This window comes from Salmo salar, chromosome 06 (genome assembly GCF_965601325.2).
Source record: "Salmo salar chromosome 06, fSalSal1, whole genome shotgun sequence".
In the NCBI taxonomy this organism is placed as follows: domain Eukaryota; kingdom Metazoa; phylum Chordata; class Actinopteri; order Salmoniformes; family Salmonidae; genus Salmo; species Salmo salar.
The window spans coordinates 37,002,800-37,073,750 of NC_138296.1; the positions used below are offsets into that span (position 1 = coordinate 37,002,800).

General features: G+C 41.8%; 6 protein-coding genes across 11 annotated transcripts in view; 4 read left to right on the forward strand and 2 right to left on the reverse strand.

Annotated features, from left to right (window-relative positions):
* Positions 1-7,126: 7,126 nt before the first annotated feature.
* Positions 7,127-16,033, forward strand: syfa (Phenylalanyl-tRNA synthetase alpha chain). Its single transcript, NM_001140149.1, is given in 13 exon segments — positions 7,127-7,280; positions 9,107-9,244; positions 9,433-9,531; positions 9,666-9,784; positions 10,396-10,488; positions 11,074-11,202; positions 11,323-11,438; positions 11,659-11,743; positions 12,217-12,316; positions 12,469-12,637; positions 13,297-13,374; positions 13,536-13,650; positions 15,449-16,033. Coding segments are annotated over 13 exon segments (1,494 nt in total). The 5' UTR covers positions 7,127-7,133; the 3' UTR covers positions 15,555-16,033.
* A 2,380-nt stretch (positions 16,034-18,413) lies between these two features.
* Positions 18,414-19,476, reverse strand: LOC145879826 (uncharacterized). The gene is made up of 2 exons (XM_082976520.1): positions 19,038-19,476; positions 18,414-18,806 (listed from the first exon to the last, which is right to left on the reverse strand). The coding sequence occupies exons 1-2, from the start codon at positions 19,282-19,284 to the stop codon at positions 18,505-18,507; spliced, it is 549 nt and encodes a 182-aa protein (XP_082832646.1). The 5' UTR covers positions 19,285-19,476; the 3' UTR covers positions 18,414-18,504.
* Positions 19,477-20,996: 1,520 nt separating this feature from the next.
* On the forward strand, positions 20,997-23,566 carry LOC106607076 (synaptonemal complex central element protein 2). The gene is made up of 5 exons (XM_014203667.3): positions 20,997-21,114; positions 21,428-21,514; positions 22,691-22,779; positions 22,859-23,075; positions 23,226-23,566. Exons 2-5 carry the CDS (start codon positions 21,431-21,433, stop codon positions 23,418-23,420), a joined length of 585 nt encoding a protein of 194 aa, XP_014059142.1. The 5' UTR covers positions 20,997-21,114; positions 21,428-21,430; the 3' UTR covers positions 23,421-23,566.
* A 788-nt stretch (positions 23,567-24,354) lies between these two features.
* Positions 24,355-31,561, reverse strand: LOC106607075 (glutaryl-CoA dehydrogenase, mitochondrial). 2 transcript variants are annotated; one of them, XM_014203664.3, is made up of 12 exons: positions 31,407-31,561; positions 30,711-30,830; positions 30,547-30,582; positions 30,283-30,423; positions 30,046-30,108; positions 28,732-28,902; positions 28,496-28,625; positions 26,851-27,067; positions 26,627-26,730; positions 26,353-26,478; positions 26,027-26,187; positions 24,355-25,755 (listed from the first exon to the last, which is right to left on the reverse strand). In XM_014203664.3, exons 2-12 carry the CDS (start codon positions 30,811-30,813, stop codon positions 25,682-25,684), a joined length of 1,326 nt encoding a protein of 441 aa, XP_014059139.2. In that variant the 5' UTR covers positions 30,814-30,830; positions 31,407-31,561; the 3' UTR covers positions 24,355-25,681. The 2 variants fall into 2 exon arrangements, with proteins under 2 accessions (XP_014059139.2, XP_014059140.2); XM_014203665.3 differs by having other exon boundaries at positions 31,356-31,447.
* A 2,271-nt stretch (positions 31,562-33,832) lies between these two features.
* On the forward strand, positions 33,833-59,111 carry ctl2 (Choline transporter-like protein 2). 4 transcript variants are annotated; one of them, XM_014203646.3, is made up of 22 exons: positions 33,833-34,033; positions 49,704-49,752; positions 49,862-49,935; positions 50,106-50,190; positions 50,352-50,436; positions 50,547-50,657; positions 50,890-50,950; positions 51,154-51,280; positions 51,380-51,463; positions 51,588-51,700; positions 51,865-51,996; positions 52,245-52,344; positions 52,506-52,598; positions 52,733-52,817; positions 52,975-53,237; positions 53,376-53,470; positions 53,640-53,743; positions 53,924-53,997; positions 54,096-54,166; positions 54,314-54,402; positions 54,538-54,622; positions 55,406-57,875. In XM_014203646.3, exons 1-22 carry the CDS (start codon positions 34,000-34,002, stop codon positions 55,567-55,569), a joined length of 2,178 nt encoding a protein of 725 aa, XP_014059121.1. In that variant the 5' UTR covers positions 33,833-33,999; the 3' UTR covers positions 55,570-57,875.
* Positions 59,112-68,910: 9,799 nt separating this feature from the next.
* Positions 68,911-70,951, forward strand: part of LOC106607078 (ral guanine nucleotide dissociation stimulator-like 1) — a 16,336-nt gene continuing 14,295 nt past the window's right edge. Inside the window, exon 1 of one of the 2 annotated variants that reach the window (XM_014203668.3) lies at positions 68,911-69,296. In XM_014203668.3, the coding sequence (XP_014059143.3) occupies positions 69,273-69,296 (24 nt within the window). In that variant the 5' untranslated portion in view covers positions 68,911-69,272. Of the gene's footprint in view, positions 69,297-70,778; positions 70,930-70,951 lie in introns of those variants that run through there. The other variant, XM_014203669.3, reaches the window with a different exon arrangement.

A 70,951-nucleotide genomic window follows, 5' to 3' on the forward strand; every position in this document is an offset into this window, starting at 1 on the left:
AGCCCCATCGGGTCTTCACGACTGGACCACCGACGTTATCTGCCCGAGGGAGTTATCCAACTGGCCCCTCCGTCGCGACGTAAACTGATCGCCCATCTGCGGCCTGCTAATCGTTAGCTGTCTTTTCGGCTGCGATCTGAATAGGTCTATCGGAACACTTTTCTTGGGCCACTATAACTAACTATTTTGCCAACTTGGACTGGTCCCCCCTTCCACACGGAACCCCACTAACCCACAGACGGAAACGCACGAGGTGGCTAAAAACAGACCTCCCTCCCATCTTCCACCAGCTTGCTACCTATGGCCCGGCTAGCTGTCTGAATCTCACTGGACCCTTTGATCACTCGGCTAAGCATGCCTCTCCTTAATGTCAACATGCCTTCTCCATTGCTGTTCTGGTTAGTGTTTATTGGCTTATTTCACTGTAGAGCCTCTAGCCCTGCTCATTATACCTTATCCAACCTCTCAGTTCCTCCACCCACACATGCTATGACATCTTCTGGTTTCAATGATGTTTCTAGAGACAATATCTCTCTCATAATCACTAAATGCCTAGGTTTACCTCCTCTGTACTCACATCCCACCATACCTTTGTCTGTACATTATACCTTGAAGCTATTTTATCGCCCCCAGAAACCTGCTCCTTTTTCTCTCTATTCTGGACGTCACAGACGGCCAATTCTTATAGCTTTTAGCCGTACCCTCATACTTATTCTTCTCTGCTCCTCTGGGGATGTAGAGGTGAATCCAGGCCCTGCAGTGCCTGGCTCCACTCTTACTCCCCAGGCGCTCTCTTTTGATGACTTCTGTAACCGTAATAACCTTGGTTTCATGCATGTTAACATTAGAAGCCTCCTCCCTAAGTTTGTTTTATTCACTGCTTTAGCACACTCTGCCAACCCGGATGTCCTAGCTGTGTCTGAATCTTGGCTGAGGAAGTCCACCAAAAACTCTGAAATCTTCATCCCTAACTACAACGTTTTCAGACAAGATAGAACGACCAAAGGGGGCGGTGTTGCAATCTACTGCAGAGATAGCCTGCAGAGTTCTGTCCTGCTATCCAGGTCTGTACCCAAACAATTTGAACTTCTACTTTTAAAAATCCACCTCTCCAAAAACAAGTCTCTCACCGTTGCCGCCTGCTATAGACCCCCCTCGGCCCCTAGTTGTGCTCTGGACACCATATGTGAACTGATTGCCCCCCATCTATCTTCAGAGCTCGTGCTACTAGGTGACCTAAACTGGGACATGCTTAACACCCCAGCCATCCTACAATCCAAGCTTGATGCCCTCAATCTCACACAAATTATTAATGAACCCACCAGGTACAACCCCAAAGCCGCAAACACTGGCACCCTCATAGATATCATCCTAACCAACGTGCCCTCTAAATACACCTCTGCTGTTTTCAACCAAGATCTCAGCGATCACTGCCTCATTGCCTGCACCCGTAATGGGTCAGCGGTCAAACGACCTCCACTCATCACTGTCAAACGCTCCCTGAAACATTTCAACGAGCAAGCCTTTCTAATCGACCTGGCCATGGTATCCTGGAAGGATATTGACCTCATCCCGTCAGTAGAGGATGCCTGGTTATTTTTTTTAAATGCCTTCCTCTCCATCTTAAATAAGCATGCCCCTTTCAAGAAATTTAGAACCAGGAACAGATATAGCCCTTGGTTCTCCCCAGACCTGACTGCCCTTAACCAACACAAAAATATCCTGTGGCGTTCTGCATTAGCATCGAACTGCCCCCGCGATATGCAACTTTTTAGGGAAGTTAGAAACCAATACACACAGGCAGTTAGAAACGCCAAGGCTAGCTTTTTCAAACAGAAATTCGCTTCGTGCAACTCCAACTCTAAAAAGTTTTGGGACATTGTAAAGTCCATGGAGAATAAGAACACCTCCTCCCAACTGCCCACTGCACTGAGGATAGGAAACTCTGTCACCACCGATAAGCCCACTATAATTGAGAATTTCAACAAGCATTTTTCTACGGCTGGCCATGCTTTCCACCTAACTACCCCTACTGCATTCAACAGCACTGCACCCCCCACAGCTACTCGCCCAAGCCTCCCCCATTTCTCCTTCTCCCAAATCCATTCAGCTGATGTTCTGAAAGAGCTGCAAAATCTGGACCCCTACAAATCAGCTGGGCTTGACAATCTGGACCCTTTCTTTCTAAAATGATCTGCCGAAATTATTGCAACCCCTATTACTAGCCTGTTCAACCTCTCTTTCGTGTCGTCTGAGATTCCCATAGATTGGAAAGCAGCTGCTGTCATCCCCCTCTTCAAAGGAGGTGACACTCTTGACCCAAATTGCTACAGACCTATATCCATCCTACCCTGCCTTTCTAAGGTCTTCGAAAGCCAAGTTAACAAACAGATTACCGACCATTTCGAATCCCACCGCACCCTCTCCGCTATGCAATCTGGTTTCAGAGCTGGTCATGGGTGCACCTCAGCCACGCTCAAGGTCCTAAACGACATCGTAACCGCCATCGATAAGAAACAATACTGTGCTGCCGTATTCATTGACCTGGCCAAAGCTTTTGACTCTGTTAATCACCACATCCTCATCGGCAGACTCAGTAGCCTTGGTTTCTCAAACGATTGCGTCGCCTGGTTCACCAACTACTTCTCTGACAGAGTTCAGTGTGTCAAATCGGAGGGCCTACTGTCTGGACCTCTGGCAGTCTCTATGGGGGTACCACAGGGTTCAATTCTTGGGCCAACTCTTTTCTCTGTATACATAAATGATGTCGCTCTTGCTGCTGGTGAATCTCTGATCCACCTCTACGCAGACGACACCATTCTGTACACTTCTGGCCCTTCTTTGGACACTGTGTTAACAACCCTCCAGACGAGCTTCAATGCCATTCAACTCTCCTTCCGTGGTCTCCAACTGCTCCTAAACACAAGTAAAACTAAATGCATGCTCTTCAACCGATCGCTGCCTGCACCTGCCCGCCTGTCCAGCATCACTTCTCTGGATGGTTCTAACTTAGAATTTGTGGACAACTACAAATACCTAGGTGTCTGGTTAGACTGTAAACTCTCCTTCCAGACTCACATCAATCATCTCCAATCCAAAGTGAAATCTCGAATTGGCTTCCTATTTCGCAACAAAGCATCCTTCACTCATGCTGCCAAACATACCCTCGTAAAACTGACCATCCTACCAATCCTCGACTTCGGCGATGTCATTTACAAAATAGCTTCCAATACCCTACTCAACAAGCTGGATGCAGTCTATCACAGTGCCATCCGTTTTGTCACCAAAGCCCCATATACTACCCACCACTGCGACCTGTACGCTCTCGTTGGCTGGCCTTCGCTTCATAATCGTCGCCAAACACATTGGCTCCAGGTCATCTACAAGACCCTGCTAGGTAAAGTCCCCCCTTATCTCCGCTCACTGGTCACCATAGCAGCACCCACCTGTAGCACGTGCTCCAGCAGGTATATCTCTCTGGTCACCCCTAAAGCCAACTCCTCCTTTGGTCGTCTCTCCTTCCAGTTCTCTGCTGCCAATGACTGGAACGAACTACAAAAATCTCTGAAACTGGAAACACTTATCTCCCTCACTAGCTTTAAGCACCAGTTGTCAGAGCAGCTCACAGATCACTGCACCTGTACATAGCCCATCTATAATTTAGCCCAAACTACTACCTCTTCCCCTACTGTATCTATTTATTTTATTTATTTTGCTCCTTTGCACCATATTATTTATATTTTATCTCTGAACTTTCTTCAAACTACAAATCTACCATTCCAGTGTTTTTCTTGCTATACTTTATTTACTTTGCCACCATGGCATTTTTTTGCCTTTACCTCCCTCATCTCACATCATTTGCTCACATTGTATATAATCTTATTTTATTTTTAAAAAAATTCTACTGCATCATTGATTGTATGTTGTTTTACTCCATGTGTAACTCTGTGTTTTTGTATGTTGTCGAACTGCTTTGCTTTATCTTGGCCAGGTCGCAACTGTAAATGAGAACTTGTTCTCAACTTGCCTACCTGGTTAAATAAAGGTGAAATAAATAAAATAAAATAAATAAAAAAGAGGTGATGGCGGGCGGATGAATGGCACAAAAATCGGCCTCAGGATCTCGCCACGATGTCTCTGTGCATTAAAATTGCCATCAATTGTGTTCATTGTACATAGCTTATGCCTGCCCATAATATAGCCCCACCGCCACCATGGGGCACTCTGTTCACAATGTTGACATCAGCAAACTGCTCGCCCACATGACGCTATCTGCCATCTGCCCGGTACAGTTGAAACTGGGATTCATCCGTGAAGAGCACACTTCTCCAGCGTGCCAGTGGCCATCGAAGGTGAGCATTTGCCCACTGAAGTCAGTTGCGACACCAAACTGCAGTCAGGTCAAGACCCTGTTGAGGACGATGAGCACGCAGATGAGCTTACCTTATCAGTCGCGCAAACCCACAGTTTCATCAGCTGTCCGGGTTGCTGGTCTCAGACGATCCCACAGTTTCTTCAGCTGTCCGGGTGGCTGGTCTCAGACGATCCCGCAGGTGAAGAAGCCGGATGTGGAGGTGTTGGTCTGCAGTTGTGTGGCCGTTTGGTCGTACTGTCACATTTTCTAAAAGGATGTTGGCTTATGGTAGAGAAATTAACATCCTGTTAACAGCTCTGGTGGACATTCCTGCACTCAGCAAGCCAATTGCACGCTCCCTCAAAACTTGAGACATCTGTGGCATTATGTTGTGTGACAAAACTGCACAAAACTTTTAGAGTGGCCTATTATTGTCCCCAGCACAAGGTGCACCTGTGTAATGATCATGCATTTTAATCAGCTTCTTGATATGCCACACCTGTCAGGTGGATGGATTATCTTGGCAAAGGAGAAATGCTCACTTACAGGGATGTAAACAAGTTTGTGTACAAAATCTGAGCGAAATAAGCTTTTTCTCTGTATGGAACATTTCTGGGAACTTTAATTTCAACTCATGAAACATGGGACCAACACTTTACATTTACATTTACATTATATTTTATATTTGGTACAGCTATCCATCCAGATTTCCGTAGTAATTTGCTTTTGTATAAAGTAACATTTTATTATACACTGCTCAAAAAAATAAAGGGAACACTTAAACAACACAATGTAACTCCAAGTCAATCACACTTCTGTGAAATCAAACTGTCCACTTAAGAAGCAACACTGATTGACAATAAATATCACATGCTGTTGTGCAGATGGAATAGACAACAGGTGGAAATTATAGGCAATTAGCAAGACACCCCCAATAAAGGAGTGGTTCGGCAGGTGGGGACCACAGACCACTTCTCAGTTCCTATGCTTCCTGGCTGATGTTTTGGTCACTTTTGAATGCTGGCGGTGCTTTCACTCTAGTGGTCGCATGAGACGTAGTCTACAACCCTCACAAGTGGCTCAGGTAGTGCAGCTCATCCAGGATGACACATCAATGCGAGCTGTGACAAGAAGGTTTGCTGTGTCTGTCAGCATAGTGTCCAGAGCATGGAGGCGCTACCAGGAGACAGGCCAGTACATCAGGAGACATGGAGGAGGCCATAGGAGGGCAACAACCCAGCAGCAGGACCGCTACCTCCGCCTTTGTGCAAGGAGGAGCAGGAGAAGCACTGCCAGAGCCCTGCAAAATGACCTCCAGCAGGCCACAAATGTGCATGTGTCTGCTCAAACGGTCAGAAACAGACTCCATGAGGGTGGTATGAGGGCCCGACGTCCACAGGTGGGGGTTGTGCTTACAGCCCAACACCGTGCAGGACGTTTAGCATTTGCCAGAGAACACCAAGATTGGCAAATTCGCCACTGGCGCCCTGTGCTCTTCACAGATGAAAGCAAGTTCACACTGAGCACGTGACAGACGTGACAGAGTCTGGAGACGCCGTGGAGAACGTTCTGCTGCCTGCAACATCCTCCAGCATGACCGGTTTGGCGGTGGGTCAGTCATGGTGTGGGGTGACATTTCTTTGGGGGGCCGCACAGCCCTCCATGTGCTCGCCAGAGGTAGCCTGACTGCCATTAGGTACCGAGATGAGATCCTCAGACCCCTTGTGAGACCATATGCTGGTGCGGTTGGCCCTGGGTTCCTCCTAATGCAAGACAATGCTAGACCTCATGTGGCTGGAGTGTGTCAGCAGTTCCTGCAAGAGGAAGGCATTGATGCTATGGACTGGCGCGCCCGTTCCCCAGACCTGAATCCAATTGAGCACATCTGGGACAACATGTCTCGCTCCATCCACCAACGCCACGTTGCACCACAGACTGTCCAGGAGTTGGCGGATGCTTTCGTCCAGGTCTGGGAGGAGATCCTCAGGAGACCATCCGCCACCTCATCAGGAGCATGCCCAGGCGTTGTAGGGAGGTCATACAGGCACGTGGTGGCCACACACACTACTGAGCCTCATTTGGACTTGTTTTAAGGACATTGCATCAAAGTTGGATCAGCCTGTAGTGTGGTTTTCCACTTTAATTTTGAGTGTGACTCCAAATCCAGACCTCCATGGGTTGATAAATTGGATTTCAATTGATTATTTTTGTGTGATTTTGTTGTCAGCACATTCAACTATGTAAATAATTTTTTTGTATAAGATTATTTCTTTCATTCAGATCTAGGATGTGTTGTTTAAGTGTTCCCTTTATTTTTTTGAGCAGTATATTTCTATTGAAATATTCCTTCCAGTTCTAGGCAAACACGTTATAGCCCCTTTTTTTGTGGGACAATTCTGGTGTTGAGAGCCATTCAGAAAAACAGAATTCCAACTGTATGATCTTACATCCATTTAAACTTCACCTACCTACAGCAAGCACAATATTTCCAAGATATATCAGATCAGTCATTCAACTATATCCATTCATGTGAAGTGTTAATCATTCTCATCCTCAGTCGCAATTCAGTCACTGTCAGTACATTGCATGCAATGCATGGGATAAATCAAGTGTGTTGTGGATTTTTTTAATTCTTCAAGAAGTCAATTCAGGTATTCATTTTCGCTTGTTCTGAGGAGTTTACGGTATTTCAAAAATACTTGCTCTTGTATTCCAGTACTTTCGACATATCCAATACTGAGCTCACTACCGGTCTCTTTTCGGCTTCGCTGTGACAACCATGGCTGACACTGGTCTTGTAGAAACGCTTCTTCGGCGGGTGGAAAAGGTGGACGGTGGTCTCGACAGTCAGGATGTTGCGACTAGTCTTGGGGTGGACCACCAAGCTATCGTCGGGGCTGTGAAGAGCCTACAGGCACTTGGTGATGTGAGTTTACTTGCCCGTGTTGAAGCGGAAGTCAAGCGACCGTCCACTTTGTTCACTCGGCGGAGACTTTAAGGACACAGTTGACGCTTAAACCGACTAGCAAAAACATAAAACTGACCATTACCTTAACCCTAACCTCATTTTAATACATTTTGAAATTAAATATCGGTTTTGGGCGTCAAGCTTGTACTAATAGCATTTTCTGATCATCCTATGATGATGGGCGATTGGATAGGAAAGTGATGCAATAGGGACGTAAACGGAATCGTGATACCCATGAATAAATGCAGTGGTGACTGATAAGTCTGACTGTTAACTGCACTGCTTGTCAGCAAACTTGACAAAAAACATAAACTGTTAGACATTTTCAATATTTGCTTTTATTGAATCGTCATTAAGGCAATCTACCAACGTCTGATACACCTAGCTGGCTACTACTTGTATAGGATGGTAATTAATGGAAGCTTCTCTAATGTCAAACATGTAAAGTGTGGTGTACCGCAGGGCAGCTCTCTAGGCCCGCTACTCTTTTCTATTTTTACCAATGACCAGCCACTGGCATTAAACAAAGCATGTGTGTCCATGTATGCTGATGATTCAACTATATACACATCAGCAACCACAGCTAATGAAGTCACTGAAACCCTTAACAAAGATTTGCAGTCTGTTTTGGAGTGGGTGGCCAGTAATGAACTGGTCCTGAACATCTCTAAAACTAAGAGCATTGTATTTGGTACAAATCATTTTTTAAGTGCTAGACCGCAGCTGAATCTGGTAATGAATGGTGTGGCTGTTGAACAAGTTGAGGAGACTAAATTACTTGGCGTTACCTTAGATTGTAAACTTTCATGGTCAAAACATATAGATTCAATGGTTGTAAAGATGGGGAGAGGTCTAGATGTAATAAAGAGATGCTCTCCTTTTTTGACACCACACTCCAAAAAGCAAGTTCTGCAGGCTCAAGTTTTGTCTAATCTTGATTATTGTCCAGTCGTGTGGTCCAGTGCTGCAAGGAAAGACCTAGTTAAGCTGCAGTTGGCCCAGAACAGAGTGGCACATTTTGCTCTTAATTGTAATCAGAGGGCTGATATAAATACTATGCATGCCAGTCTCTCTTGGATAAGAGTTGAGGAGAGATTGACTGCATCACTTCTTTTTATAAAAACATTAATGTGTTAAATCCCAAATTGTTTGCATAGTCCACTTACACGCAGCTCTGACACACACACTTATCCCACCAGACATGCCACCAGGGGTCATTTCACAGTCCCCAAATCCAGAACAAATTCAAGAAACCGTTCAGTATTATATAGAGCCCTTATTGCATGGAACTTCCTTCCATCTCATATTGCTCAAATAAACAGCAAACCTGGTTTAAAAAAACAGATAAAGCGGCACAACGCCTCTCCTCTATTTGACCTAGATAGTTTGTGTATGCATTGATATGTAGGCTACGTGTGCCTTTAAAAAAAATGTATGTAGTTCTGTTCTTGTATATTGATCTGTATTATGTCATTCTGTTTTATGTTTCATGTTTTGTGTGGACCCCAGGAAGAGTAGCTGCTGCTTTTGCAACACCTAATGGGGATCTTAATAAAATACGAAATACCAAAATGTCAACATTGAGAAATTAGACTGAGTCAATAAATTGGGAGCTGTTATTGTCACTGGATCTAAAAATGAATCAACGGTAAACGTATAATGTGCAGTGATGGCTAATTCATGATGTGTACACCAATCAGACCTTGAGAAGATGACCAATGTGTAGTCCTCTGCCTCAAGGCTCCATTAGGATTCTGATCATGCTTGTTTGTTTTCCTGCGCAGGTGATCTCAGCTGAGCAGCGCTCCGCAAAGCACTGGGAGCTGACTGGGGAAGGCTGTGAGATAGCCGAGCAGGGCAGCCATGAGGCCAGAGTCGTCAGCTCCATCCCAGAGGAAGGGATGCCTCAGAGCCAGCTCATGGTGAGAGGACCTGCAGGGTGCCTGGACAAATAATATGTACCATGATGTTATGTTATTTGGATGAAAAAAATCTGACTGAAAAATAAAGAATTTAATGAAAGTTGATCATTACATTGTGATTTTATATGCTTTCTACTTGGAGCATTGGGGCAGAGTTTACAGATTGTTTTGTCTCTATTTCTGCGTAGAAACTAGCCTTTGGGAAGGTGGGTTTCAGCAAGGCCATGTCCAACAAGTGGATCCGTCTGGACAAGGGCCACGAGGGCGGAGCCAGGATCTTCAAGACTGTGAGTTTATCTTCACATCTGACTTGGTGTGCTTTGTGATTGAGTGTGAGTGTTGCTTTTATAATGGAGAAAATAAGTATGACACACATAAACATCAATTTCACGCGTGCGTGTGTGTGTGTGCGCGCGCCCAGGTGGAGCACTTAGAAGACTTGGTGAGGGACAAGTTGCTCCTGGTACAGAAAGGCCAGGCATCTCAACTGGAGGAGAAGGAGAAGAATGAGCTGAAGAAACGCAAACTGCTCTCTGAAGTGTAAGAATCAGACCGGTTGATAATATTTGACAACTGTGAAAACATCTGTGAAATGTTAAGTATATTCCTAACTGATATCTACCAGTAGATGGCATTAGATGCCATTCAGCAGTACAAAAGTGTTCACTCATCTGGCATCCAGGCATGTTCAGGATGCCCCAGTCACAACTAGCCTCAGCATAGTCTCATGCTGATGATGTTCTCTGACTTGTTGACCCCTAAGTCTTTAGTTGAATAACAGCTGAGAAATGATATTAAATACATCAATAAGGTTTGGATTAGAATATAAATGATGTCTTACATCATAGTTACATCCTACTTACATAATATTCACAGATCAGATGAGTCAATGTTGTCGTCTTGTCTGAGTCAAGATGTCTAGTTCACCCAATGATATGAATACACTGAGCAACAGATTGTTAATTGTCTACTTCCTATTTGCTAAATAGTGTCCCAGGCCCTCACCACCACCACCACATGTTCCCAATCTCCAATGTTCCCCAAGAAAAGACCTCTTGTGGCCTTTGTGACTTATGTGATATAACACTTTCAAATGACCACATTTATGCCGTTTGAATGAGAATGATTGTATTTATTTCTGTTAATTTTAGGACGGTCAAGTCCTATTGGATCACAAAGGGCAGCTGTTTCAGCACCACCATCACCAAGCAGGAGACAGAGCTCACCCCAGAGATGATCGCTAGGTGAGTCCTGCTCTGCTTTTCCTGTCAACTTTGTCATGGTCGCTCTATGATTGCTAAGATGGACGAGTGATTCCTCATTCTGTATCTCTAACCTGCATGCTGCTGCTGAGGACCCTGTCCTAAGGCAAATGTATATTAGCCTGAAGTTGTTCATTCTCTCACGTGATGTCTGTCATTTCTATTCATATCACTGCATGTCGTAGTCAAATTGGCAGTGTTTTCATTAGGTACCGCGCATGATCCAATTAGTTTTGTTTTTACCTGGAAACTGCAGTCTCTCTCAAAATGCAGGTGATCTCTTGACCAAGCCTGGTTTTCATGTGATTGTCTGAAACAATTTGTTAGTTCTCGTACCCCAAAACAGATGAATAAAAATGCACCTGGTCTGCAATATCTCATGAGGGGATTTGGCACAGAACTGTATTCAGCTGTCCCAAAAAGTTAATTTGTGTATTTGTATATTTACCTCCACATTTTATCTGCACACAGACTTTGCTTGTGTTTGGCCATATACACTCATTAATTTGATGTTCTCTAGAACATATTAGATGTTCTCCAAATTGACCTTTCTCTGGTCTGAGACAGTGGGAGCTGGAAGGAGAAGAAGTTCAAGCCTTATAACTTTGAGGCCATGGGTGTGGCCCCAGACTGTGGCCACCTGCATCCGCTCATGAAGGTCCGCACGCAGTTCAGACAGATCTTCCTGGAGATGGGGTCAGTCACCTATCCTCTTTTCTGCCCTTGCAGGACACCATCAGTATACCCTATATAACTAATGTACGGTAAGACTAAGGTCTAAGACCTGTGTGTACTCACTCCTCCTTTCTCCTTCAGCTTCACTGAGATGCCCACCAACAACTTCATTGAGAGCTCCTTCTGGAACTTTGACTCCCTGTTTCAGCCCCAGCAGCACCCTGCCAGAGACCAACACGACACCTTCTTCCTGTCTGGTGAGCGACTGGGTGTCTCTGTGTGTCTGGACTTGATGCCCAGATAAGATAAAATGGTGCATTATTGATGATACGCTGAAAGGGATATTTGGTTTCCCTAGCTAAAACAGACTCTAGATTTCCATTAGATATAACTCATCTGTTTTCCTCATGTACCATCAGTATTATTTCCATTTAACTTACCGGTAAATGCGGCCCCTCCTATTATTATATTTCTCAGACCCGGCTCAGGCCCATGAGTTTCCCCAGGACTACCTGGAGAGAGTGAGGAAGGTCCATTCAGAGGGAGGCTTTGGATCACAGGGGTGAGAGCTAATCTTCCACACGCGTGCATACGCATGAACTTACACACACGTTTTATTTTTATTTTTTTAATTAAAAAACCTTTTTCTCCCCAATTTCATGGTATCCAATTGGTAGTTACAGTCTTGTCCCATCGCTGCAACTCCCGTACGGACTCATTCTTGACACAATGTCCACTTAACCCGGAAGCCAGCCGCACCAATGTGTCGGAGGAAACACCGAGGAAACAGCACCCGGCCCGCCACAGGAGTCGCTAGTGCGCGATAGGACAAGAACATCCCTGCCGGCCAAACACTCCCCTAACCCGGACAATGCTCGGCCAATTGTGTGCCGCCCCATGGGTCTCTCGGTCGCGGCCCGGCCCGGCTGCGACTCTGCCTGGACTCGAACCAAGATCTCTAGTGGCACAGCTAGACCACTGCGCCACTCGGGAGGCCCAACATGTTCTATTTTTAACGCTGTGTGTGTTTGACAGGTACAAGTATGACTGGAAGATTGAGGAGGCTCAGAAGAACATCCTCCGTACTCACACCACAGCAGTCAGCGCTCGCATGCTGTACAAACTCGCTCAGCAGGTAACCCACTATCTACATTTGTTCATGCTGTCTTAGTATTTACTAAAATGAATTAGAAAGTAATTGCAGGAGGGTGATGTTACATTTTAACTGTGCAGCAATTGGGCAACTTTCCTCTGTAACCATTTCAAATGTACCTTTCTTTCTACCAGGAAAAGTTCACCCCTGTCAAGTACTTTTCCATCGACAGAGTATTCCGTAATGAAACTCTGGATGCCACCCACTTGGCAGAGTTTCACCAGATTGAGGGAGTGGTGGCTGACTATGGCCTTACCCTGGGTGACCTCATGGGCATCCTTCATCAGTTTTTCAATAAACTAGGTGAGGGCTCTACCTGTCAGGGTTGGGGTCAATTCCACTCATTCAATTCTCTCCCAGGAAATGTAATTCAATTCAAATTCGAGGTCTGTCTTTGAATTCAGAGATAATTCAATTCCTCTCAATTCCAATGTTAGGTAAATTCCAAGAATTCAAGTCCCAATTCAATATTATCCCCAACAATTCCACAAATTCCAATTAGAAATTAAATTTCTTCAGGCTGATTGTGACTGTTCAGACAGCCTAGCTATACTGGAAATATCTGAATACAGGTTGAAATGATTAAAAACAAATCCTACAGTAAATGTTTTTTATACTATATGCATTAATTCCATTAACTAGGAAATGTAAAAATATTGAATTTCAATTCCAAAGATTAAATGTTTTTACAATTCCATAACTTAAAAAATTTGAATGGAATTCAACATACATTCTCATGAATGAGGGAATTCAAGAATTGAATGGAATTTAAATGATATAGGAATTGACCCCCACCCTGCTTCCAGTACCTCATTCTTTTTTTTCTTTTTTTAACAGTGGGTTCTGTTGTCTGTACTGAAGTGGCCTCTAATGCATCTTAATGCCTGTAGTACAACATGAGCTTGTTTCTCTGTCAGATGTAGTATTTCTGAGAAAGTAAATATATTTACAATTTTCTCCAGGAATCACCAAATTACGCTTTAAACCGGCCTACAATCCATACACCGAGCCGAGCATGGAAGTGTTCAGCTATCACGAAGGTACAGTTCTTGTGAATATCCTCAAACCCTGGCATTTCTCATGTTTGTGTGATATGTGTGTTTCGGCCTTGGGCTTTTGTCTCACTCAAACCCAAAAGCCCATAGACGCAATCCTATCCACACTGAATCCATCTTAATTTGTCCATTCCTGCTCTCTCCAGGGCTGAAGAAGTGGGTGGAGGTGGGGAACTCTGGGATGTTCAGGCCAGAGATGCTGCTGCCTATGGGGCTCCCTGAGGGGGTGACGGTCATCGCCTGGGGGCTGTCTCTGGAGAGGTGAGTCAATGACAAAGAAAAACATTATCCTCTTCAACTAGAACTGATCCTGGTGATGTAATGGAATTGACTGACCGACATTTGTTAATACAGGAGCTACAATACACAACCCCTTCTGCCTGGCCTACACCACTTCCACACTCTCTGACCTGTCTCTAGGGCCGGGAATTACCAGGGACCTCAAGATACGATATCACCATACTTAGGTGCCGATACGATATGTGGTCTAAAACATTAGAAAGACCTGCTCTTTCCATGACATAGACAAACCATGTGAATCCAGGTGAAAGCTATGATACATTTACATTTTAGTCATTTAGCAGACGCTCTTATCCAGAGCGACTTACAGTAGTGAATGCATACATTTCATACAGCCACAGATCCCTTAGTGTTGTCACCTGTTAAATCCACTTCAAGGAGACAAGTTAAAGGATTTTTAAGCCTCGAGACAATTGCGACATGGATTGTGTATGTGTGCCATTCAGAGTGTGAATGGGCAAGACAAAATATTTAAGTGCCTTAAATGGGGTATGGTAATAGGTGCCAGGCGCACCAGTTTTGAGTGTGTCAAGAACAGCAACGCTGCTGGGTTTTTCATGGTCAACAGTTTTCTGTGTGTATCAAGAATGGTCCACCACCCAAAGGACATCCAGCCAACTTGACACAACTGTGGAAAGCATTGAAGTCAACATGGGCCAGCATCCCTGTGGAACGCTTTCGACACCTTGTAGAATTGAGGCTGTTCTGAGGGCAAAGGGGGGGGGGGGGGGGGCAACTCAATATTAGGAAGGTGTTCCTAATGTTTGTTATACTCAGTGTATGTTTGCTGCAGAGAGACAAGCGAGAGCATGAGAAAACAAGTTTTGATCAGTCAGGGAAATAAGTGCTGAAAAAATGTTTGATCACTATTTAAAAAGAAGATGGAGAACAAGCTATAGGCAGGTACAGCCAACTAGTGCTAGCTAACGCTACCGAGAGTAGCAAAACCATTTATTTATTATCAATTACAAATAAACTTAGATATCGATATGATACCATCCAAAAATAATATCGCAATATGTAACTATCTATTCGCCCCCCCCCCCCCTCCCCCCATTATTACCCGTCTCGCCACTGCTCCACTCTTGGGCCAGCTATCTCACTGGAATTGACCCACATCAGCTCCATATCCTTTAACCTGACCTTAACTCTCTCATAACCATATGCACAGGGTCAACTGTTAGTGTACTTGAATTGGACATGGGATTTCAATAGTAAAATGTTTCCATAATGTGAAAATATACAACGTTATGCCTGTAATCCCAGTGTGATTTCCCATAGAGGGGTTAAAGGTGGACAGTAGTGTGGTCATGTCCCCAGATGTGCAGTCATGCTTCCAGCACACACCACCAGTCTGTTGGCCCACATGTTGACATGTTTACTTCTGGATTGTTATATCTGAGCAATGAGCATAAAACACCATATCGCCTAATGAGCCTAGAATAATGGTTTCCTCAGATGCAGGTCAGAACTGACCATTTAGATATATTTGTGGTCTACTGCGGGTGCTTAAACCCTGGTGACACAGAGGCCTTGTATCTATGAGAACAATCACTGCTAATGGCTATAGTTAGTGAGCTGGGAAGGACCATATCATCTACTCTGTGTAATCTCTCTCCTCCATCCCCTCTGTCCATACAGACCTTTGTCTCTATCCCTGTTTGTCCCCTCTTTCTCTTTGCTGTCTTCCACCTCTCCTTATAATGTACTATGTCATCTTCCTGACACTCTTTCCTCTGCCCTTCTCTGTCTCCTTCAGGCCCACCATGATCAAGTATGGCATCAACAACATCCGTGAGCTGGTGGGACACAAGGTCAACCTACAGATGGTCTACGACAGCCCTGTGTGTCGACTGGACTCTTAGATTCTGTTCAGGCTTCCTCTTGGACAGGCTCACATTACCATACACATCCCACCCAAGGCCCGTGTCATCAGGACCCCCTTGCCCATTAGCAACCATATGAACACTGAACAATCCCACAAACCCTTAATCTACCTTGGCCAGAGACTGCCAGAGAGACAGATCTGTCTGAGAGGGAGGGAAAGAGGACTTACTTTTCTCCTTATAGCTTGTCTGTGGTTCTAGCTGGATTATTGCCGTTGTTTAGCCACGTGATACACAGATTATACTTTAAACCTAATTTATGAAACAGTTAAAACTCATCATTGGTCCTAACCAGCAGCTATGCATGTGCTGAGGGGTAGTGCTAGTACTGTGTTCTCTGCTGATGTGTGCACTACATCAGAGCATAAGGAACTTGTGCTAGTACTGTGAACTCTGTGCTGTGTCCACTCAGTTCATGAGACAAATTGGAAATGGTCAAATAAAGATATTTGAAAGTAGCACGATTTACGTCGTCAGTCTAATGTAATCACCATTGGTAATGCTGAGTTTTTGTTATTCTACTCTGGCTGTGCCAGGTCCGGTTTTAACCTGTCAGAAGAACATTCTTGTTTTCCTCAATCTTGTTGTGGCTGGTGTGTAACGTGGATTGGCGTGTTGAATGATGGTTTAACCCAGAGGATTTAGGAGTTATTTGTGTCATTCCAGTGAAGGTGGGATTACGAATCACCTTCATCGCCTCTTAGTCTCATGTCATCGTACACAGGGTAGACAATTAGCTCTGTGTGCGCACAGGAGATTATTGGGTTAACACATTAGAGCACTTTGGTTGTAAGTGTAACCTAAAATAATTTGCCATGGTACTAAATAAAGGGTCAAGTCTATTCCTGTTAGTTTGTTTTAGGCAACAACACATTGGATATGTGTTTTGCTGGTAGCCTAGTTCATCCCCGATCCCTGCAAGATTCTGAATAAATGTTCTGTTGTGAAGATGAGATGTTCTACACTCTACTGTTATGTATTATGTAAGTCTTCCGTAGTCTGAATCACGGAGACTGTACGTTGTAATGCAAATCAGTATCCTTCTGAGGAGCAATATTGAAGTTGTACTTCAGCCATGTGTAATCACTTCACTGGAATTGCTTCTCCTGAATGAACCTGGCACAGCGACGTCGTGGTACATGCAAGTCTGCCTGAGCATCCTGTGCTGTCTTTAGACGCTTACATGGAACTGAATTTCTGAATTCGGGAGTCTTTAAAAAACCTTGCATGCTATTCAAGCTGACTTGAGGGCCCAGAATAGATGCTGTTGAAAGTTTGTGACAAAGAGAGTGATGTTGCGTGCTCTGCCAAGACTGGGAAATTCTGTGTCTGCTGCAATAATGGACAGACAGGATTTAAAGGTTGTTTACTTAATCAATTGCAGGAACTCCATAAGTCTTTCTGTTCAGCTAATCCTTCAACGTCTGGAAATAACATTTTAAACCCGAGTCTGGGAGTGCAGCTAAGGGTTCCCCAGAACAAAACAATATATAGACAGAACAGATCAACCAAGTTTCTCTGTAGAACCTCTAATTCTAGTTGGAACATACTTTTGGATGCAGTTTTATCCTACCAGGTACTAACGATCCTAACTATCTTCACAAGCACTGGGATAGAAAAATGCTTCATAGGTATTTGTATCCAGTTTTATATGCAAATTTCAATCTATATATTTTTTTTTATCCTGTGCAATCTCATCCTGTGTGTTCACCTGCATCATATCATGTTTGCCATTTCTAACTTGCAGAAGTTGCACTACATACCCAAATCAATAATACCATTTAGTTTGAACTTGGTACACATATTTACTACTTCATTGAACATCTCAGCTTTGATGTGGTACTGTATAATTGTAGTCCCTTTTCATGTTATGTAGATACAGACAGTAAAGTCAAATTCTTCAGTTGGCACAACCTGTGGACAAACCTATTAGCTGTTCCTTGATCGTGTTCACCCTCGTACTCACATTTCAACTACAAAGCCACATCTGGGAGTCATTTTGCACACAGTTCCACATATATCACCATGCATGCAATGCTTTGCATTGATCAGAAAATCTGACATTTCGTCAAGTCAATGATTAATACATTTAGGAGTTCATCAAAACTTGATCTACCAAGTCCTGAGAGACTTGCTGAAAGCTTTATTTAAAGTAGCTTAGTTAAGATTTAGCAATAATCAGTTCCCTTGTTTAGCCTTTACCCTATAGTTCTCATTATTTCCCTTTGATCATTTGACTTTGATCTTGAAATGAAGCCGCTCTAGATTTATATTACAGAGGAATAGCAGTTTTTAGAGGCCCCCCAAATCCCTTCATGTTTTGATGGATACTGAAGCAGTATTTAAATGTTATTTAAGAAAGGGGGCTGGTGTAGGCAGCTGATGGTGATAGGTTTGGGATGAAACATGGCAAATCCTTTTCCATGGGATCAGTCTGGATCATTTTGAATGTGTTGTACATCTTTAAATCATCTTCTCATGGCAATAGCCATTGATTAACCCCTCTCCCTTCATGGTCCGTTCAGTCGACCAGGGGTTCTTAAACTTTTTCAGCTCGAGACGCAAATGAGAAATTGACCGTCCTCCCATGACCCAAATTAAGAATAAATAGTGTGTGATTGTAGATGTATTCTCATAACTCGCGACCCACCTTTCACATACCCAAGTTCCCAACCCATAGTTTAATTAAGAAACCCTGCAGTAGACAAATCTCAGCGTCAGTACAGGATGATACTGTATAGCACCAGCACAAAAGTTATCTTCAAACTCTCCTTTGTCAAGCTTTGGTTGCTGTGTGGTGTTAACATTTCAACCCATGTAGTTGTCTTGTTAATAACCTTAAGTAGGTCTGTTGAGTCCTGTGACGTGCTTGGTGTAATCAGAATCAACCGGTGACCACAGGGCTGGAGGGAGTTGGTGCTGGCTCCTTTCAGATCTCGCTGGGGAGGGAGTTACAGTGCCCAGGCCAGGGGCTGCTGTCTATGGCCAGGGCAGCAGGGCTCTTGTTGTTGCCGGTGCCATGGGTGGGGAAGAAGTGGATGTAGGGGATTGCAGGAAACAGCAAAGGGCTGCCCGGGAGGCTCTCATCCAGGGGCATGGGGAACCCCACATCATCTGTGTCCCACACGTGGAAGGCATTGTGGGTCAGGACTATGGGGGGGTGTCTGGCAATGAAGCACTCCGGGTTTCTGTTCTTCTCTAGGTCCTCCTCAGTGGGGCCAAGAAGACATTCTGATGAAAGGGGTAAACAGAGAGGACACTGGAGATAAGCACATTTGCTTCAGGACTGGTGCCCCTGATCATCTGTGTTAGCTAGTCATGTTGCCATTTTGCATAGAAAAGCTTAGAGTTATGCTTATTTATCACAAGTTATTTGCTACACGTATACATTGCGATGGAACAGCCTAACAACTACAGATTAGTTACATTTACAACTGATTTTCGAACATTTTAAGTTCATACCTGTTATATCAAGGGCCAGGTCCTTGATCAGATGTCCAACAATAGCATAGGCGACTCCTACCACTACCAGTGCTGCAATCAGCAGGTAGACCACTGCCTTTGGCAACGGAATGAGGTCCCGGGCTGCCGGCATATACTCCTTGTACAGCGGGTCTTCCGTCCCGACTAGTACGTCGAATTTGGAGACTAGTGGGGAAGCATGTGCCTCATCATTGAAATTAAAACTGGTGAAATTGAGGGCATTCATTATGGAAAAGTAGCCTAAGCGATATAGTTCTAATGATGATAAACGCGCTGATGTCCGGCGATGAGGCAATTCCCCCCCCCCCCCCCCCCCCCCCCCCCACACACACAACACCAAGACCAGGACTTGATTGGTGGTGAGTCTTGTATCCGTGCAACACTCAAGTCTCAACTTCTTTGATGTCTCAGTTCGAATGATCCTAAAAGGGATTGAAAAGCATGAAACATGTATATATGTTAATATCTCAGTGGAGTTGGAGGTGAACACAACTCCACCAAATATAGTTTTAATTTGTGGAGATATTACTTCCAAACGATTTCAATACCATTTTGACAGTACAAGCGTTAGCCGCTTACCTTGATTTTGGACGATTTTGGACGACTGCTGTTTTTGTGAAACTGGCTTTGCGTTGCTTTTTTTTTTTTTAAAGGTCCCTAAATTGGAGAAAAAACTTTTGGATGTTTATCAGAAATTAATTTCCATGTTCATAAGTCAGTCGCCCTGGAGCTTTCCTTTGACGCGCTTCTTTGTCATTGTCCTTGGTGCTGAAATGAACCCAACCAACTTTCACGTTTTAGTAAACAGTAGTATTTCTAGACCGCCCACTGTTCATCACTCAAGGGATAAACTTTATCCCGCCTCCACTTAAACAGCCAACCTGTATCAGATAGATGCAGTTGATAATGTTCTCTTAATTCTATAGTTGATGGATTTACATTACCAAGAAATGTTGTCTCCTTAAATGTCCTAAGGACGCATGGCATGAAGATCCTCATGCCAATTACAACCTTTCCAGGAGATAGTTAATCGACACACGATCACATGTAGTGGGCCTGTTTGGTTAATCCATGTTGTTTAGGAAATATTGAAGAGCTTTTCATATTCAATATAAGCCTACTATCATCTTTGAAACATGTAGTTGTTCATCTCCACTAGATTATTTTAGAGGAAATGTCCTTCTCCAATCCACTGGGCATAATTCAGCGCACAGCCCTGCCCTTTGACCTTTAATGCTTTCCCACCATAGACTGGATTAACTAATTGTAAGAAGATTTTGAAACTCATCCTCATGAGCCAAATCCTAACTGGAAATAAGCATATAGTTCATGGCCTCATGGCCTCAATGTGTCAATATAGACTGTCCCGATCAAATAAATACATTATTATTATTATTAGGCTACGTGTTAAAACTAATAATTTCGTCCAAAATAGGAGCTACATTGGTTCATGTTCAGTGACTGACTTCTATTTCCTTGGGTAGAGAGCAGGCTTGGGCATGTATGGGATTTATCTGTTTCATAATTCCCCATTTCAAAGCAGCAGTAGACATGCAAAGAAGCAGAATCTGAAGAGATTAGAGGTTTATTCCCTTTATGAGACAAGCCTTTATCTGCCCACCCCATGTCCCTCATTTCCTGATGGATTTAAACTGCTAGAGCCACTGGAATACCTCCAGAGATTTATCTCCTGAACTTTGAGAACGTTTTCTTCTGTTGATTCAATATATCTACATATTGCAACATAACGTGGATTTCTCAAATTGTGTATGCTTCATGTGTGTATGTGAATGTACTTGCCACCTGCTTTCGTTCATGCATGCCCATTGTCGAGGGAAGTAGGGGTGCTGAAAAATCAGATAATTTTTTCACAAAAGTACCGTTATACCCCCCAGTTTGCTGATTAAATTAAATTGTTGACACTAATTGAACAACTGACCAGTTCACCGCACGTGTCCTCCAGAACCCGTTTTTCGCGCGCAATTTTCGAGGTGGCCAGACAGTTCTGACGAAAACTTTTATGACACAGTGCAACTGAATAATATAATTTTTGGGGGTAAGTAGCCAGCAACACTATTTTGTTGTTTCCAATGGAGTTTCGCTAAATATTTCTAATATTTTGTTACCACCACATGACTTACCCTTGACAAAACTCGATACTGGATACCTATTTGGTTTTGTCATGATCAGATCAGACTGAGGGGTTAGCTTTATGCCTAGCTAGGCTAGCTGGCCAGCATAGCCCAATGTAACGTTAAAGTAGTTGAGTCAGAGAAGGTTAGAGAAAGTGGTTTGGTTGAGTTGTTACAGAATTAGCTAACTTCCATACCGGTTACATTTATTTTTCCTATGCAACATTCTGCTCGTAGAAAATGTCCCAGCTCTTCTTTGGAAAGCCAGCCCCTACCTTTCAGTCTACACCAAAACCTGGTCATCATCATCCCTCATCACCCAAGGTAAATGAAGGAAAATATGAGACTGTCCAGCTCAACTCTGGATGACTGATATCTTGCACCTGTGAATACTTTGCTACTTATTTTTGAGAACTGTACACTTTGTCAATGTATTTTACATTTACATTTACATTACATTCTAGTCATTTAGCAGACGCTCTTATCCAGAGCGACTTACAGTAGTGAATACATTTCATACATTTTTTTTTCAATCGCACTGGTCCCCCGTGGGAATCGAACCCACAACCCTGGCCCATATCAGTCAATTGAAATGAATTCATTAGGTCCTAATCTATGGATTTCACATGACTGGGAATACAGATATGCATCCGTTGGTCACAGATACCTTAAAAAAAAGGTAGGGGTGTGGATCAGAAAGTATCTGGTGTGACCACCATTTGCCTCATGCAGCACGACACATCTCCTTCGCATAGTGTTGATCAGGCTGTTGATTGTGGCCTATGGAATGTTGTCCCACTCCTCTTCAATGGCTGTGCAAAGTTGCTGGATATTGGCAGGAACTGGAACACACTGTCATACACGATCCAGAGCATCCCAAACGTGCTCAATGGGTGACATGTCTGGTGAGTATGCAGACCATGGAAAAACTGGGACATTTTCAGCTTCCAGGAATTGTTTACAGATCCTTGCGACATGGGGCCGTGCATTATCATGCTGAAACATGGCTGTGGATGAATGGCACGACAATGGACCTCAGGATCTCATCACAGTATCTCTATGCATTCAAATTGACATAGATAAAATGCAATTGTGTTCGTTGTCCGTAGCTTATGCCTGCCCATACAATAACCCCACCATGGGGCACTCTGTTCACAACGTTGACATCAGCTCATCCACACGACGCCATACACACAGTCTGCCATCTGCCCGGTACAGTTGATACAGGGATTCATCCGTGAATAGCATACTTCTCCTGCGTGCCAGTGGCCGTTGAAGGTTAGCATTTACCTACTTTAGTCAGTCAGGTCAAGACCCTGGTGAGAATGACAAGCACGCAGATGAGCTTCCCTGAGACGGTTTCTGACATAAATTATTCGGTTGTGCAAAGCCACAGTTTCATCAGTTGTCCGGGTAGCTGGTCTCAGACGATCCCGCAGGTGAAGGAGCCAGGGATCAGAAAATGTTATGTTTGATTGACATTTGTCCCTGTATCCTTAGGACCCTGAACAAGGACATGGGCCAGACCAGGACATCCCTGATGAGACATTTTTGTTTGTGACACTGGACGAAAGCCATGGACAGCAAAGGTATGGAGTTACTGGGTTTAAAGCATTATTCATTGTGTTCTGTTAAGTATTTAAAGTACTTTTTTTATTTTTATGGAAGTGAGGACTCCGGCATCGACATTTCAAACATCTCCAATAGACGTGACGTACACAACAGTACTTCCAGTGAGATCCCAGGTGAGGAGACTACGACTGTTCTCAGGTCAACGATAGAGGAGATAGGGAAGAAGGCCCAGGATCTGATAGAGAGAATAAACCAGAGCCGAGCCATGGACCTGGAAATCATGACCACCTTTGAGAACAAGTTAATGAATAAGGTATCACTGTCCTACTGTTGAGTAAAAAGTACATGGTCATATTTTTTTGGAGTTAAAAAAGAATGCATTGAGATTACAAGTCTAGTTTAATGTTTATGTGAAGGAGTGTGACTGACTAGTGTGTATATGCGCGTGTGGGTTCCTCCCCAGGTGAGAGAGGTGTGCCAGCAGGTGAAGGAGCAGATGTACAGCAGCTATGAGGAGCATGGCCGTTGGATGGAGGCCAATCTGCAGGAGCTGTCTGAGGTGCTGGAGAGGAGCAGTCAGCTCAGTATAGAGCTACAGGGAGCAAGTCAGACCTTATCAGCCATCAACAACAGCCTGCAGCAGACAGCTGAGAACTGACATCTACCCAGCCATTCATTTATTTTAACTGCCTTACAGCATCCCGACTTCTGGGAGGTCTAGAATAATTAAAGCAATGCCTTGTGTTTGTTTGACTGTGGTATATGTCTAATAGGACATAAAACAGTGGTTGTAAACTCAGGTGTTGGAAGAAGCTTTTGTTAATTCAATTATTTATTATATAACTAGTGTGGATATTTTTGTTCATACCTATGACCAAATAGCATTATAGAACATATTTCATGGGCCAGAATATACGCTTGTGCCCAGTTTAGAATCCAAAACATTCACCTTAATGCCTATGGGTCAGTCCACCAATTAAGTGCCTTTGGAGAAGTGTAACTTGTTAAAAAAATATATATACATTTAACATGCTGTCATAATGTCATTAAAAAAAGTTTTTCTATCACAAGACGTTAAATAAAAATAATTACTATAGTAAGTGCATATGAAGTGCCAAATAAAGTAACAGGGTTGACGACTTCTTAAAGCTGCCATAAATTCCCTTGTGACAGGGGGAATGGAAGCTTGTTGTGTGTAGTGGCAATTGAATGCAAGCTTCACCCAACAAATTAAATTAAAACATTCCTAGCCTGTCTATCCATGGGTAACAGGGTTGACGTGTTATGCTCGACCCACTCAGTTTTCCATCACAAAACACCAGAAAATGGTCAAAAAGAGTAGAACCTGCTTTTACACTATGATTTGACAATTAGATGTTCAATGTTTAGAAAAAATTGAGAAAACGAGTTCAGTTCACATAAGTGTTGACCTTAAAATGTACAGATGATTAATCACATAAAATAAATATTTGCGAATTACCTTGTCAAAGCAACAAAATAACTACAGCTTCACAATGATGGTGAAACCTTGAGACATTGAGGTTAAGTGCATTAAAGTCTTCCAGACGTCACAGAGGGGCATGTCAACATACTGAATTTAGGCAATTTAGCAAGTCTTTATTCATAATAGAAATCTGATTGATTGAATTCTCCATGTGGTCTATATTAAAGGGCACTTCATTTAATGTAACAGGCTTTTAAAATTCAATAGTGGTGCACAATTTCTATATCAAAAGGACGCAAAATACACTTCATGGAATAACCCCCCCCCCCCCCCCCCATCTTTTTTGATTCACTTTATGTTACTTAAAATAGGAACATTCAAAACACTACCACGAAATGAAAGATGAGTAATCCAAAAATCCCCCAACCACTCTGGATTAAATGGACCACCTGTTGATGACAATTCATTTATAAACAAGAGACTAATTTAGCATTAGATAGTGAGCATTACTACAACACTATTACTTTGCCAGCAAAAGGAAATTGCAATGACCATGAAAGTACTGCAAGCGTTATTTGTGAAAAGCTTGAATTAACCTTTAACAGTGCAATTCAAACCATCCATAACATTTACATCTGGTTGAGTTCTGAGGAGAGCAAACTTAATAAAGTGCAAACAGCATTCATTGTCTTCTACCCCAAAATACAAATCTCTGATCTGCCTAAATGGTAAGTCACAAATACAACTATTCAATTACAAAAAAGCAATGGCATGATTATTTAAACTGTTTTAATTTATTTACTTTAACTTAAACTGATTGACTTTTTTTTTTTTAACTAACATTAAATGCAGTATCATTTATTTGGCATTCAATTACCAATAACTGGTCATTAGTACCATCACAGTTCTAAAAACTCAGGACTTAAGTATGGATCTTGACCTCATTTTAAAATGTTTGTCCAACAACCATTTTACTACAAATGTTGTGAGGAAACAAGCGATTCATTCTAAACCATCTTAACTTCCACATTGTAGTCAGAAATTGTCCAAACAAACCAGTAAGTACTAGGGTTTTATGACAGAGTAGAAAAATAGCTTTGTTTTTCAAATTGAAATAATTACACTCATGAATTATCCATGAGATCGATGATAGACTTGCCTTTAAAACCCGACCTGGTCTTTCGCATAAAATAAAGATTTAGGACTGGTTTCCCGGACACAAACTAAGCCTAATCCTGTTCTAAAAAGCAATTTCAATCGAAATTCTCCATTGAGCATGCTTTTTAGTCCAGGACCAAGCTTAATCTCTGTCCAGAAAACCAGTCCATATCCTACAAACTCAAGTGAGAGGAAACATTAGCGTTACTGTAGAAGACAAGCCATCAAAGCAGTGTAGAACTACTTGTCCTTCGTTTAAGGAACAGATTGACTTGAGGTTTCTGTTAGTGGTCTGTTTGAGCACTAGCAATAGGCAGTTAGTTATTAACAGTGAAAGACTGCAGTCCAGTGATGGCTTTGCCCAGAATCAGGGCATGGATGTCATGGGTACCTGGAAGACAAAGAAAACAATATAAGGAACCATGTGGAACAGTTAAACAGTGCTGATGCTGAAGTTGAGCAAATATATTTTTTTTCCCCTTGAAAATATCTTGGAAAATGCAATGGTTTTCCCATATGACCTATTTATTTATTGTAAATGACATATTACTGACCTCTACTGGTGAGGAAATATACCACGATAAAACAGTTTTCCTTCCACATCCATAGCAATGACACATCCATATCCTCTTAGACCTGGTTATGGCCTTCTTTCTCCTCACCTTCGTATGTGTTGACGGCCTCCAGGTTCATAACATGGCGGATGATGTGGTACTCGTCAGAGATGCCGTTTCCTCCCAGCATGTCTCTGGCCTGCCGGGCGATGTCCAGGGACTTCCCACAGCTGTTCCTCTTTAGCATAGAGATCATCTCAGGGGCTGCCCTGAGGTAGGAGAGAAGAAGACATATGAGCTAAGTCTCCTCCTCAGGTTCTATTCCCTCTGAAACAACCAGAAATTGTACTTCCACTATGGTGTGTAGTTCTTTGTTAAAAAGTGGTGTCACACTACAAGACGATTATGTCACATCATTTCCAGTTCCCTCTTACTTTTTGGCGTCGATGAGTCTCCCCAGCTGTAGACAGGCCTGCAGGCCAATGGTGATTTCTGTCAACATGTCGGCCATCTTTTTCTGCATCAGCTGGTTTCTGGCCAGGGGTACTCCAAACTGGATTCTGAGATAAATATCATGAGTAGCAGAACATCTTAAGTTCACTCAGAAAAGCTGACAAAACAAAATAAGATTCAAGAGCTACAGACTTTTGCTCGGTCCTGCTCATCCAAAACAACATCTCATACCAATAGTAGCCACAGAATCCTCACCTGTCTAGTGTGTACTGACGAGCCGCGTGGAAGCAGAACTCTGCAGCACCTAGTGAACCCCAGGCGATGCCATACCGGGCATTGTTCAGGCAACCAAAGGGACCCTAGAGCCAAAGAGAACAGACAAAACATTTATACCAACAAGATTAAAACAGCATTGTAAGAAAGTCTGGCCATCCACATAAAAGTCCGTACATGACAGTGGTATCCTGGCCTCTACTCACTCCCAGGCCAGAGACTTTGGGCAGCAGGTTCTCCTCAGGAACCTCCACCTCATCCATGATGATCATGCCAGTGGCTGACGCCCTCAGGGAAAACTTGCCCTCGATCTTGGGTGTGGTGAAGCCCTTCATACCGCGCTCCAGGATGAAGCCACGCACCTTCCCATCGTCACACTTGGCCCAGACCACAGCGATGTCCGCCACAGGGGAGTTGGTGATCCTGACGAAGGTGAAGGAGATGAGGGAAGGCATTGTAATTTAGGGAGGAGCTATTTTATCAGTATGCTACAGAGTGAGTCTGGTTTCTAGGGCTTATATGAGGCCAGTTTTGCATAAGTTTCACAAGACGTGATGGTAGAATTGAGCAGAACTACGTACTCAATGTCAAACTAAGCATTTGGTTGAAGTTGTTGAAGCTGCACTTCCCCAGAGGAAACAGTGTTACATCAAATATATAAAACATGAACTACAGGCCCAGGTTACCAATTAACATGTATTTATTCCGTGTTAAGCTTACGCAATGTGAGGGCCAATGCACTCAATGGTTAAGTATACAACCACAAAGTCCAGTTCAGTCACTGCTGACGTCTCTCAGTTCAGAATCATAACACTCTGTGAAACCAGAGTAAAGGGGAACTCAGGGGAACCTAATATTCATGTACCAAGCATGAATATATTTGTGAACAGCACCACCCTGTGGACTAGTATACAGAGTGAAATGTTGTTTACAATTTAGATAAGAGCTAAACCACTTGATCTTGGGTTTATTATTTGAAAAATACATGACATTTTTTTTTTTTAAATGCTCTAATGAAGATTTCTGTATAATAGAAAGCACATATTCCTATTCTTCAGAATTTTTGGAAGTAGCCTATTCTTGATGTTTCATGAATAGATAGCCTTTTCAGTCAGTAGAGGAATGCATTCCAAGGTGTTGAGACAAAGGTAGCTTTCATCAATGTTTGTGGTCTGTATGTGTTTGTTCTGTTATATGATCCATTGGCTATTTATAGGAAGCAATTCCAAGGTTCTTTGCATGGGCTCAAACTCAAAACCCTGAGTACATCACATCAAAACATCAAGGTTCTCCTAATGCCTGCTATCCAGCTACACACATCTCTGTCCAGTAAGTCCTGAAGTCCTCATGCTCATGGGGTGATGAACTATTTCCGTCACTATGTAGTAGGGCTGGGAATTGCAAGGGACCTCCGCTACGCTATTATCACGATAATTAGGTGCCGATACGATATGTATTGCAATTCTCATGTATTGTGATTCAATACTGCGATTTTATTGCAATTTTATGTTCCAAACATATTGCTCACTATATGTCTGCTGCAGAGAGACAAGAGAGAGCATGAGAAAATTAGTTTTGATCAGTCAGGGAAATAAGTGCTGAAGACATGTTGGCTCACTATTTAAAAAGAAGATGGAGAACAAGCTATAAGATTAAAAATACCAGAGTTTTGGTGCAGGTACAGACAACTAGCACTATTTGGCAAAAAAAAAAAAAATTATAAATATAAATATATATATATATATATATATATATACACATATCTTCAAAAATAATATTGCGACATATAACTATTGATTTCCTCCCCTAGCACTACTATGTAGTGAAGTACAGTCTCCCAGTCCTACTCACCAGGTCTTGGAGCCAGTGAGAGTGAAGGTGCGGCTGGAGGGGTTGAACTTAGCCCGGGTCTCCATGCCACCGGGGTCACTGCCGTGGTTGGGCTCAGTCAACCCAAAACAGCCCAGGATCTCTCCACGAGCTGGGAGGTAGAGGACGCATTACAGGACAAATACACCCAGATATAAACAGGATTGTGCGTCATTTACGATGAGGCCTAAGGGATGTGGATGTCCCCTCCTCCTTACCCAGCCTGGGTAGCCACTTCTCCTTCTGCTCTTCGGTACCGTACGCGTAGATAGGATGCATGACCAAGGAGGACTGCACACTCATGACAGAGCGGTAGCCGCTGTCCACCCTCTCCACTTCCCTTGCGATCAAACCGTAGGCCACATAGCTCGTCCCAGCACAACCATATCCTGGTCAAAGTGTGGAGGGAGAGAGAACACATCATAGGCAATAACTTCCAAACAAACAGTAGGACTACATTAAAAGGAAATTAAGTGAATCTACATCCAATTATCTATATTTAAATGCTTCTGGCATCACACATATAGTTGATTCTGAAAAACAAATCACCATCAACATTTTATGATCCAAATGACCAAAGTCCATTTCACAGAAAACAAAATCCCTCTTTGAAAGCTTTCAGAGAATGATATAACCCCCGGTGAGTTTACAGGTACATTATCCATTTCAAATTATACATGTATAAAACATGTACCAGTAGGCGGTAACTCAAATGAAAATAAGAAAACTGTAAGAAATAGAGTTTAAGTGATAAAAAAAAAAACTGCCAACCATGTTTCCCACCCCTTCCCATCCCGCTCACCAGTTTACAGAGTCAAGTATATTTGTCCAAGCCTCAAATGTTCCTCGAGTAGCACCATTCATTCTCGCTGTCAATAATTCTAATGTTCTAACTTCTAACAGTAACTGTATCCACTGGCGAATTGGGAGAGAGTGAGGTGATTACCATCTAAGAGCCAGGAATCATCTCTGATTGATTGAGAGATTCAAGGAGCTATCATCAAAAATGGAATATTTACATTCATGCACATCGCACTTGTACCTTTGCCCCAGAAGCATTTAACTGCAGGGCACTCCCACAGCATATGGAGTTGGGGCCAATTTTATCATAAAACGTTTCCTTGGCGTTAAATACAGTCTGTGAACAAACTTAAAAATTTATAAATTGATGGTTTGGATTACGGGATGACATTTTTTCCCATATTCTGTTCCAGTTAAAGGGTTGTTCAGATTCAACAAGATCTGTGAACCAAACTGTTTTAATAGCTAGCTCAGAATGAGCTTTCCAAAAGTTGCTTATATATTATAGATATGAGTCCTTTCGAGAGCCCAGATAATTATTTATAAATCCCATAATTGGAAGGTTCGGTACTTGGGTTTCCCAAGGGACTCCATAGGCAGCATAGCTGACCTAAGTTGTAAATATAGAAAAAATGATTTACCTGGTATTTCAAATCTTGGAATGTTCTCAAAACATTACTGTCCATGATATCAGCAAGGCCACCCTCCAGATCGCAAAGGTATTGACTCACCTTTAATGGTTGGGCCCAGGATACCCAGCTCCCCCATCTCTGACACAATGTCTCGATGGAACACTAAGACAAAAGCATGTTATGTTGACATGGTTTGCATAACGGACGAAATTCATAATATTGACATTCCAACTTAAATGGCAAAACTGATACTTAAGGGTTCCTTCCTAGGTTATTGGCATGAATAGCTCAATGGGCCCTGCTTGGGTGATGGTGTGTCTCAAAAGTCAGACCCACCTTCGTTTCTGTTGGCCATCAGAATGCGGGGCATGAGTTTGTCCTGACAGTAATCACGGAATGAGTCTCGGATCATGATCTCTTCCTCAGTCAGCTGACCCTCCAGCTCCAGGCCATCCCGCCAGTTAAACTGAACCTTGGCTGGTGGTTCAGTAGAGAAGGATCATAGAGCAGAGAAGCACAACTGAATATTCATCAGACCCCAAAAATAATAGAAGGGCAATATATATATGATTGATCTGAAAGGAGTTGATATCGACATACGTGCTTTAGCTTTCTTCTCACTAGCTTTCTCTGCATCTGTGGAAAGGACACAGATTGAGTACTTCCCCTGACAAATAGAGGCATGATGATTGTAAGAATGGCTTTGTAAAACTACTACCATTGTGTTCTCATGATGGCAAGGTCATTATTGAGTAATGTTATACCTTTTTGTGCAGACACTGCTGATCCCTGTGATCTTGATGCTGAAATGATGGCACATCTCTGGGGGTTGACCAGCAGACGGCACACAGCGCTTCTCAGTGCCATGATGGGTAGCTAGATTTCTATTAGAAGAAAATAATCCATAAAACAATGCAACAAACTCAAATAGTTGTCATTTCAAAGACATAATAGGTTATAACTTAACAATCATGTAATTTGAGAGAGCAGGTGGAGAAAGCAACTAGCAAATTGAACTCACGTAGCTGCATAGGATAGTTTGAGAGGAGAAATGAGTCGTGATTAGTTTCGAGAATGTTGAAAGAGAGATGTGGTGGTTGGCAGACAAGTTGTTACACAAGATAACATTAGCACTAGCTAGTAGCTATCCCAACTATTTATACAGTAGCTAGCTAGCTAACGCAAGGTAGCTAGTTAGATAAATGTCGATCTGCAGGCAACTGAAACTTGGCAGCTATTAACACACCTCGCCACGTTAGTTGAGGTTAAAATGTCTACTGCAGGCAGATCAGTTAATACTATTAGAAGGTTTACGTTAGCTAGACTAGCTTGAAAGTCAGTCTTGTTCTAGTATCAAGCTGTAAAAGCATAGTATCGAGTTTATTTACTTGACACGAGCACAAACTTACTGTTTCATCAATGTCTCAAATATGTTGGCTAACTTCAATACATAGACTGACCTGTAATTTACAGTGCTGGAGATCCGTGACCCAGGCCTCCGTAGTCCTTTCCAAATTGACAAGGTAGAGGAGGACTAACGTCAACACGGTTGCCTGCGTAAAGTAGGTCAGGAATGGTTAGGTTCTGTCGCCATTTTGAGTGTGGGAAATGGACCTTGATCCACTTTTAGTATAAAAGAAAATGTTAATGGTATGTCTGGAACCAAATGTAAATGATAGTGGGAAGAAAATTACTATGAACTTCAAATATATGTTTTTTTGTGCAGCAGCATTGTTCGTTTTTTTCTCTCTTTTCACCACTCCCTATGGCTGCTTTCTAGTGTCTCTCCCATGCAGTCGCGTAGTTTTTGACTAAGCTCTGATTGGTTTATTAGCGGGGGCGTGCAGATTCAAGGCGTGGCTATGAGAGGGTTCTGTTCATGCATTGACCACATTCATGTTCAGAACTATTTTCAGAACGTACGGACAGTGGTGTAAAAAGTACCCAATTGTCATACTTGAGTAAAAGTAAAGATACCTTAATAGAAAATGACGGAAGTAAAAGGGAGAGTCACGTAGTAAAATACAACTTGAGTAAAAGTCTAAAAATGTTTGGTTTTAAATATACTTATGTATTTTTTATTTATTTTATTTAACCTTTATTTAACTAGGCAAGCCAGTTAAGAACAAATTCGTAATTACAATGACGGCCTACACTGACCAAACCCGGACGACGCTGGGCCACTTGTGCGCCGCCCTATGTATGGAGTAAAAAGTACATTATTTTCCTTAGGAATGTAAAGTAAAAGTAAAAGTTGTAAAAAAATATAAATTATGACGTAAAGTACAGATACTACTGAAGTAGTACTTTAAAGTACTTTACATCACTGCATATGGACCTGTCAAACTGATAAAAAACGATTGTAATTTATCATAGCATACATTCACTTGACTATGACTTGGAATGTTTTACCTGTAGATAACAATTAAACATTGAGTCACTAGAGTCTGATTACTTGAGCAACCACTTTCATGACTTTGCCCTTCTCTCTGGATCAGAAAAGGAGGATCATTTTCATATACACTGCTCAAAAAAATAAAGGGAACACTTAAACAACACAATGTAACTCCAAGTCAATCACACTTCTGTGAAATCAAACTGTCCACTTAGGAAGCAACACTGATTGACAATAAATATCACATGTTGTTGTGCAAATGGAATAGACAACAGGTGGAAATTATAGGCAAAAGCAAGACACCCCCAATAGTGTGATTTTCCACTTTAATTTTGAGTGTGACTCCAAATCCAGACCTCCATGGGTTGATAAATTGGATTTCCATTGATTATTTTTGTGTGATTTTGTTGTCAGCACATTCAACTATGTAAAGAAAAAAGTATTTAATAAGATTATTTCATTCATTCAGATCTAGGATGTGTTATTTTAGTGTTCCCTTTATTTTTTTGAGCAGTATATTTCTAAGATGTTGGGCCCTGACTTTACCAGTAGAGTGCAGCACATTGGCATTTGTGTAATGAGCTCAATGTAACATGCACTAATATGATAGAGTATAATAGAGCTATAATACTCTACAAAGCTCATTGAAGGTTTGTTTCTGATTGTTGTTAATTAAGTGTGCAAAGAAATGTTGATTCCAGACATGCACCTACCCCATCCCACATTTAGGAAAAGGTCTATAACTAAATGAGAATTAAAGAAATTAATAATTGAAAATATGCACTTAAATCCCGTGTGACACTTGGCAGAAGCAGTGTGCTGTTGAAAGGCCCTAAGGAATCCTGCAGTGAGATGTCCATTTAGGTAAGACCTTCAAGGTACCAGCCATGCTGAGACAGAAACAAACTGACATGGTGTATAGTCACCGGGTGTTATGCTGAATTATCTAACTTTTTTATATCAGGCCAGTCACACATTTTGAACAATAGCCACGTTGATATGGTGCCAATGTGATGCCTTCCAGTGTATTGGACATGTAATTGTTTGCCAGTCATCTGAGTTGGATATATAGGCACCAATTCCAGCATTCTTTTTTCTTTTGGAAATAATATTTTAACTTGACTGCACGTCCAACACAGTTCTTACAAATGTATTGTGTAGCTCAATTAATCTGATAAATTATAAAACAAATTAGTGAGAAAGTAGGTTTAACCTCTATCGTACTCCTCCTATTCCCTTTTCACAGCGGTTCTTCCACTCCAGTTCTGACATATATTATTTAGTATTTTAGGAAATCTTGCAGCTTCTCTTCTTGACACACTGTATAAAAATATGTTCCTGAGCTCTGCATATGAAGATACATAGATAGGCTATACAGTCTGCATCTGATATGGTCACATTTATTTACCGTTATAATAGCAGTGTCATCGTGCTCACACCCACGTCCAGTGATTCGTTTATTTGCCCGTCATTCAAAGTTTTGTTGGCATTCACTGGTCAACTTTTTCAAGAAGGAACGTCTCGCAACATTTTTTGAGTTTGATTCAGATTTGGAGTGGACTTCAGCGCAGTAACTTTATCCGTAGGCTGCCATTTGGACTGGAAATTAGGATATATGTAGTCTTACAATTTTAGTTTACAAGTGGACTCACTAATTCATGATGGAACTGGAGGGTGAGAAACCGAACTATGGTAAGTTGTTAGCTTGTTTAGTTTATATAGGCTGCCATATCTCTTTAACAGCGCTTTCACTGTCCTGGGATAGCTAGCCGACCAGCCCCATATAGTTTCGTTTTCATGTATCAAGAAGACTGGAGTGTGGAATGCAACATTGTATTGGTGTGTGCTGGATGCATGTAACAATTTAACTCAGCATTGGACTATTACATATTTGATTTACCCCATTGACGTAGCCTAACTCAATCAACTTTTCTCTGTCTCATTTTCAGAGAATAGGCGAATGGAAATTGACTCTCACAATTCGAGCCATAATTTCCATGCGTAATAGTCTATGCTTGGTCTATGCTTCTGTTTTGGGCTAGTCTACAGATTTGATTAGCCTATGTTGTTGTTGCCTCTCTCACACTCCCACGCCCAGGTCTCATCCCTGTGCCAAACAATGATACTACTGATAAACATTCCATACAGTAAATGCACACTTGTATGCAAATACTGTAGCCTATCTCAAATGATCATACAATATGATTCTCAAATAGGATGTGGGCTTTGAAGTTTCTTTCAATTCTCTTAACATTTTCAGTTAATCAGTAGTAAACATGTAGTTTACTATTGTTAGGGTTAAGCTGTAGTGTCCCTGCTCGCCTTTGTGTGTCCAGTTGCTACATTCCTCAGCCTGGTATGGCACACTAGAGAACGACTCACAAGTTTTGTGCTGACAGAAATATGACCACCATCCGAATATAGATTAGTTAATTAAAAAATGCCTCATGGTTGATCTGAATCTGAATTTAGAGAAGATACTGTGTGTATTGTTTCAGCTATTGTCAGGAAAAACCTGCTATTCCCTGCAATATAAAGGTGATGGTAGGTTAACGGATCCAAACAATTGTTGTTCATGTAAGGGAAATGTTTTTTCTTGAAGATATGTTCTCATAATATATTACTTCATTTATGCTGCCTAAAAAGAGCAAGAATCTCTGCTGGAGTAGACAAACCTCTGCCAAAATGATAGAGTCTGACTCCACGCTTGTAATTTGGACTTTAAATATACAGTACCAGTCAAAAGTTTGGACACACCTACTCATTCCAGGGTTTTTCTTTATTTTTACTATTTTCTAAATTGTAGAATAATAGTGAAGACATCAAAACTATGAAATAACACATATGGAATCATGTTGTAACCAAAGAAGTGTTAAACAAATCAGAATATAAGATTCTTCAAAGTATGACAGCTTTGCACACTCTTGGCATTCTCGCAACCAGCTTCATGAGGTAGTCACCTGAAATCCATTTCCATTAACAGGTGTGCCTTGTTAAAAGTGAATTTGTGGAATTTCTTTCCTTCTTAATGCGTTTGAGCCAATCAGTTATGATGTGACAAGGTAGGGGTGGTATACAGAAGATAGCCCTATTTGGTTAAAGACCAAGTCCATATTATGGCAAGAACAGCTCAAATAAGCAAAGAGAAATGACAGTCCATCATTACTTCAGTCAATCTGGAAAATGTCAAGAACTTTGAAAGTTTCTTCAAGTGCAGTCACAAAAACCATCAAGCGCTATGATGAAACTGGCTCTCATGAGGACCACCACAGGAAAGGAAGACCCAGATTTATCTCTGCTGCAGAGGATAAGTTCATTAGAGTTACCAGCCTCAGAAATTGCAACCCAAATAAGTTCAAGTAACAGACACATCTCAACATCAACTGTTCAGAGGAGACTGTGCGAATCAGGCCTTCATGGTCGAATTGCTGCAAAGAAAGCACTACTGAAGGACACCATTAAGAAGAAGAGACTTGCTTGGGCCAAGAAACACAAACAATGGACATTAGACGGGTCGAAATCTCTCCTTTGGTCTGATGAGTCCAAATGAGAGTTTTTGTGAGACGCAGAGTAGGTGAACAAATGATCTCTGCATGTGTAGTTCCCACCATGAAGCATGGAGGAGGAGGTGTGATGGTGTGGGGGTGCTTTGCTGGTGACACTGTCAGGGATTTATTTAGAATTCAAGGCACACTTAACCAGCATGGCTACCACAGCATTCTGCAGCGATACGCCATCCCATCTGGTTTGGGCTTAGTGGGACTATCATTTGTTTTTCAACAGGACAATGACCCAACATACCTCCAGGGTGTGTAAGGGCTATTTGACCAAGAAGGAGAGTGATGGAGTGCTGCATAAGATGACCTGGCCTCCTCAATCACCCAACATCAACCCAATTGAGATGGTTTGGGATGAGTTCGATGGCAGAGTGAAGGAAAAGCAGCCAACAAGTGCTCAGCATATGTGGGAATTCCTTCAAGACTGTTGGAAAAACATGTGAAGCTGGTTGAGTGAATGCCAAGAGTGTGCAAAGCTGTCATCAAGGCAAAGGGTGGCTACTTTGAAGAATCTAATAAAATATATTTTATTTGTTTAACAGAGTGGGTTTCTCATTTTCACTGTTTGTGTTTTGGTTTTATGTGGGGTTTGCAGGGCCCTGTGAACAACATGGAGGAGGGATAAGGCGAGATTAATGGTTGACTTGTTAGCTGTCTCCCATCTCCAGCCATATGAAAGCTGTTTTTCTTCTTTCCTCTGCACACAGCCTTTTCCTCCCTCTGCCTGTCTTATGATGACTCATTTATTATTTAAAACCCTCTCTTTCATTATCTAATACTTTTCCCACTCTTCCTGGCACAATACATTTTACAACCTCAGTATAGGCTACTATTTAGTATACAGCACTGTTTGCCTCTTCCCTCTATACATGATTTAGGAATGTGTTATAACCCTCATACAAACAAGCAGTCAGGTCAACACCAGAGCAAGATGTTAATGGGAAGAAAAGACAGTTGAGCATCAAACTGCATTGTGGGAATAGTAAGCTGTGACTTGGCAGGAAATAAAGTTGAAGACATTCTGTGAAAAGTTGTTGGGTTAATGACCTCTAGCACGATATTGTGACACAAATGACTCTCTCAAATGACTGTCAAATTCAGTGTAGTACTCTTAAATGAATATAATGATGGAGGTGCAGATGTATTGGAATCTGACCAGTAGGAAGCATATTTAGTGATAATCAGGTATTATGTGTTTGTGTGGTTATAAATAGTGTAATGATTGGTAGTCAGAGGACTTATAGAGGCCCTTCGTTTTTCTTCTTCATGGTTTGTTGCTTGTGCGTTTGTTTTGCGGTCGTATGAAGTCTTTCTGCATTTCATGGAAATCTGTCAGGGTTTCACATAAGAAGGCGAAGGATAAAAAACATAACTATGGGGAGTTTGACACAGGTTACCATCGTGCAGAAATGAACAGTCCTCACTTGGTTTTAGATTGTATCTGTTTTTATGAAGAAATTGTTTTCAATATCTCCCCCAGCATTGCTCAACATTCATTTGACCCTAACTCTCCCATGTGCTAATGTTGTAGATGCATTCATATGGTTGTAATTGAGGTTTTCATGGTATAATAGGACTGCCTCAGAAATACAGTGGGGTTTAAGCTGTGATCTAACATAATCATCCCCATTTCACATCATGGAGTAATTTCAGGCCAACACATATCAGGAAACCTCAATAACAGGGGAACTGACAGGATCAGACAGCCTACAGCCCTGTGCTGTCTTAGATTATGTGTAATTATAAGACATATTTAGGAGAGTGGTTTGAAACTTGATCCAGAGTCTCTCTGATCTTTATTTCAAGCTCTGGCAAGGTCTAGCTACACTCTTAGAAAAAAGGGGTCCAAAAGGGTTCTTTGGCTGTCCCCATAGGAGAACCCTTTCTGTTTCTAGGTAGAACCCTTTTTGATTCCAGGAAGAACTCTTTTGGGTTCCATGTAGAACACTCTGTGTAAAGGGTTCTACATGGAACTCAAATAGGTTCTGGCTGGAACCAAAAGGGTTCTACCTAGGACCAAAAAGGATTCTTCAAAGGGTTCCCGTATGGGGACAGCCAAATAACCCTTTTAGGTTCTAGATAGCACCTTTCTTTCTAAGAGTGTAGCAATAGTGTAGTTTTGTGCTATTCATGAACATTTGCATTTGAAGTCCAGTCCAGCTGTTTTCTATTACAACAGCTGTCATCGTATTATCATTTCCCACATTGTCGCTTTTCTCAACAACTGTATTGAATAAACAGGCATCCCACTGGGCACACTCTGGTTGAATCAATGTTGTTTCCACAACATTTAAATGAAATTACATTGAATCAACGTGGAATGGACATTGAATTGACATCTGTGCCCAGTGGCATGCCCCTAGGGAAGGAGAAAAGTGTTCCCTGCTCGCCCCAATTATTATTGTTTAATCTGCTTGATCACAGTCTGGTCCAAACAGACTCATGTGACTTATTAACCCAACAGAAGTTACGTTTTGTTTCCATTCAGACAGCAGACAGCCTGAGTGTTTGATGTTATTAGAGAAAGTTATTAGGGTCATGGGGCCTGAGGAGAAGAGAAGAAGCAGAGGCCAATTCCTGTAATAGTGATGTTGAGTTATAGGACCACCCTCGCTGTTATCATTAGGAACCCCCATATATTTGTGTGGTATGCCCTTCCTCTTTCTGACTGATAGTCATCACTGTTGGACTTGGCTGCCCTCCCACAGCCTGTCTGGTCTGTCACATCTGGATGTTTGGAAGGTGAAAAACCCTATACTCTTTGGAATTCTGCATTGTTTTGTAGATTTTTTGTAGCTGAATCAGAGCCACGAGTAAGGGGTACAAAAATCGAGCACTATTTTGGAAATTACAGTGAGGGAAAAAAGTATTTGATCCCCTGCTGATTTTCTACGTTTGCCCACTGACAAAGAAATGATCAGTCTATAATTTTAATGGTAGGTTTATTTGAACAGTGAGAGACAGAATAACAACAAAAATATCTTGAAAAACAGATGTAAAAAATGTTATAAATTGATTTGCATTTTAATGAGGGAAGTAAGTATTTGACCCCTCTGCAAAACATGACTTAGTACTTGGTGGCAAAACCCTTGTTGGCAATCACAGAGGTCAGACGTTTCTTGTAGTTGGCCACCAGGTTTGCACACATCTCAGGAGGGATTTTGTCCCACTCCTCTTTGCAGATCTTCTCCAAGTCATTAAGGTTTCGAGGCTGACGTTTGGCAACTCGAACCTTCAGCTCCCTCCACATATTTTCTATGGGATTAAGGTCTGGAGACTGGCTAGGCCACTCCAGGACCTTAATGTGCTTCTTCTTGAGCCACTCCTTTGATGCCTTGGCCGTGTGTTTTGGGTCATTGTCATGCTGGAATACCCATCCACGACCCATTTTCAATGCCCTGGCTGAGGGAAGGAGGTTCTCACCCAAGATTTGATGGTACATGGCCCCGTCCATTGTCCCTTTGATGCGGTGAAGTTGTCCTGTCCCCTTAGCAGAAAAACACCCCCAAAGCATAATGTTTCCACCTCCATGTTTGACGGTGGGGATGGTGTTCTTGGGGTCATAGGCAGCATTCCTCCTCCTCCAAACACGGCGAGTTGAGTTGATGCCAAAGAGCTCCATTTTGGTCTCATCTGACCACAACACTTTCACCCAGTTGTCCTCTGAATCATTCAGATGTTCATTGGAAAACTTCAGACGGGCATGTATATGTGCTTTCTTGAGCAGGGGGACCTTGCGGGCGCTGCAGGATTTCAGTCCTTCACGGCGTAGTGTGTTACCAATTGTTTTCTTGGTGACTATGGTCCCAGCTGCCTTGAGATTATTGACAAGATCCTCCCGTGTAGTTCTGGGCTGATTCCTCACCGTTGTCATGATCATTGCAACTCCACGAGGTGAGATCTTGCATGGAGCCCCAGGCCGAGGGAGATTGACAGTTCTTTTGTGTTTCTTCCATTTGCGAATAATCGCACCAACTGTTGTCACCTTCACAACAAGCTGCTTGGTGATGGTCTTGTAGCCCATTCCAGCCTTGTGTAGGTCTCAATCTTGTCCCTGACATCCTTGGAGAGCTCTTTGGTCTTGGCCATGGTGGAGAGTTTGGAATCTGATTGATTGCTTGCTTCTGTGGACAGGTGTCTTTTATACAGGTAACAAGCTGAGATTAGGAGCACACTTTAACTTCTCTAGGGTAGGGGGCAATATTTTGACGTCCGGATGAAAGGCGTGCCCGTAGTAAACTGCCTGCTACTCAGGCTCAGAAGGTAGGATATGCATATTATTAGTAGATTTGGATAGAAAACACTCTGAAGTTTCTAAAACAATGCCACTTTATATAATGTTTTCATAACCTACATTACTCATCTCAAATGTATATACTGTACTCTATGCCATCCTGATGTAATGTATCACTAGCCACCTTAAACAATGCTGCTTTATATGTTTTCATACCCTACAATATTCATCTCATATGTATATACTGTACTCCATACCATCTATTACATCTTGCCTACGCCGTTCGGCCATCACTCATTTATATATTTTTATGTACATATTCGTATTCATTCCTTTACACTTGTGTGTACAAGGTAGTTGTTGTGGAATTGGTAGATTACTTGTTAGATATTACTGCATGGTCGGAACTAGAAGCACAAGCGTTTCGCTACACTTGCATTAACACCTGCTAACCATGTGTATGTGACAAATACATTTGATTTGATTTGATTTAACAGACTCATATGGCAGGCAAAACCTGAGAAAAATCCAACCAGGAAGTGTGGAAATCTGAGGTTTGTAGTTTTTCAAGTGATTGCCTATACAGTATACAGTGACTTAAGGTTCATTTTGCACTTCCTAAGGCTTCCACTAGATGGCAACAGTCTTTAGAACGTTGTTTCATGCTTCTACTGTGACTAAGGAGAGAATAAGAGGTCCTGGAGTCAGATGACTGAGAGAATGACATGAGTTCAGTGGCGCGCACTCACGTGAGAGTTAACTGTGTTCCTTTTCATTTCTGAAGACATTGGAATTGTCCGGTTGGAATATTACTGAAGATTTATGATAAAAAACATCCTAAAGATTGATGCTATACATCGTTTGACATGTTTCTACGAACGTAAATATAACTTTTTTTGACTTTTTGTCGTGAAATTTTGCGCGCGCTTCCTGCATTTGGAGTAGTGGACGAAACGTGTGAACAAAAAGGAGGTATTTGGACATAAATTATGGACTTTATCGAACAAAACAAACATTTATTGTTGAACTGGGATTCCTGGGAGTGCATTCTGATGAAGATCATCAAAGGTAAGTGAATATTTATAATGTAATTTTGTCATTTCTGTTGACTCCAAAATGGCGGGTATCTGTATGGCTTGTTTTGATATCTGAGCGCTGTACTCAGATTATTGCAAAATTTGCTTTCGCCGTAAAGCTTTTTTGAAATCTGACACAGCAGTTGCATTAAGGAGAAGTGTATCTATAATTCTTTGAATAACTGTTGAATATTTTATCAACGTTTATGATGAGTATTTCTGTAAATTCATGTGCTCATTCACCGGGAGTTTTGGGAGGCAAAACATTTCTGAACATTACACGCCAATGTAAAATGGGGTTTTTGGATATAAATATGAATTTTATCGAGCAAAACATACATGTATTGTGTAACATGAAGTCCTATGAGTGCCATCTGATGAAGATCATCAAAGGTTAGTGATTAATTTGAGCTGTATTTCTGGTTTTTGTGACACCTCTCCTTGCTTGGAAAATGTCTGTGTGGTTTTTCTTGTCTCGGCGCTGTCCTAACATAATCTAATGTTATGCTTTCGCCGTAAAGCCTTTTTGAAATCGGGCAATGTGGTTGGATTAACGAGAAGTGTATTTTTAAAATGGGATATAATAGTTGTATGTTTGAGAAATTTGAATTATGAGATTTTTTGTTGTTTTGAATTTGCCGCCCTGCTATTTCACTGGCTGTTGAATAGTGTGCATCCCACATAGCGTCCCACATACCCCAGAGAGGTTCTAAGAGTGTGCTCCTAATCTCAGCTCGTATAAAAGACAACTGGGAGCCAGAAATCTTTCTGATTGAGAGGGGGTCAAATACTTATTTCCCTCATTAAAATGCAAATCAATTTATAACATTTTTGACATGCGCTTTTCTGGATTTTGTTGTTGTTATTCTGTCTCTCACTGTTCAAATAAGCCTACCATTAAAATGATAGACTGATCATTTCTTTGTCAGTGGGCAAACGTACAAAATCAGCAGGGGATCAAATACTTTTTCCCCCTCACTGTAGGTTCATTTAGCAGACTTTTAGAGAGTGTAATCATGTTTCTTTGTCAATGTTATCAAAACATAGCCAAGTAATCTAATTGATGTTGCCTAATGGGTTGGTGCTGAGGCTCTGGCCTATCTATCTCTGCTATGAGCACAATGGAGAAAACAACAAAGACAAGACATGAATGGGCATCTGTTTCAGTGAAGTGCAGTGCTGTCTGTTGTCTCTGAGAGAGTCTCTCACTGGAGTAAATTAGGGAGACAGACAGTAGAGGTGACACACTCCTCAGGAAGATAGCCCTGTTTACCCAGCAGGCTTCAGAAAGTGGAAACTGAAGAAGAGATGGTTAGGACTCAGGAGCATCTTATATTCAGAGATATTCATTGTAAATGTAAATGTAAATGTTACAGCAGAGTTTTGTTTAGGATTATAGTCCATAGCAGGGATGGAATTACATATTGTCTCTTGGGATGCTCTAAAAATAGTGGACTGGACCAACATTGATATTTGTAACGTTTATGGGGGTGTCCTGGTAGCTCTGTAAATCGAACCCTGATCCAAAGTGTACAGACATCTAGTCCAGACCATAAAGAGGATGCTGTTTTTACTAGCAGAGATATTTGGAGAGAGGGCACACTTCCCTACCCTAACCACCAACAAGGCTCCATATCTAGTTTCGATATCTCTGAAGCAGTTATGTTATCTGCTGCAGTCAGCACTGTTGGTCAAGTCAATCTTATCTTGATGTTGAAAACTCCCTATGAGGGAAACAGTCATACATACACAGTGGCCTCCATCATTCTTAAATGGAAGAAGTTTGGAACCACCAAGACTCTTCCTAGAGCTGTCTGAATACTTATGTAAATGTGATATATCAGTTTTTTTGCCAAAATTTTGAAAAACCTGTTTTTGCTTTGTCATTATGGGGTATTGTGTGTAGATTGATGAGGGAAACATTTTTTTTAATCACTTTTAGAATAAGGCTGTAACGTAACAAAATGTTGAAAAAGTGAAGGGGTCTGAATACTTTCCGAATGCTCTGTATGATAGTTGACTCAGGACAGGTGCACATTGGATGAGTACATACTGTTTAAGTGCAGTGCTGTTCACCAGTCCCAAACAAAATACATTATTTCTGTTCTCTCCAGGTATGTGCATACACACATTCAGCATGGCAGTCACAATCTATTGCATAAATGAGCAACAGTACTCTATATTCTGTACATAGAGCACTGTAGACATCGGTATGGGTATAAATACAGGCATGGTGGACAGATAAAACATTTATTGGAAGGTTGACCTTATTTATGGTCGTTTTCACTATGAGAGGAGGAGAGGCTAGGGAGGAAGGATAATATTGAGGGGAGACTTGACTCAGGAAAAAATAGAAAAGTTCCAAAGCAAATACATGAAGGTCAAGAAAACCAGAAGGAAAACTGCCTTGTGTAGTACACTATACAATGAGTTCTCTGTCCACAAAAGAAACAGTGGTATATCTATTTCTTTGTGCAGATTCTTGGGAAACATCTAGCCACAGTAGTGTACCCTAATAAACAACCGATGTAGCAAATAACATTTGTCCTGATAGTGAATGTAGTGACGCTGGGCCATAGGCCCCCCTTTCAGAACGGATGCATTAATGGATTAAAGCTGCCAGGGCCTGACAGCACACTCCCACTCACCATGCTTCCCCAACAGAATACCACATTGTGCTCTTGTTCCTAATGTGTTGGAGCTTTTTTAATATCTTTTCTCAAGCCATAGAGAAGTTGTAGAGAACATGTGACACTGAAATGTGGGAATTTATGTCATACCCATATTATGTATTCAGTGGAGATCCAACTCTTGCAGGGTGAAATATCCTCCCTGTGCATAGCCCATCGAGATGTTGAGACTATTTTCTGCTGGTAGCTTGTAACAGTCTGCTACTGTGCTTGTAATAATGGGCCAGTAGGGTTTTACAGAAAATTAAGATAGAGGGAGCCGTTGCTTTCTCTCACTAACTTGTAATGAATGGAAAATGGGCAATTCCCAGAATGACATAGACTATCCCATTGGCCAAAACAAGTGACTACACTGCCTGGAAAGAGTATGGAGAGATTCCAACAGAAGCTTCTCATCAATACCCATTTTCCAAACACAGCTCATCATGAAACATACTCAACTTCCCCATAATCTGTCTTTATCATCAGCATACACAGCATCCCGTTGGGTTCAGACAAAGGCAATCTAATTGAGATTGCTTTTCATTGCTCACTGCTAAATGTTTTTTAATAAAAAGTAGTCTAATATCCCGCTAGCGTGCAAACCCAGAGTAAGCAGAGGAAATGGCACAACAGGATGTGGTTATGGATATGTGAATATCCAGCCAGGCTGGGTGAAACCACCCAATGTAATACAGTCATGTTCCCACAAGAGGGTGGAAAACACCTATGAATATGACATGCAATGGCTCTGAGAGGACACACCTGGATATAACAGAGAGGAATAGGCGAAGCGAGAGGTTTTACTTAGCCCAAAATATGTCCATGAAAATAAGCCCATGAAGTGAGGTATTTTCATATGGAGGTCAATGAAAGTGTCGATTTGATAAAAGAAAAATGTAAGATTAGACTTTATTTTGATAGTCCATCTGTAGATGCTCTATCCAAATAAAATGTGGCCAAATGTAATTGCTATTTTGCTACGTGAGGCTTATTTGATCGAAAATAAGTTTCATAATGGCTGGGTTGTTACGAATGCACTGATATAAGTGGACGCACATGGCATTTCGGCAACTTTGGAAGAAAAAAAACTACTTTACATCTGCATTGTGCCTGTTCTCATAGAGATAGATAGAGGACTCATCATGGACAGGGCTCGACATTAACACTTGTCCGCTTGCCCGGGACAAGTAAAACAATTGTCAAACAAGTTGTCCAAATGGACAAGTAAAAAACAATCACGCAAAAATCACAATATCAAACATTAGGTTACTCTGATCAGAATTGGATCTGTGTCCTCTGGATGCAATGTGTTGCACACTGTCCTCCCAATCTCAGCAGAGCGCATCTGAGTATAATATTGTAGGCCTGCATTGACAGGCCTTTACATCTTGCAGTCGCGAGATGCGTTTTTGATATCAAAGCAAGCCGCATGTGCACATTTGTTGATATTCATTGCTAGTTAGTGAGTTATTTGCCCAGTTATAGCTCATTTTAGTCATGAATGAAAATCATGGTGTGTATCACCTGCGTTCCAGTGGGCCATTACCAGAGGAGAGAGAGAGAGAGAGATATTTGCGCAGCAGGTAAATAATGATATACAACAGACTAACTAGATAGCCAACTCAAAACATATTGTGCAGTTTGGCTGGTTAACTCGCTAGTTGGGCTGGGCACCGGTAGGTGTATAACACTTAAATAAATCATATCAATCATTAACTATCTAGCTTTTAGCATGTATTAATGTCATTGTCATGTCCGATGTCCTAAAATAACTTTCCACCGGCACCGGTATAATCGCAAGTGGCCGACATGCAGTTGATACGGGTGCACAGTTGCTGAAACCAATGCTGCATACTCCGGTTGTAAAACCGTCTCTCAAGCGCTCAAAATTTCAACACTGGCCATGTAATTCTGACAAAGTTACAAGAATATTCCTAGACTAGGCTAATTGACAAGTAACTCCTATGCTGTCAAGATCTCCCCTGAACACTGAATATTTTAACCTTACAAATAGATAAACATCTTAGTTAGCTACCTCATCCACCTTAGTCATTTGATCCCTGGTTCATTGAATGAGGGAATTATTTTATAAAGACAATAAAAAGTATTTGGTTGTAATTGTAATGTTGCAGGGTGGCCAATCATGCTCCAGGAGATTCCAGGAGTGCTATTTGGTGTGCAGGCTTTTGCTCCAGCCTTGCTTGAACACAGCACATTGCAAAAAATCCACTGCTCAATAGGACCTTGATAAGCTGACTCTGGTGCGTATTTTACTTTGTGGGGGTTAAGTGCCTTGCTCAAGGCCACAACGGCAGGAGACACTGTATAATACATGGGATCAGACCAGCAGCCTTCCATTGTCAATACCAGTGTTAATAATGAATGTTATTTTGTGAAGTGGTTACTTGCATAATACAAAACAATTATCAGTCATATTTTTGGCTTTTTTTGGAGGGGGGGGGGGGGGGGGTGGGGGGGGTACAAGTGCCTTGAGCTTTCGGACAATTAAAAAATCTGTCCTACTTAGCTAAAAAAGTGAATATCAAGCCCTGATTGATTTAGCCATTGAGGACTTCCACCATTTTTAAAGTAGTCAACTGGGTGGGGATTCCTATGAGTTGGAAGCAATCAGCCAATGAAGAATAAGAAAATGTACTACCTTAAAATTGTGTTGCCATGCTGTCACGGACAATATAATGGCACAGATACAAAGATGAGTCCCCTATCTATCTCTATGGCCTATTGTTCACAAGCTTATCTGCCCTCTCATTGGCTAGAATGGTCCCTCCTCCTGCCTGCCTTCCATCTTTGAGAATATGTATTTCCATTGTTAGAGCAGTCGCATGTCTATCTTGTCAATATAATAGACAATCTTTGGCTATAATGAACTTCCTAATGAGCAACTTTGAATTGAATGCACCTTGTGAATAATCCATTGGGCAGAGGTGCGCTCAGTTTGCTTGAACGTTTGCTACTTCGCAGAAACGGTTTGTACTGATGCTTGTACGTTTTTTAACAGACTTTGAGGTACATTTGCTCCCGTTTGGTGGGTGTGGCGAGTCGTGCCTTGATGCTATGAGTGACGTATTTAAAGGGCAGAGGCCATGATACAGCGTTCCCCAACCGACAATCCAACCCCCCTTCTCACCTGGCCGTTCAGTACATCACTGTTAACGTTCAGATGAATGTTCCAGAACATAAAAACATACTGAACGCAGCCCTGGTGTGACAAGAATTATTCAAACGTAGAATAAGTGACTGTTAGAAATAAGTAAATAAAGCTGCGTTTACACAGGCAGCCCAATTATGATATTTTTTCCACAAATTGGTCTTTTGACCATCCACATCAGATCTTTCACATCAGGGCCCGGTTTCCCAAAAGCATCTTAAGGCTGAGTTTATTGTTAGAACCAACAATGGCCCAGATCTTTTTCAGAGCTGATCTGATTTGTCAAAAGGCCAATTAGTGGAAAAATATCAGAATTGCCATTTAAGATAGCTCTAGAAGTTAAATAAGGTATCAGAATATAGCTTTGTGTTTAGAATAGCTTCAGGGGTGGAGATCTTGATTAATGCGCTCATCTATCCAGTATTATAACCAGCCCACCTTATTATAACCAGCCCACCTTATTATAACCAGCCCACCCGCAGCTCTCATCAGTCTTCAGTGCACACAACAGTTTTTTTGTTTTTCCCCCCAAACACATGCTTTTGTTCACTCCTGTGTAGTTTGCTTGGGATCCACAAAGATGTCCAGCAGCTCTTTCACAGAGGGGGAGGGGAGAGTCAGTGTAGTGAAAAACAAGGAATTGTCTCCACCCATTTTGCCTGGTTTGTGATCCCACCCTTCCCTGTAGGTGAGCTACCTGACCAAACTCTGGGGAGAGAGTGTGAAAGAGGTAGAGAAAGCCAGGAACAAAGTGAGAGAAACACAGACAAAAAGAGCTCTGTGTGGAGGGAAAGGGGAAGAGAAAGGAACAGGTGGACTAGAGATTTGAGCTAGGCAGCTGTTGGGGGGAGGGAAAACAGTGGGTGGACTCTGAGGAACAGGTGTGCTCAGAGCTGTTGCAGACAGGTTGGACAAGTTTCTTCCCACAATACCTGTCTCTCTCACGTTCTTAAACACATCAGTTGGCAGGAAAAGGAAGTGAAGCAAAAAAGGGCAGAATAAAAAGAGGGAGAGTGTTCCGGTCATTTATAAGCTGACTACCAGAAAGGAATTTAAAGATGCCTGAGGAGCAACCCTATTACGGAAAGCATGGTAACTTCTAATTGCTCCAACTTGGTTTAAGTTTCATTAGAGCTCATGTGGTTTTACCTTTTTTAACCTTATGAAAAGCTGTTTGTGTCTTCTATGATGGTTGGTTTGGTTGTAGCTTAAATGTGTTCTTGAAGTGCGATAGAGCTTTTCTCACTGCTTGAATGTTTTAACGACTCTATCAGTTGGCGCTTTTTAAAGGGTGGTGTATTTTGTCTCTAGAGAAGAGCGGCACTGGGTGAAACTAGACCTCTAGTATTGGCATTATGACAACATGGCTGAGAATGGGTGTGGGTTAAACCTGCTGATTATACAGGTGTGGAGAAATGCAAGTGAACAATAAATCAGAATGTTTTCTCTCCTTTATCAAATGTTGCTGCATTGTGTGTGTATATAAGGACTGGACTGAAAAATTGGCAGGAAACATTTTGTTTTCAGCCCTGAAAAAATATAAATGCGTCAGCCATTGTTTTGGGCAAATGTTTCTGCACTTTGCTCCAGCCTACACTCCCTCTACAAGCTGTTTCCACCATGGCTTTTGAAGGGCATCTCAGGCTGATTATGCCCATTTAACACTTTAACATCCAGACTCTGTATCTCTGTGCTTGTGGATTGATGTTCTCTGGGGGCAGGCCCACTATAATGCATGCTGCAATAGCACCCTGAACACTGCTCTGCATTATTAATGGCCGCCATGCTGAACATCATACTCTATAGTATCTAGCCTAGACACAGTGGTTCATCCACCTAAAGACTGTAATTATTGATGTTCTGTGAAGTTGAGATTCAGTATGGCTCAACTTGAGCACTTCTGACTGATTCGTAATAATCGTACCCTTTCTCATCTAGGCCTAAACGTAGTTGACATTAATGCCTCATTTTGGTCGTCTGAGGATTTAGAACTGGCAATGAGTGAATGTAGTTTGCACATGACATATATAGTCCCTCCTTGTACAGTAACTGTAGTTAACTTTGACTTATGTGGGCTGATTGCAGATGTGGAGAGTCTGTACTCTCTGTGCTCCTCCTCACCCTGTTGGAACTCCAGGGTTCAGATCCAGGCTACACATTATATTGGGTGAAAGGGAGAGAATATTGTGCACTGGTTTATAGCCTAGTTTAATTTGGGGGATGTCATCATTTACCTTTTTTAAGAAGAAATTAATACTGATGAAAACGGTAATCTGTCATTTTGTGTGTCTTATGTCCTTCAATCAAATGTAACATCGGCTGAAAGAGACATCACACACGTTCATTCCCCACATACGCTGCTGCTACTGTCTTATGTATCCTGTTGCCTGGTCACTTTACCTCTACCTAGATGTAGATCACAGGAGGCTGCTGAGGGGAGGACATTTCATAATAGTGGCTGTAATGGAGCAAGTGAATGGCATCAAACGCATGGAAACCATGTTTGATGTATTTGATACCATTCCACTCCAGCCCATCCTCCCCAATTAAGGTGCCACCAACCACCTGTGATGTAGATGGCTACCTGCAAGCCATTTACCATCTGCAATGGTATTCCTACTGTATGTTTCAGTACTTGCATTCTTTCCATCTAGGTGAACCAAGAAAGTATGACCCCACCTTCAAAGGCCCCATCTATAACAGGTGAGAGGATTGCCAGTTCATCCACACTGTAGTCAGGACGGCACATAATTCGCATCTAAAAACTATTGGTCCCATAATGTTTCCATATCTCCCCCTCTCTTTACTCTAGGGGCTGCACTGACATTGTATGCTGCATCTTCTTCATTATTTGCATACTGGGCTATGTTGCAGTGGGAATTCTGGGTAAGTAATGTGTCCTGTCGGCACAAACAAGCTTAACTGACCCCATATTAAGGACTTGGATATGCCCTTGGGTATGTCTCTGAGTGCTGCTCACCTAAAGCATGTCTGTGTGTTAAAGATGTCTGGTATTTGATTGTTTCTTTGTTGTTGACGGTTCCCTTCTCCCCTAGCCTGGTCCCAGGGAGACCCCAGGAAGGTGATCTACCCCACAGACAGCAGAGGACAGTTCTGTGGGCAGGCAGGCACACCTCTGGAGTAAGTTCTGCCCTCACCATACATGCATAACAGACAATCGCTAACACTCACATGTGTTGGTTGTCTCCATCATTCCCCCCTGGGCATTCACTCTCTTTAAACCTGTCTTACCCAACACTGCTCTAGTGTTCTCTGAACAACTGGTTGTGTGTGTATTGTAGGACGAAGCCCCTGCTGTTTTACTTCAACATCATGAAGTGTGCCAGTCCCATGGTGCTGCTGGAGTTCCAGTGCCCAACCACACAGGTGACCTGAACCTTTGTTTTCAGTTGATACATTCTTGAACGCCATGTAATTTACGTATGCCTATGCACTTGTATTATCTTGTCTCATGGTGACATTTCTTTTGCCATCAGATGTGTGTGGAGAAATGCCCTGATAAGTTCATGACGCTCCTGAAGGCCTACGCCAATAAAGAGGACTTTAAGTATTATAAGAACTTCTGCAAGGAGGGTCTAGAGGGGCTGGTGAGTAGCATGTGAAGAGGAATCTGAGATGGGTGGCGTAGTAGTTTTCCAAAATCAACATGGATGACAATGTCAAGATTCCTTGGTTTCCAATGTCAAGAATGTGACCGTGTTTTGTTCTACAACTATAGTGTTCCCAGTGGCAGTTTAGTGTGAACAATTCAAACTTTGAATATATGTTGCCGCACCAATGGTTGAGATACTAAGTTCTGGATGTTCATGTGTGTTTTAGACTGTAACACAGATCCTGAGTTCTGGCCTGTGTCCTGCCATGCTGACGCCAAGTAAACCCTGTAAGTACGGCTCTAGTCTCTTTTGCTCCCCTATCCTGTCTACCTGCCCTTCTTCCGTTCCTCTGAGTCGAACTCCCCAACCCTCCATCTGGCCAGCCCATCCTCCACATTTCCGGAATTTGAAAAAAGTGAAAGACATTATTTTAGCTGCTCTCCCTCATTGTCCTGTGTCTTCTACTTCACCCCCCTTCCTCTTCCTCCAGTCACCCGCAGGTGCTTCCCTGCCCTGGACCAGAAGAAGGGAGGGGAGATCACCGTGGGAAATAACTCTAAGTTTGATGATGGGGAGGGGAACATTAGAGATGCCAAAGATCTGGTGGCAGGGGTCAAGTGAGTCCACAGATAAACAGCATTTGCATGATGTTTTCCTGTGATGGGTGCTAGTGCTACATCAACAATCAGCATTGGTCACTGTATTTTCTTCTATAGGAATGCCACAGTGGTCATTGAAGCTCGACAAGTGGTCATGAAGATCTTTGAGGATTACACACAGTCCTGGTACTGGATCCTAATGTAAGTCAGCATCTTCTCTTTGACACTATTGTGCAGTAATGCATTCACATTGAATTCCAAAGCACTTGATCAGCACAGAGTCAGTTACGTAGCCACTCAAGTCTGTCTTTGTGTCGGGGTTCAGAGGGTTGGTGATTGCCATGCTCATCAGTCTCCTCTTCATCGTCCTCCTGCGCTTCCTGGCCGGGATCATGGTGTGGGTCATGATCGTCATGGTGATTCTGGTCATTGGATACGGTAAAGACCAGTTCAACAGAAGTCCATTTTGAGTTGTTTCTTAATGTTCATATCTCTATATAAACTCTCTATAATCAACAAAGCCATATCCTGTGTCCCTTTTCCTCATCTCTATCTAAATGCTGTACTTCCCTCTTGTGGCCACGCTCTGTATTGCACCACAGGCATCTTTCACTGCTCCATGGAGTATGTTAGCCTGAAGTCAGAGGCAGGCTCTAATGTCACTCTAAAGGACCTGGGCTTCCAGACAGACTTCTCTGTGTACTTGCATATCAGACAGACCTGGCTGGCCTTCAGTAAGTCTCCCCACTAACCTCCTCTCAACCTTACAGCAAGTGTGTCTCAGGAGGTATACACCTGGACCAATGCATTAGTTATACTGTATATCACGTTAGCCAGGTAACCTTTATAAACCCTTAGATATATTGCATTGCAGTGTTATCGCAAGCATAAAGTGATACTAAGGACAACTAGGATTCCTGTATAAATGGTCGTGACTGAATTCTCCATTTGTTTTTATGCCATTTCTCTCCTGTTCTCTTAGTTATTATTCTGGCCATTGTGGAGGTCGTCATCATTTTGCTGCTCATCTTCCTCAGGAATAGAATCCTCATCGCCATCGCTCTCATCAAAGAAGCCAGCAGGTCAGGCAATGGGAGTGCTCTCTGCACTTACAGCCATTTCTAATGGGATTGGATGGGAAATGGATCATTGAATGCTAGATCATTGTGGTTAAAAGGAGGATGTAATACACAGATGGTGGATAAGACCTTTCTAGTGCTAAATTGTGATGTTTTGTTTACAGGGCCATTGGGTATGTGATGTCAGCCCTGTTTTACCCCTTGTTCACCTTTGCCCTCCTATCCATTGTCATCGCCTACTGGGCCGTCACCGCTGTGTATCCTTCATGTTTGGAGAAAAATGACTCATAGGCTTGAGTAACTCAACATGCTCTTCTGAATGATTGATGTGTATTTGCTGGGATTTGTAGTTCTCTGGGTCATACTGTAGTCCTTGACAGCCTCTGGCCAGGTTCCTGTCCACCTCCAATCAGCCCATCTATAAGGTGTTCAATGATACGGCCTGCGATCACTCCAGGAAAATCTGCGAGCCAGCTGTGAGTCCTGCTTTTCCGTTAGCCCATGCAGTATATCACCATCGAACAGCCTGATCTTAACTGGAGAGACATTGAACCATTGGCTCACCTCCATGATAAAAGTGTATACAATGGATAGAATGTCAACTGTTGATTCTTCTCTACCTGTCTCCTCCAGAACTTCAGCACCTCCAGTATGAAGGCGGAGTGCCCAGACTCTAAGTGTCTGTTTGCCTTCTACGGTGGAGAGACGGTCTACCACAAGTACCTGATTGGCCTGCAGTTCTACAATGTCTTCCTGTTCTTCTGGTGTGCCAACTTTGTGACAGCGCTGGGTCAGATGACCCTGGCTGGGGCCTTTGCCTCCTACTACTGGGCCTTGGTCAAGCCTGACGACATGCCTGCCTTCCCTATCTTCTCATCCCTTGGCAGATCACTCAGGTCTGTGTGACTGTTTACATTCCTGTTCCTTACCAAGTTGGGTGTTCAGATATGTACGTGATGCTCTGTTGCCTATTTGGGTATCTTGATGACATTTAATAAGGTTGGTTAGTGACATCTCCTCACTCCCCTGCTCAGGTATCACACAGGTTCCCTGGCGTTTGGCTCTCTCATCCTCTCCATCATCCAGATCATCAGGGTTCTGTTGGAGTACATCGACCACAAGCTCCAAGGTGAGCCATAGATCCTGTATTAGCAGTACTACGGTATGTTGATATTAACACAGCTGTCATTGTATGCCCGCATCATACTTCACACTAGCTGTGTATGAATGTTGGGTTTTTTAGTACTTGTGTTGGCTCTGATTGGTTCTGCCCTACTGTGTGTTGTTCTCTCCTAAAGGAACCCAAAATAAGTGCACGAAGTTCCTGCTGTGCTGTCTCAAGTGCTGCTTCTGGTGCCTGGAGAAATTCATCAAGTTCATCAACAGAAATGCCTACATTATGGTGAGTGTACCACCTGTTTGTGTGCACCTGCTATGCCCAAATGTCACCCAGTTAAATGCATGTCATATTGGATATAATTAATTGCAGAGAAGCTTTGTCACCTGGGTCATCTGACTGTTATTAACTGTGGGAAAATGTTTGGTTTATGCTTGATTATGAATTTGAGCCTGCTCCCTCTAGGTGGCGATATATGGCAAGAACTTCTGCACTTCTGCCAAAGATGCCTTCTTCCTCCTTATGAGGAACATGATCAGGTGAGGGAGTGTGCTGTCTCTTAATGTTTGTGTTGACTTAATGAACTTTACAAAATGGACTATGATCCATCACAACGTATCACTGTTTGACCTTGCAGGGTAGCCGTCCTGGACAAAGTGACAGACTTTCTGTTGTTCCTGGGCAAACTCCTCATTGTGGGGCTTGTGGGTAAGTGACGCTGTTTCTACAGGAAACATGATGAACAATAACACACAGTAGGGCCAGTTTTCTAATGATTGTATTTAGTTTTATTACATTTCACTGTTGACCACCAGTTGTGCTATTGGATGATAACTCTTCCGTCCTGTTTCCCAGGAATCTTTGCGTTCTTCTTCTTCTCTGGGAGGGTGAAGGCCTTTGAGAACACAGCCCCCAACCTCCACTACTACTGGGTTCCCATCCTGGTGAGTAGTATAGCCATGCTCCGGGTCTGGTGGGTTATGTACAAAGACATGTAGTATAATCTCTGCTTTAAATGTAGCTGAGTGTAACCTACGGTGTTGTGTATAGTAATGGTTGGAGTGTGTTTCTCTCCTCAGACGGTGGTGGTTGGTTCCTACCTTATTGCCCACGGCTTCTTCAGCGTGTACGCCATGTGTGTGGACACACTCTTCCTCTGCTTCTGTGAGTAACAGTAGAACCATCCCCCTCTTGCATTACGCATTGTCTTTCCCCCACAAACACAAGGTACCAGTGGTGAGAAAGTCTTCCCTGTGGCTCAGTTGGTAGAGCATGGTGTTTGCAACGCCAGCATGGTGTGTGCAACGCCAGGGTTGTGGGTTTGATCCCCACGGGGGGCCACTACAAAAAAAAAAAAATATGTATGAAATGTATGCATTCACTACTGTAAGTCGCTCTGGATAAGAGCGTCTGCTAAATGACTAATGTAAGGTAAAGGATTATGGTGTACACAGTATACTCAGGAAATGGCTGCCTCGTGTTGGCAACTCTTTTACATCTCAGCTTTACTAAATGGCAAGTTTTGAAGTCAAGATGTCACAATGTGTCTAAAGTTCATGTTGTCCTGAAACAGTGACCTCCTCTCCCTTTCTCCATGACCTCTTTCACTGCTAATGGTGTTGGTCTGCCACTAATTATGAATTGCATGATGATATTCTGGTATTCTTCATAATGCTTTATTGCTAAGTTATTGATCCTAACCCAGCTATCTAGGACTAGTGTTAACTTGCTGGTTGCAGACAATGGGGAAGTTTAGGTGTTGATCTATTCATTTAAAATGCGAATGGGTGCTTTTGCTGGGAATTTTGACTGACTTTCTTTCTCTTCCTTCTCAATTCATATTGTTTTCCTCCATCTCCCTTACTAATGCCACCCTTCACCTTCATCATCCTGTTTTCCAATCAACCATCCCTTGACCCCATTTAACACACACACACACACACATAGGCGAAGACCTGGAGAGAAATGATGGCTCTCTGGCAAGACCGTATTACATGTCAGCTTCGCTCCATGACATTCTGTTGGGGAACAAGGCTGTGGAGGAGACAGAGGAGCCAACCCAGTCCTCGACTCATCAGCCAGACGACCAAGACGTCCAGCTGAAACAATAGCAGCCTCCGATGCAGGAGAAAGACGAGGACGTTTAGGAGTAGTTATAGCAAAGATACTGTGGACGAGATCTCGATCTGTCTTGTAGAAATGGGCATGCTACTCATGATTGGTAGATCGACATCAAAGCCTGAATTTGGACAAGTCAACTGCTTGACCAGTGTTTTCCTTCTCCCTATAGAAACGTGTATGTGTGTGTATGTATATACGGTTGAAGTCGGAAGTTTACATACACCTTAGCCAAATACATTTAAACTCAGTTTTTCACAATTCCTGACATTTAATCCTAGTAAAAATTCCATGTCTTAGGTCAGTTAGGATCACCACTTTATTTTAAGAATGTGAAATGTCAGAATAATAGTCAAGAGAATGATTGATTTATTTCAGCTTTTATTTCTTTCATCACATTCCCAGTGGGTCAGAAGTTTACATACACTCAATTTGATTTCTGGTAGCATTGCCTTTAAATTGTTTATCTTGGGTCAAACGTTTTGGGTAGCCTTCCACAAGCTTCCCACAATAAGTTGGGTGAATTTTGGCACATTCCTCCTGACAGAGCATGTGTAACTGAGTCAGGTTTCTAGGTCTCCTTGCTCGCACAGTTTTTCCATTCTGCCCACACATTTTCTATAGGATTGAGGTCAGGGCTTTGTGATGGCCACTCCAATATCTTGACTTTGTTGTCCTTTTGCCATTTTGCCACAACTTTAGAAGTATGCTTGGGGTCATTGTCCAATTGGAAGACCCATTTGCGATCAAGCTTTAACTTCCTGACTGATGTCTTGATGTTGCTTCCTCATGATGCCATCTACTTTGTGAAGTGTACCAGTCCCTACTGCAGCAAAGCACCCCCACAACATGATGCTGCCACCCCCGTGCTTCACGGTTGGGATGGTGTTCTTCGGCTTGCAAGCTTCCCCCTTTTTCCTCCAAATATAACAATGGTCATTATGACCAAACAGTTCCATTTTTGTTTCATCAGACCAGAGGACATTTCTCCAAAAAGTACGATCTTTGTCCCCATGTGCAGTTGCAAACCATAGTCTGGCTTTTTTATGTTGGTTTTGGAGCAGTGGCTTCTTCCTTACTGAGCGGCCTTTCAGGTTATGTCGAAATAGGATATATTTTTTTACTGTGGTTATAGATACTTTTGTACCTGTTTCCTCCAGCATCTTCACAAGGTCCTTTGCTATTGTTCTGGGATTGATTTACACTTTTCACACCAAAGTACGTTCATCTCTAGGAGACAGAACGCGTCTCCTTCCTGAGCGGTATGCTGGCTGTGTGGTCCCATGGTGTTAATACTTGTGTACAATTGTTTGTACAGATTAATAACGTGGTACCTTTAGGCGTTTGGAAATTGCTCCCAAGGATGAACCAGACTTGTGGAGGTCTACAATTGTTTTTCTGAGGTCTTGGCTGTTTTCTTTTGATTTTCCCATGATGTCAAGCAAAGAGGCACTGAGTTTGAAGGTAGGCATTGAAATACATCCACAGGTACACCTCCAATTGACTCAAATTATGTCAATTAGCCTATCAGAAACTTCTAAAGCCATGACATAATTTTCTGGAATTTTCCAAGCTGTTTAAAGGCACAATTATTGTATGTAAACTTCTGACCCACTGGAATTGTGATACAGTGAAATAATCTGTCTGTAAACAATTGTTGGAAGAATTACTTGTCATGTGCAAAGTAGATGTTCTCATCGACCTGTGTGCTCTTAATGGTTGGAGTTGGCAAATTATAGTAGTTTCATTGACTTGGAAAAAAGAGACCAAACGATAAACAATGCTAGGGATTCCACTGATGTTTTAGTGAACATGTTGCAGTTCTGACATTGTTGCTAGAAGGGAAACACTGTCGGCCATAGGAAACAATGTGCCTAATTGACTAACTATCCTTTTTGGTCTGATGTATTGAACCTCCTACATATCATTGTTTACAGTTAAAGCATTCAAAAGATCTCTGCAATGCTACCATCGTAAGCAGTAATACTATCAGTGCATTATTAAAATGTTGATATTTTCAATGATCTATAAAAGTCATATGCAGTTTTGTATATACTGAAATGTATTTCTTAGTTCCACTTGTGAGGGAAGCGGCTCCATTTTGTTCTGTAAAGCAATTGCAATCAGATCCCTTATTGCCTTGAAATGTTTGCCTGTCAGCAAGGTCTGTTTGATGCACTGCCCTGGAGACGGACTCCTAGGATCTATGAGCATTAACTGAATACAGTATCTCTTTTCTCGCTATTGTGCATGTTGGTAGTATGTCTGCTAGTGATTAAAGCTGCCAGTCTTTCTGTTATTTGCCTTTCCTCCTCATTCTCTTTCTGCATTGTGTTGATGGGGAACAAGCTAAGGTAACTAACTTCCTTTTGGGTTTGACTAGGCAAGCTTTAGCAATTCTGTCAAAAGCAGGCCAATTATATGTTTTGTAGGATGACATGTTAAATGACTTAAAGCATTTCTGTTTAACTTGGCGTAATCTTTTAAGCTTTGCTAATGCATCACAAGTTGGTTCTTATCTGGCCCCTGCTTGGAAATGTAACAATGTTCAAGTTTTTCTTTTTGAAGTAATTTTCATATTTCTGTCTGTTTTCCCTGCTTCTTTAGTGGAGGACCTGGAGAGGAACGATGGCAGTGCGGAGAGACCCTACCTGATGTCTGACCGCCTCCTCAAAGTCCTGAATAAGAAGAACAAGCCTGAACCAGCAGAGTAGAGCTCTCCCATGTGGTGTGGAGGAGGGCAAAAGCTCTGGTGTGTACAGATGTGTATATAGTGGAGTATGCCTTAAAGACCGGGTTGGCCAAGGACCTCATGCTGTCACTCATCCAGTACCTATGTGGCAATCTGTTGTCAGAAGTCCAAACAATCGCTGCCGTCCTCTGTGGTAGAGTGAGGCGTATAAATCCTAAATGGAATTTTAACGCTGCATGCAGAGTGCTTCTTACAAGGATGTTTATTTTTTTTTTTTTTTTCATTGTTATTTGGTTTGGATGAAATCAGTTAATTTAAGTATATTTTGATGACCTAATTTTCAAAAACCAGCAACCAAATGTGGCTCTTATTGAATATAGTTGTATGTTACTGTAATCAGACCAGCTGTAAGCCAGTATGTTATGAGCATGCTTTGTTATGAATATTACTTGGAGTGTGTTACATGAATGTGAGCACAGAACTGATCTATTTAGTTAAGTATTTTATACATTTACATAAAGCAGCACTTTTGTATGTAACCTATGCAATTATTTTAATACATGCAGTACTTCAAACAAGTTTAAAATGTATAACTACTTTTTAATTGTTGCAATATTTTCTCTGCTTTGTCATTACCAAAGCCATTAATACAGTACTGTATCCCCTTTTTAACCTGCTGTTAAACATCAATGCTTGCTCTCTGTTTAACTGCCAGGGAATGAGCGGTAAAGGAATGTATTAAGATGGTGTGAAGCTGAAAGCAGGGAAAAATATGGGTTGTGTATGTGAATCTGTTTTAAGTGCCTGTGGAGTTCTGAAAATAAAAATAGTTTTGTACATTTAGTCCTGTGTGTGACTGCCTGCCAGGGCAGATGTGATTATTTAGCTATAGAGTCACTGTTTTAAAGGTCAGCTGTGGATCCTCACGGCTCTCTGAATGACAAGTAAAGCATCTATAAACAGAATGAACTGTTCTACAGACAATCCTCAATTGTACAGTTGATGTTGGAAGTTTACATACACCTTAGCCAAATACATCAGTGGATTGTCTGTAGATGTCCTAACCGACTTGCCAAAACTATAGTTTGTTAACAAGAAATTTGTGAGTGGTTGAAAAATGAGTTTTAATGACTCCAACCTAAATGTATGTAAACTTCCGAACAGCTCAGCATAGCTTATTCTGCAGAAGGTGACGCAGTTGTAAGGCATCTCCATACCTCTCCCAGTCCCAATGCTGGCTCTGCGTCAGGTGCTTATTCACCTACTCATCTGGCTAGGAACCATTATGATCCAGGACGCATCCATCATCCTTAACACCAGCATGACTGACTGTCTTGGCATTGTCCCAACAGGACGTTACATGAAACGTATACTGGCAGCACCATCGACTACATTTTTCACAGTCACTACAATTGAGTCATTGTGTAACATATTAGAGATGACTCTAGATCAGGCTTTCGGGCATATGTTCAGTGACCTCACTTAGGCTTGTGATTATTTAGGTCTTAACCTATGTACGTCTGTGGTTCCTCCATGGGACTCTGAACTGTGGATGTATCCAGGGTCAAATATGTTTCTTAGAGGTGATGACAGAGCCAATGCACCTTCTCAGCTCACTCAATTCAGGAAATAACTTGATCCTATTCACTCTAGAAAAAAGGGTTCCAAAAGGGTTCTTCTGCTGTCTTCATAGGAGAACCCTTTTTGGTTCCATGTAGAACCATCTGTAGTAAGGGTTCTACATGGAACCCAACATGGTTATACCTAGAACCTTTTAGGTTCTGGATAGCACCTTTTTTTTCCTAAGCGTGTAGTCTAAAATATGCATTCATAAATGCCTGAATAATGCAAAATTGAATCTAATAGGTCGGCCATTTATTGTGCCATCTATTGAAGTCTTTTCATGAAAGGTCTTTGTGTAACAATATTTTGTAACCTACTATAAAAGGTCATCCCTTTTCAGTCCCTTTATTCCCACATTGAGTCTTTACATACACAAATGCCAATAAAAGCATATCAGTTCAACAAAATGCATTGTGCTCTTTTACCATGGAAACAAAGCCTTTTCAATAGAGTATGTCTCAAGTGACAATCACAAGACTTTGTTTCCCTCTGGTGCTCTGGTACGTCACGCCAGTCCTACAGCACAATAATGGGGTATTTAGTGCGTAAGAGAAGGACACTTCCCCCAGAGGCAACTCAGCTTAATAGGGACAAAACTCCATTGTAATATAAGTGATGCTATTCTTTTTCTCAAACCCTTTAGCGAAAACGTAATCAACTTGTCCAGTTTATATTGGCTGGCTGGACCACATTATCATATCACATGGCTTTTATGTAACAACTAAGTGTGTATCTTGTTTGGAATCAAACAGGGTAACAATGGCGAAGGGATGCTGGTGGCCCGGTGGCGGTGTGCGTCAGCATTGCAGAGGTCTGAGTGAATCACGGTATTATGAATTCCTCCCAGTGGACCTAGAGGGCTACAAAGTCATTATCATTAGAGGTACAGGCCTTGAGACAGTCTGGTATGCACTGAATGTGGTGGCATCATGGTCTGGCTGCCTCAGAAATGTCAAGTACCTGATGATGCTATTTAGGATTATAAATGAAGGATTATTACATGCAAACATGCCACTGTTGACTAGCACTTCCTTATACAAAACGCTAAGAGATTTTATCTCATGGCATGCAGTGTGAAGTGATCTTAGTGATGTGTAAATTAGGAGTAGTATTTAGTTTAGCTTGTCATAATAAACATTATAAGCTTCACTTTCAAAAATCAGACTGCTAACCATGCTGATGTGATCAACCACCAGGCTATATCAGTCATGCCACAGAATGCCAACAGGGAGAAGAGAAACGATTCACCTTCTGTGTAATCATGAGGAATGTTCAGACCGGTATTCAGCACGCAGTGTGACTCCAGCAGGCATGCCACTGTTTACATGCCAAAAAAATTTGACCTCATTCAGCAGTAATTTATCTAAGACACGCTCAACTTGCTGTCAGTGTCACGTGTCGAGCTTCATCTGCACCATGGGTTAAGGACTCATCTCTACATTAGACCACTTTAGAGATCTGAAACCTCTTGATTTTAGTGCGAGTGAACTATCTTAAAATTCCTATTTTTACTAATTGTACTGTTTTGGATTGTTACATGACGTAAGTAAAAGGTTCCCCATCCAACCATACAGTACAGCACTTTCTCTCCACAGGTAGGAATGTGTTTACTGTAAACTCCACCTAATGCTCAACCACATTCCACTTAACAACTTTAAACGTCAAAGTTATGTCTAGCCCTCTACAAACACCATCCTACATTCTAAGAAAATGCATTGACGTCATCTGTTGTCAGATGCCCATCGAACATCTGACTGCTAAAACTGCAAATAAGGTTAAGAGGAAGACATTGTAACGGAGCCAAGACAGTCGTGAAGAGGGCACGACAACACCTTTTACCCCTCAGGAGACTGAAAAGATTTGGCATGGGTCCCCAGATCCTCAAAAGGTCTACAGCTGCACCAACAAGAACATCCTGACCGGTTGCATAACCGCCTGGTATGGCCACTGCTCGGCATCTGACCGTAAGGCGCTACAGTACGGCCCAGTACATCACTGGGGCCAAGCTTCCTGCCATCCAGGACCTATATACTAGGCGGTGTCAGAGAAAGGCCCCAAAAAATTGTCAGATTCTAATCACCCAAGTCAAACTGTGGCAAGCGGTACCGGATCGCCAAGTCTAGGTCCAAAAGGCTCCGTAACAGATTCTACCCCCAAGCCATAAGACTGCTGAACAATTAATCAAATGGTGTTACTTTTTATTTTAATTTAATTGTATTTGGTAAATATTTTCTTAGCTCTAATTCTTGAACCGCATTGTTGGTAAAGGGCTTGTAAGTAAGCATTTCATGTATGTGGCAAATAACATTTGATGTAGGAGTGGCAAATGTAATCAATGCTCCACCCCTGCTTAATCATTGCGTGCATCACTGTGAATAGTACAACCCCTAATCGTAATTTCAACAGCAGAACAGAGACGATTGAAAACAATCTGAGAGCTGAAGTGTTTTACACACAGGTTTGTATGATTACATCAGTTACATATAATCTGATTACATCAGGTACATGTAATCTGGTTACAAAAAAAACTACCTGTAATCACTTACCAGCAAAAATATTGTAATCAGATTACAGATACTTTCGAATAACTAGATAATTACTTTGATTACTTTTAAATTCAGAAAGGATATTGGCAGAAAAAAATGCAGTGACACCTTTGTTTTCTTAATGACATTGAAAAAAAGCATAAGATGAAGTTTGTTCCACCTGAGTGAGTCTGACCACAAGTCAGAGACCACTATGATGGCACGAGTTTGACACAGTCACTTACCAAACTCAGTTTTGAACAAGACTGACTTTATGACCAAAATTATCCTATTTACACTACAGTCAATTTTGACACTAGAATTACTGTTTCTGACTCATATCGATGCCACATAGGCCGTTTAAAACCAGAGAAGTTGGTTCTAAGGGGCAGTTGACCTTTAAAGGGAAAGTCATCCAAAAGTAAGTAATCAAAGTAATCAGTTTGAGTAATAGTTTGGGGCGGCAGTGTAGCCTAGTGGTTAGAACGTTGGACTAGTAACCAAAAGGTTGCAAGTTCAAATCTCCGAGCTGACAAGGTACAAATCTGTTGTTCTGCCCCTGAGCAAGGCAGTGTTCCTATGCCGTCATTGAAAATAAGAACTTGTTCTTAAGTAACTGTAACATATTACATTTAGAAAGCACTTCCCAACCCTTACACAACCAGCTTAGTGAGGCACTTGTATATTAATAGGAGAAGGTTCAAGTTTTCACTTTATTTGTCCCAGAAGTAAAACATACAATGCAAGTGCATCAGTTGGAATAACGTCTTAATTTTATTTCAAAACAAACTATTAGATGCCTGTTCTGGAAAGAACAGTTATTTGATCGGTTACAGAACCATACCTACCAAGAACAATGTTGTAATTTCTTTAATTTCTCATAACCTAATTTGTAGATGACACATTAATAACAGATACATGGAAGGTCCTGACGCAAACAGGTACAGGTTTAGAGCCTTAGGCTGATATATGGTGACATATTAAATAGTTAATCAGATACAGTATGAATGTAATACCCCTCCAACAAATGGCAATGATTTTAAAGCACTATTTGGCAGACATGGATTGAGTGGGTGACAAGGTTTTTGGTGAAAGTTCTCTGGAAAGGTGAGCAACTGTGCAAATGTCTGTTATTGCAACTCACTGAGAAATACTCTCTTTCCATTCCATGACACACGTTACACAAGTAGCCCTACATTGTAGGCTTTGTTGGCATAGTCTTTCTGGGGTGACCAGCTCTTTAGCTTATGGGCATTGAAAGAAAACGTGTCAATTTGACGTGTCATGTCTATGCAGTGTAATCGCAATTCTATCCATGGAGGGAGACTCAGACTGAAAGTCAGACTTCAAAAGGCCCATGGAAGGAACTAGTTGGGTCAATCTAATTCATCGTTCACTCCTGAGATGAGTGTCTGGTCTTGTGTGTGAAAGGAATAGCTGGAACGGAGTCAAACACATTGTTTCCATGTGTTTGGTATCATTCCATTGGTCCCATTCCAGCCATTACAATGAGCCCGTCCTCCCATTGCTCTTCCCACCAGCCTCTTCTGGTCTTCACATACACTACAGCCTTGGTAAAAGAGACCCAACAGATTTACTTGAATATTTAGTAGAGAAGAAATGTTGTCCACTGAACCTGTTTTTGCTGTTATTCACGGAGTGCACAAAACATTAGGAACACCTTTCTAATATTGAGTTGCACCCCCTTTTGCCCTCAGAACAGCCTCAATTAGCCGAGGCATGAACTCTACAAGGTGTTGAAAATGTTCCACAGGGATGCTGGCCCATGTTGACTCCAATGCTTCCCACAGTTGGGTCAAGTTGGCTGGATGTCCCTTGGGTGGTGCTCCATTCTTGATACACACGGGAAACTGTTGAGCGTGAAAAACCCAGCAGCGTTGCAGTTCTTGACACAATCAAACCGGTGCGCCTGGCACCTACAACCATACCCCGTTCAAAGGCACTTAAATATTTTGTCTTTCCCATTCGCTCTCTGAATGGCACACATACACAATCCATGTCTCAATTGTCTCAAGGGTTAAAAATAATTGAACCTGTCTCCTCCCATTCACCTACACTAACTGAAGTGGATTTAACAGGTGACATCAATAAGGGATCATAGCTTTCACCTGGATTCACTTGGTCAGTCTATGTCTTGGAAAGAATAGTTGTTCATAATGTTTTGTACACTCAGTATATTACTGTGTTATTGTTATTCCCTATTTGAGCTATCTGGCTGAGATGTAAACAGTCACATCCCAAAAGATACACATGTACTGAATATAAGATTGTAACATGACATTATATTGAATGAGTGGAAGCATTCTTTCTTTCTAATAGTCTCCTACAACTATAGAAAAAAGACTAACTCCCTTCATCCTAAACTGAATGTACTGTCTTGGGCTCCCGAGTGGCGCAGCGGTCTAAGGCATTGCATCTCAGTGCTAAAGGCATCACTACAGACCCTGGTTCGATTCCAGGCTGTATAACAACTGGTCGTGATTGGGAGTTCCATAAGGCGGCGCACAATTGGCCCAGCGTCGTCCGGGTTAGCGTTTGGCCAGGGTCAGCCGTCATTGTAAATAAGAATTTGTTCTTAACGATCCTGAGATCAGATGAACCAAGACTCCCTGAAGTGCCACCACCACCACCAACAACGGCTGAGCTGCTACAACTTTGAGGAGATGTCACCACGCAACACAGGATGCAGTTAGCACACCTTTGAGCGGAGAAGGAGCTTTCCCGGGAAAGTGTGAAAACCTACAGAGTACTCAGAAATGTTGTTGAAAGAGGGTGGAGTACAACCAAACATAACTCATATGTAAATAAGGGAAGTCTGTGTGGGCAAAAAACTTGAGTGAGAAACAATATTTGTGCAATCTAGCATATAGTCATCATTATTGTAATTTTTAAATGGTTTTAGAATGATTTACTAAACTGTTCTCTTTTCCTGGATATCTATGTTCTGACGGATTTCACAACAAATTAGCAGACCTACAGGAGGGTACATATCCAGAAAGACGGGTGGACTACCCTGGTGGAAATACAGTTCAAATTACACAGATGAGGTCAAAGAAAGTTGTATTAGGGAGATAAACAACAATACAAGGTAGTCTCTGTAACCTTCTCAAAATAACAAAAGCACACTGTAAAGAAAACATTCTGATAAAGTACTGAACTGATATCACCCAGACAGAGGAAGAAATTGCAAAAGAACTACTTAAAAAAAAATGGTATTTGTCACATGCTTAGTAAACAAAAGATGTAGACTAACAGTGAAATGCCTACTTACGGGCCATTCCCAACAATGCAGAGAGAAAAAAATAATAATACGAGGAATAAATCCACAATGAGTGGATAACAACTACCTTACCATGATTGTTTGCAATTAAAATGGTTTAAAAAAAAGACAAAAATAGCTTCTTACCAAAAAGCTATTTCTCAAGCAAGAATTTTACTAGGATTGTCTGGGAGTGGTCTGAGTGGGGATGGGAAAACAGAAAACTAGCTGTTATTGGCAGAGAGGTTTGGAGCGCACTTTCTTATTGGTCTATTAACTAATTTACCACATAGTGACGTCACCAAATAGGCCAAAACCCCACTCTACCAAAACAGGTTGAAATTTCAGGCGGTCATTTCAAACAGCTCTTACACTAAAAGGGCATTATCATAATTTTCACAATATCACAGTATTATTCCAACCTCATAGTGTGGAAATATATATAAAACACAGGAAAATACGTTTTGACTGCACAGGACTTTTAACAAAGATGTTGTTAAATTTAGGTCATAATTTTGCCAAATGGCCCAGATTGGCTACACAAACAGTAACTCTACTGAACAAAAATATGAACGCAACATGCAACAATTTGAAAGATTTTACTGAGTTGCAGTTCATATAAGGAAATCAGTCAACTGAAATAGATTCATTAGGCCCTAATCTATGGATTTCACATGACTGGGAATACAGATATGCATCTGTTGGTCACAGATACCTTAAAAAAAAGTAGGGGTGTGGATCAGAAAACCAGTCAGTATCTGGTGTGAGCACCATTTACCTCACGCAGCGTGACACATTTCCTACACATAGAGTTGATCAGGAAGTTGATTGTGGCCTGTGGAATGTTGTCCTACTCCTCTTTAATGGCTGTGCGAAGTTTCTGGATATTGGCAGGAACTGGAACATGCTGTCGTACACGTTGAACCAGAGCATCCCAAACATGCTCAATGGATGACATGTCTTGTGAGTTTGCAGGCCATGGAAGAACTGGGACATTTTCAGCTTCCAGGAATTGTGTACAGATCCTTGTGACATGAGGCCGTGCATCATCATGCTGAAACATGAGGTGATGGCGGAGGATGAATGGCACAACAATGGGCCTGAGGATCTCGTCACGGTATCTCTGTGCATTCAAATAGCCATTGATAAAATGTAACTGTGTTCGTTGTCCGTAGCTTACACCTTCCCATACCATAACCACACCGGCACTATGGGGCACTCTGTTCACAACGTTGACATCAGCAAATCGCTCGCCCCCACCCAACGCCATACACGTGGTCTGCGGTTGTGAGGTCGGTTGGATGTACTGCCAAATTCTCTAAAACAGTGTTGAGGAGGCTTATGGTAAAGAAATTAAAAAATGTTTTGGCAACAGCTCTGGTGGACATTCCTGCAGTCAGCATGCCAATTGCACACTCCCTCAAAACTTGAGACATCTGTGGCATTGTGTTGTGTAACAAAACTGCACATTTTAGAGTGGCCTTTTATTGTCACCAGCACAAGGTTCACCTGTGTAAGCATCATACTGTTTAATCAACTTCTTGATATGCAACACCTGTCAGGTGGATGGATTATCTTGGCAAAAGAGAAATGCTCACTAACAGAGATGTAAACAAATTTGTGCACAAAATTTGAGAAAAATAAGCTTTTTGTACATATGGAAAACATTTAGGATCTTTTATTCAGCTCATGAAACATGGGACCAAGACTTTACACGTTGCGTTTACATTTTTGTTCAGTATAAATCAAAAACAGGTTCAAGAAGATGCACCATAGATAGTTGAATTCACTCATTTGAGACTTACCAAAAATAGACCTTTCTTTCAGGAAATTTGAAATCAGGATTTGTTTCCCACACATGCTTTATCAAATCAACCAAATCAATGCTCTCTGTCTGTCCACCAGTCTTCCAGACTGTCAACTCGCTGTGAAGAATGAAAAAGGGGCAACAGACAAGCACTATCCAATGGAGGAAGCAGACTCTGGGCCAGTGTGGGTGTGTTTGGGGAGAGAAATAAAACATTTTTATGTTCTGTCCTTATTTGCAATAGGGGAGAGTTGGGTAAGTTTAGCCATTTTTTACATTCAGCGTCATTCCGTCAAGGGAAATATAGTATTCTATCTAATAATTCTATCTACATATATTTCAGGATGATGTGTATCCCTGGAAATAATCAGAAATCATGTAAACATTAGTTTTGAAAACACAGCTTGTCCCCAAAAAATTATCTCTTGGCACAACTTACCCCGGGTATGGGTAAGTTAAGCCACCTACAAATGTATGTACTGAATGAAATACACTACCTTTTTAAAACCATATCTATCTATTTCCCAAACACAATTCAACACAATCGCTTTTGTATTCTAATCATTTTAAGCATCCTTTAACATAGGCTTAACACCTAACAAAGACGTTGTACTTTTTTAAAAACACCTTTATCGTAAGCCAGGCCCTGTTCTTACCTCATTTCCCAACAACAATGCCTTGCATAACGCCTGGGAAGAAAACACATACATTTGCTCAACTTGCCATTGGTTCACTTACCCCATGGCCACTGGCTCAACTTACCCCAACGCAAACATTTTGACTATATTAGCCCACACAGCTACAAGGATGCACGTTCATGCTAGGTTTAGGACCTCATATTGAAGCTTATAGAGACCCCAACTGATGTATAGAACACTTAAAATGATCTACTTTGGTTTAGATACAAGCGTCATGAAACCTCTAACACAAATGGATTTGACTTGCTGAAAATCTTTTGGACCTAACTTGCTTACCACTTTTTCCATGTGGTTTCTTCCTTCACAGACTCCATGAAATGACCTCTTCCTAAACATTTGGTCAAATGATCAATTGTGTGTATGGTTTCCTAGAAACAAGGGAGGCTCAACTTACCCCACTCACCCCTAATTATCATTGTGCTCATTCTGCCACCCTTCTTTTCCATAGAATATATAGGTTGTGGAGCTGCCAACACGCCAACAACAGATTTTACTTTCAGCATCCAAAACTCACCAGAAGATGAACTTGCAGAAGCAATGAGATCGAGTTTCGATCAGATGATTATCCCCTATGTAGTTTTTTGTAGGAAATATGCAAACCAGTACAGAAGAGTAGACCAGAGAGCACACCCCTTTCATCAAGACCGCACTCAAATGAGTAGCCTATTCTTCCCATAGCCGCCACCCACTGCATAAAAGCTGGGAGTTACAGGCAAGAACGCCAAGCTTCGCTTTGAAGAATTGACCGATAGTGGCATTAGGTGCGGAGCTAGTGTAGATCATTGATCTGCCTGACAATCAGCCATGGGAAGCTCTTGACAACGGATAGCGTGTAACTTGTATGCGGCCGCAAAATGTGACGAATAGTACGCAGATAAAAAAAAAAACATGATATATATTTTTTTTAAATATGTAGTTTAAAGAAAGACGTTTCTGTAAAATATTTATTCATATCACCATGCAGCCGTAAACTTCAACTCCTTCGAAGTGGATGTGTATTTTCAGCTTCAACACTTAGTTTGAACAAGATGGAAGTTATTACACCATAAACGTTCTGCGGTGACTGACGAGATGGGAAAATGGGAGATATCAATGGTAATTTCCAATGATATGCATAAGAATTTTGTGGTTGTACGACATGCGTTTCATTTAGAAATGATAAAGTTATTATCTTATTAGTTTTACTGTATTTTAAGAACTATAATGTAATGTAAGCTATTTGAATCATAGGTTATGCACTGTTTGAACAGAGTCATATGCGGTTAATAGCCTAATTTATCTTCTTACACCTGTTGGTCATAAATCAGACAGTGCTGTCTTGTCAGAGCGTTATAGTCATGTGTAGCTATAGCCCAATAATGGACTAAATGAGCCTAACGTTTCTCCGTATAATCTAAGGACCTTGGATGTTCTGTTTCGAGGTGAATTGGTTATGGCAGCCAAATACACCATCTAAACGTGAATCGATTCACAATTGCGGTATGATTTTTAGGAACATAAAGCCCTCTACTTTCATGTCACATCAAAATATAGGCTTAATATACACTTACTGTACACGGTTTAAACCGGTTTTAACACAGTCGCAGCAGACAGTATTTTTCAGTGGCAATACTTTGTGGCGTCAGTCTTCTGTTTACACACAGGTGTTTGGAGAAGCAGTTAATTAGCATAGGCAGTGGACTCTGTCTTCTGGCTGTTTTCTGTAAACAAGCGCTGTAACATGGAAATATGGCTGTGTGGGAACCCTATACAGGTGGGTAGTAGTGTAATATAAAATATATATATATTATTTCTTGCTGATATGAAACAGATACCTGAGAAGACAACGGTCCTCATCAGAGGAGGCTGGAGCAATAAGACGACTGGCTCATTGTAAAGGGTGGAATGGAGTTCATTGAATTGGATCAAACATATGGAAACCACACGATTGAATCCGTTCCATTTACTCCATTCCATCCATTACAATGAGCCTGTCACCTTATAGCTCTTCCCACCAGCCTCTGCTTGTCCTTATGTTTCCTTCGTGTTAAAACTTAGAGCAAACGTCTGGGTTCTTAACAAAACTTCCCTGGCCAGAAGGCGTCTATGAATGGGCTAATGTGCAGCTAATGAATAAGGCAGCAACACTGCAACATATTGCCAATGCATGGATCTTGCATGGATGTACAGTATATCCTTGCATTTAGTGTATGCATATCTCTCAGTGAGACTATTATTTGCATCATTGTCCTGTGACTACCTATGGTGCCTCTTTTAGTCTCCATGGTCTATGTATTCATTAGATAAAACTGCTTGAATGGTAAAACAAGTATTAGGCCTATAGCTGGTTTCCAACAATACATGGTGATATCATAATGCTAACAGATTAATAGACGCTAACTGCTTTAGCAACGATTGACAATAGTATTTTATGGTCGGGGCCGTTTTGTTAAGATCCCAGACACTCGTTCTAAACGTTAAAACGCATCGCTTGCGGCATGGTATTGGAAACAAGGATCATGTTTCATATCGGCGAGAATTAAATTTACTACCGACCTTTAAGGGTTAGTGTTCCTACATGGCCATATCTCCATGTTACATCGCTTGTTAACGGAAGACATAGGCTGCCACCTGTGCTAAATTGCTATCTAGCGTTCTCCATTAACCTGTGTGTAAGCATAACTGGGGAGGAATTGTAGTTCCTCACTGGAGGCACACACAGTTTGTGGATCTGTGCAAAGCTACTACAGTAAGTTAACTTATTTAAAAAA

What these genes read in the sequence shown, in the direction of transcription:
- LOC145879826 (XM_082976520.1), bottom strand. Translation starts at nt 19,284, where the DNA reads ATGAATGCCCTCAATTTCACCAGTTTTAATTTCAATGATGAGGCACAT. An exon ending in CCTGGCCCTTGATATAACAG is followed by an intron (nt 18,807 to 19,037) that starts GTATGAACTTAA and finishes CCCTTTCATCAG; the next exon opens with AATGTCTTCTTGGCCCCACT.
- LOC106607076 (XM_014203667.3), top strand. Translation starts at nt 21,431, where the DNA reads ATGTCCCAGCTCTTCTTTGGAAAGCCAGCCCCTACCTTTCAGTCTACA. An exon ending in ATCATCCCTCATCACCCAAG is followed by an intron (nt 21,515 to 22,690) that starts GTAAATGAAGGA and finishes CTGTATCCTTAG; the next exon opens with GACCCTGAACAAGGACATGG. An exon ending in GAAAGCCATGGACAGCAAAG is followed by an intron (nt 22,780 to 22,858) that starts GTATGGAGTTAC and finishes TTTTTATGGAAG; the next exon opens with TGAGGACTCCGGCATCGACA.
- LOC106607075 (XM_014203664.3), bottom strand. Translation starts at nt 30,813, where the DNA reads ATGGCACTGAGAAGCGCTGTGTGCCGTCTGCTGGTCAACCCCCAGAGA. An exon ending in TGAGAAGAAAGCTAAAGCAC is followed by an intron (nt 30,424 to 30,546) that starts GTATGTCGATAT and finishes CTGAACCACCAG; the next exon opens with CCAAGGTTCAGTTTAACTGG. An exon ending in CCAAAGTCTCTGGCCTGGGA is followed by an intron (nt 26,731 to 26,850) that starts GTGAGTAGAGGC and finishes CTTTGGCTCTAG; the next exon opens with GGTCCCTTTGGTTGCCTGAA.
- ctl2 (XM_014203646.3), top strand. Translation starts at nt 34,000, where the DNA reads ATGATGGAACTGGAGGGTGAGAAACCGAACTATG. An exon ending in TCCCTTGGCAGATCACTCAG is followed by an intron (nt 53,238 to 53,375) that starts GTCTGTGTGACT and finishes TCCCCTGCTCAG; the next exon opens with GTATCACACAGGTTCCCTGG. An exon ending in ACTACTGGGTTCCCATCCTG is followed by an intron (nt 54,403 to 54,537) that starts GTGAGTAGTATA and finishes TTCTCTCCTCAG; the next exon opens with ACGGTGGTGGTTGGTTCCTA.